The 70,686-nt window shown below is 34.0% G+C and overlaps 3 protein-coding genes across 3 annotated transcripts; 1 reads left to right on the plus strand and 2 right to left on the minus strand.

Annotated features, from left to right (window-relative positions):
- The first annotated feature begins 1,071 nt into the window (after positions 1-1,071).
- nonC (serine/threonine-protein kinase Smg1) lies at positions 1,072-46,182 on the plus strand. Its single transcript, XM_073978391.1, has 12 exons — positions 1,072-1,384; positions 1,446-1,878; positions 1,950-4,221; positions 9,868-11,715; positions 11,784-13,415; positions 41,985-42,292; positions 42,362-43,121; positions 43,287-43,796; positions 43,947-44,969; positions 45,035-45,383; positions 45,446-45,806; positions 45,871-46,182. Exons 1-11 carry the CDS (start codon positions 1,189-1,191, stop codon positions 45,652-45,654), a joined length of 9,540 nt encoding a protein of 3,179 aa, XP_073834492.1. The 5' UTR covers positions 1,072-1,188; the 3' UTR covers positions 45,655-45,806; positions 45,871-46,182.
- mAChR-C (muscarinic Acetylcholine Receptor, C-type) lies at positions 13,426-15,382 on the minus strand. The gene is made up of 3 exons (XM_073978393.1): positions 14,822-15,382; positions 14,134-14,437; positions 13,426-13,847 (listed from the first exon to the last, which is right to left on the minus strand). The coding sequence occupies exons 1-3, from the start codon at positions 15,238-15,240 to the stop codon at positions 13,446-13,448; spliced, it is 1,125 nt and encodes a 374-aa protein (XP_073834494.1). The 5' UTR covers positions 15,241-15,382; the 3' UTR covers positions 13,426-13,445.
- A 12,377-nt stretch (positions 46,183-58,559) lies between the features above and the next one.
- Positions 58,560-63,549, minus strand: egh (beta-1,4-mannosyltransferase egh). Its single transcript, XM_073978397.1, has 3 exons — positions 63,252-63,549; positions 60,761-61,740; positions 58,560-60,638 (listed from the first exon to the last, which is right to left on the minus strand). Exons 2-3 carry the CDS (start codon positions 61,559-61,561, stop codon positions 60,060-60,062), a joined length of 1,380 nt encoding a protein of 459 aa, XP_073834498.1. The 5' UTR covers positions 61,562-61,740; positions 63,252-63,549; the 3' UTR covers positions 58,560-60,059.
- Between the last annotated feature and the right edge of the window lie 7,137 nt (positions 63,550-70,686).

Raw genomic sequence — 70,686 nt, forward strand, 5'->3', positions numbered from 1 at the left:
GGTGGCTTCGATTAGCATCAACAATAAAAGAAAGAATATCACCATGATCGTCATATTCCCTGATAATACGTAATTCTGAAATAACAGATCAATAAAAAAATTTTAAAAATTCTGTTCAAAATACACATATTAAATGTTACAATTATACATCTTCTTTTTCACTCTATATTCGATCTTATTAAAAATACCCCTCCACATCATAAAAATTCTGAAAACAAACAACAATTCAACCAATTTGTCGAATATTACACCACGTTTACATTATAACTTGTCGGGTTATGTGAATATATATGTACGTGGATTTGACAATAAAAATCCACTGGAATAAATAAAAAAATAAAATAAATATAGTTATATGTAAACGTACATTTATAGTTTTAACTACGATTTTTAATTTTTAGTTTGAATTTTTCTACATGTAATTTGAAAAATAATCATTTTATATTCAATTGTGATTTAAATAATTTCATTAGAATTTTGAATTATGTTAATTTTGAATAAGCATTATGTCGTTTAAAGTGTGATTTTTTTTCATTGCATTTTGAAATGACCCGCATCTTCTTTAAAACTCCGTCATTCTACCGATATTCGTCGGTAAAATTTTTGTATCGATAAATTGAAATACAGAATAGCACTTTCGGTAATTCAACCGAAAATATTCGTTAATTATCAATATCGGTTCGGTAGAAAAAAAAAGTTACAGAATCCCACTACTGAGCAAAAATTTTATATATCAAAATTTATTATTATGATGTCTCAACCATAAAATAATTTTTTATTTTTTCATTTGTTAGTACTATACACAATAAATACGATATATAGCTAATTTTACGATAATTTTCCAAATAAAGTTGTAAAGTTCTATATTGTCGTATATTTTTGACGATTAAAACAATTTACAATAAATTGTTTTGAAAATTCATGTTCGATCAGCTGCGCTTATGCATCTACCTTTTTCATTGTGATATCTTTGAAATTCAAATTATCAGTACATCAACTGTTATCCACATTCCTTCTGCTTCTAACTTTCGTCGACACTTTGTTTTGATTCCTTTCCTAGTTTCTAAGTCTGGCAACACTCGCCTGAAAGAAGGAGGAAAAGAACAAAAAAGTGTTGAAAAAGTTTCATTTTATCATGATAGATTTAGCTTTATATATTTTAAAATCTATGTATGGCTATTAAGAACGATGGATACGGACATTGATGAAAGCTGTGCATCTCATCAATTGATTGATTCCGGCCATATGATGTCTGCTCACAGGAATCTTAATCTTCTTCAGCCATCAGATTCTGAACGGGACGACGCTTTGAATGGCCTTAGGAATTTTAATATTCATGATTCAGAGGATATGATCGACGAGACATGGGACATGGCTTCAGAAGGTTAGTATCACTTATATTGGTTTGTCTATAAGATAAACTATTGTACACGTGTCTTCTGTAGCGCAAAACCATTCTGTCGGAGCTAACAGTAACAGTTCAAGTCTTTATGAACACAGCAACAAGTTCAATAGGTACGGACAACAAATAGCTATGCTGTCGGAAGACTTGCGTATATCTAAAATATTGAGGCGACTAATGGCAGAAACAAATCGAAAAGCGGCTATTGATCTTTGCAATAAACTTGATGCGGCTGTTCGAAACGCTTCCAATGCTTCCTACATTTGTCGTTCGTTTGAAATTTTATTTGACAATATGATTACTGTTCTTCGAAAATGTCCAGCAGAATGTTTGGAGAATGCTAGCATCATTTTGGGTATTATGGGATACATAAATCGCTACGACTTCGTTGTATACAAAAACAATTTAACTAAAACCTACGCAAATAACAAATGCCTCCGGAGATATCTAATGACGGCTCTCAGAACAACTATTAGGTAAGGACACACAGGTAATGTTTTACTATAGAGGTTCGTTCATAAAAAGTGTTTGTTTTTAAAAATTTTAGCTGCGATGCTGTAAACTTGGATTTGAAACCCTACAGTGAAAGACTTCTAAGTCTTCTGAAAGAATATTTGGAAAATGCAGAAATTGGTGAAAACTTCATAGCAATTAGTGAAACCATAAGCGAACTCTCGAGACACTATAAACAATCGTTCATAAGACACTTTACAGACATTGTCGACATTATTATTGGATGGCACTTGGAAATTGAGCAAACCGCCTATTTAAAGAGGCATTGTGCGAAAGTTTTGCAGCAGTTGGCTGAGTATTTTTTAAGCGAAATGGATTTTACCTTTGGTTTATTGGGGCAATTTATAGAGGATATCGAAGCGTGTGGTGATGAAATACTTGCAGAAAACATTACAATGAAGTCTAAACAGCAGACAGAAGCACGAGTTGGTGCATTTATAGGAGCATTTACATCAATCATCAAGGCAATGGTGTCAAGAGGATTTGCTCTCAACAATTTCTCAACTTCAGCCAACTTGCTCCATGAAGCCAGGAACGTTGTAAACAAAGTGACAAAGCAGTGCTTTCAGGTTGTCGCTCTGATTAGCGAAGATACTATCATAAATCTGAATGAATTCTACTGCGTAATTTCTACGTATGATAAAAGTGTTGAGAACTTGTGCGATTTGGAAAGAGTTATTGAACTTCAACTGGCTCACCTTTCGGCTTTCAATGAGAATCAGGTGGCCAGTTTTTTATATATGGTACTAAATATTGTTCGCCAGTACCGAACCCAATTGCCTCTTAGTTTTGTTTCCCTGGTCATGAGTAAAGAAAATCGATGCCTACAGGATTTGAAACTAAATTGCAGTTTCAAGTCATACAAACTGCTGCTTAAGATATACCACGAAATTCTGAACATTAAAAATGTGCCCCTATTGCAAGAAGCTTATCGTCATATTTTAAAGGATGTCAACGAAGTTGTGGGATACTTAAAAGGCTACCGCAGCCCATCTAAGAGCCAATGTTTAAAATGTGAACTATTACTTAGTTTCTACCTAGCCGCACTGTCTGTCATGGCATGTCAGACATCTTCAATTATAGGAATGTACGCTCTGAATCCGTCTATTTTGGAACTGCTAATAAACAATTGCCAAGCAGCAAACGAAGCGTTGTGGACCAAGTATCCTGCATTACACCATGCACTGTTGTCAGTTATTGTCGAACATTCATCGAAAAACTATAATTTTCGGCAGTCATCACGCTTGCTAGTGCAACACCAAGACTCTCCCGCCTCAGAGAATTTCAATATTATATTAAAGTTCTTAGCCAGCATAATGCGTTGGTATACATCAAACGAACTTCTCAATTGGTTCGAACAACTTATGTTAGAATGTAAGGACAATTACGCCATCCTTGTGGAAAACAATGATTTCTTGGAAATGTGTGAAAACACGACATTGTTTGCCAAAAAGAAACCTAAATTGTGTTTACCGCATTTACGAACAATTGTAGAATATCCGAAAATGCCTGCATTTATTCTGTCGATTGTTGCAGAAGTCGTCTTCAGCCTAATGGAAGGCACTGACAAAGAGTTACTCGTGCCATGCTGTGAATTATTAGCTGTTCTACCTCTTGACATTTCACTTAGACCAAATCTCGGAGATAACGCTTCTTTGGTCAAACATAAGGATAGACTTAAGAAATTATTTCATTGGTATAAAGCGACTGGAGCGTACAGTGGCCTGCGAGCTAAATGTTTTAAAACTTTTATTGAATCCTTGGAACCCTCATCACTACATAACAGCAACAACACAGCTTTGTACCAACTATTTACTGAGAAAAGTTTTGTTTATTTGCAAAAGGAAAATGTATCCCAATATCTGGAACACGTACAGGAGAACATATATCTTCTAAATGCTCACTTGCAGTACGAGGCTGCCCGTTATTGTGTGCAACAGAAACTTCGAACAACTTTGGGAAAACCTCAGGAGACTTTTCTAGCAATAGAAGCCATTATTATGAAGTATGCTCGATTTTTGGCCGAAAAAGACAGTTTCCCTGATGATGCTAAATCTATTGAAAATGTTATGAAAATGCAAGAAAGTTGTCGCATGTTGTTGGGATTTTTGGAAAATCTAGAAAAGCATATTTACAATGCGGCAGAGGGCACGGCCTATGCAATGTTTCCTGCGGAGAAACCAGCTAAAACATTTTTTCGTGTCAACGCTTCAACATGCGCAGAGTGGTTTAAAAGAATACGAACAGCTGTGAATTTAATAGCCCTACACTCTATGGAATCTGAACTGGTTATAAGATATTCAGAGGTATGTTGTATGCATTAATTTTTAAAATCAAGTTTTCCATTAAAAAAAAATCCAAAAAATATTTTCGATGATTGCTGATACATAGATGAAGAAAAAGTGCTAATTAGTAGACATCGGATTTTAGCATGTTTTTTATTTCTTATCCGATTGGACTCAAATTTTGGATCTAGACGTTTTGAGGGTATTTTTTTCATTACGGACAATTTGATAATTCGGACACCGTCGAAACCTGTGGTGTACGGATTATCGAGATTATACTGTATATAGGGTAAGTGCACCTAATGTCGGCATGTACCAGTAGTCGGCACCTTTTGAATTTGAACTCAAATAACTAAAAATGAAAAAACAAACTAGGAAAATAATCCTTAAGATTCTTCAACAATATTGTCAGCTAACTTTATATAAAATTTCATTGAGCTAGGACCAATCATTATATCGAAATTTAAGTTTTTGTCAGTGAGGGTTTTTCACCACAACCGAAAGTGCATGTTTCTTAAGAAAAAAATTGTGGAGATGTTAAACTTATAAGCTCTGTAATTATTTTAAAATGAAGAAAATTTCCGCAACATTTTTGTTATATAGGTAGAGAACAGTTAAAAGAACACTTCAGAAAAAGAAATTTTTTAAAAATATTTATAATTGTGCAATTTTTTCTGATGCCGACTTTAGGGACAAAAAATAAAAAATTTGCCTGAAGTCGGCATGGGGTTATAAACATTGATTTTTATCGATTACTTTTAGCTAAAAATTATAAAAAATACTAAACAAATACTTTAAAGGCTAATTAATAGAAAAATAGTTTCAATTTGAAAGGAACTTTAGCGATTTTAAGCAATATTAGCCATGATTTGAAGTACGTACGTTGCGGGGTGCCGACAACTGGGTAATAGATGCCGACTACTGGTACGAACTAATTTATTTATACAATATGTTTATTTTTTGAAGTAAAATCAATAGAAACGTATGTCATAAACAAGAAATGTATAAATAACTAATGCTTAAGATATAGTTCTTTCAAATATTTAAGAAAAAATGTAAAGTATTCATTTTTTCTTTATTTAAATATAACATGCCGACTACTGGATCATATCATGCCGACTATTGGGGAATGGTGCCGACTACTGGTAAAAAAGCAGTATTCCACTAAAATTGCATTTTTTGCCTGCTGAACAGAAATAATCAAAAACATTTTTTATATAATCTAAAACTACACAAAATAACGAATCATAACAACTTAAATTTAATTTGATTGGATATTTAGGCTCGGAATGACATACGGCTGAAGATACGAGAATCCTTAAAGTGCCGACTACTGGTGCACTTACCCTATGGGAGCAATATCCAAATCTGAATCGATTCTTACCAAAATAAATAGGGATCGCCCTAGGGCCAATTTGTATGCCAATTGGTCAATAAATGTGACCTGTACTTTGTTTTCAAAAAGACATTGCGAATCTATGCAGATCATCAAAAGGAACTGTGGGTCTATTTCGTTTCCTTTTGCATGTTGCAAACTCATTCTCTAAGTCATAATACCCTTAGGGTATTAAAATATGGTTATCAGTGCAATCATGAATAAAAATTCCGTGCGGAATTTGTTCCCTTTCCCCAATTTCGCAATTTTTCATTTCCATATTTATGCCCAAAAAAGGAATATTTTCGTCGATTCGACTAAAATACACCATCATGAAGCGAATCTAGTTGTTTTCAAATTTTAACAAATATTGATTTAAAAGAATTTTACTTTTTAAAATTATTTTCCGTATGAAAAATTCAGAGGGAAATATTCATGACTATATACATATGTTTTTTATATGTTATATGTTTTTAGTAAAATAAGAAAGATTTTACGTAATATTCAATATTTTCGTAGTCTTAATTTCTAGCTCATTTGTTTTTCTGTCAGACAATTTTGGCCGAGCAGAAGCTTTCAACATATTTGGATAGGTTCATTTTGACATCTTTAGAAATCTTAACGATTTTGCTTCCGAAATTGTTCAGATGTGTCGGACATCCGACATTTGGTTTGCTGGGTAAACATATGTGAGTGTATTGGTATTTTTCGAAGTGCCACTTGCAAGCGTTAACGGGGGTTATAAAGGGTGTTTTTTAAGTCCGATAGAACTTGAAATTGTAAAAAATAACACAAAAAATTAAATTGTAATCAAAATTTTTTTTTATTCGAAAGATCAATACGTGACATTAACATTTGAAAATGATTTCGGGCATATGGGCACCGCGGCTGTTCTTGACGAAGTGCATTCTGGACGTCCAATTTTTGGCCACTTTTTCGAGCACTGCTGGCCGTATGTCACGAATAACACGAACAATGCTGACCTCCAAGGCATCAATTGTTGCTGGTTTATCAGCATAAACCAGTGACTTCACGTAGCCCCACAGGAAATAATCGAGAGGTGTCAAATCGCACGACCTTGGAGGCCAATTGACAGGTCCACTTCTCGAAATCAACTTATCGCCAAATTTTGATTTCAATAAGTCGATGGTTGCGTTCGCCGTATGGCACGTAGCGCCATCCTGTTGAAACCACATCTCCTCCGGATCAATGTCATCCATATTTTCAAACAAAAAATCATTGATCATGATGCGGTAACGATCTCCATAGACCGTAACACGAGCTCCGGCCTCATTTTTGAAGAAATAAGGTCCGATGATGCCACCAGCGTGAAAACCGCAACATACGGTGCATTTTTCTGGTTGTAATGGAGTCTGTAGGGTCTCTTGTGGATTGGTCTCACTCCATATGCGGCAATTTTGCTTATTAACAAACCCGTTAAGCCAAAAATGCGCCTCATCGCCATATGCCATACAAATGACAAAGTCGTCTATAAGTTGCGCGAATCGACGACTGATTTTCAAAATAAATTTGGATAATTTCGTAGCGTTGTTCAAGCGTGAGTCTGTTCATAATGATTTGTCAGAGTATACTGAAACAAATAAAAAAAAAGTTTCATCAAAATTTAATTTTTTGTGTTACTTTTTACAATTTAAAGTTCTATCTGGCTTAAAAAAACACCCTTTACATATTCACTGCCACGCCAACTTTAAAGTCAAGTACTTTGAGCTGTAGGTGTCAGTTCGGAAAAAATTCAAGTTTCACTATAATATGTCCCAATTTACATTAGGCGAGTTTACTTGCGGCAATTGTCAGTTTGATGGAGAGAGAGTTGAGGCATATGGTAACCCTTTGCCTCTCAACACCCTCTCTCACCAACAAACTGACAATTGCCGCAAGTAGAGTTGCGTCGTTCATGAACGAACCGGCTCAAAGGAACGATTCCGTGAAAAGAACGAACGGATCCGTATCCAGCCCATTCTTTTATATCGTTCATTAGATCCCCGATGGACGAGTCATTGCTGCTTACAAAATTAGCAGCATTGGTTTTGCAGTCAAACTCTAAACAAACGCTACGTTAGCGCAAACAGCGCAAATTTCCACACAAAACAAACAATGATTCAGAGAGCTACTCTCGCTCAGTAACTCAACTCGTTCAGTAGCACATCTCGGTCATATCTTTCTTTTGCATCATTCGTTCATCTGGTTCTTTCATGTCAAAACCACCACCACTACGTTCAGAACAAGAAATCACCCCCATTAGCACACAATGTGTCATCAACGTGAACGAACATTTTCAAAAGAACGATTCGGTGAAAAGAACGACAGAGTCATATGCAGCAGAGAACGAACGACTTCAAAAGAAAACAATAAAGTCAAATGTATTGTTGAACGAAAAAGAGCCAACGAACGAAGTAAACGACCCGGATCTTTTTGGTGAACGGAATGAAAAAGATCGATCCGCTCAATGAACGAGATTGCCCAACACTAGCCGCAAGTAAACTCGCCTAATGTAAATTGGGACTATGTATATACACAACTTCCATGTGTAATCATCGTTTAATGCATGGTTTACATTCGGCGTCGTTTCGTGATTTCGAAGGCGTTTCGTGATTTCGCGCGGAATCAAGCAAAATTTATCATGATTTCGCATACAAAAATGAAATCATCTCATTTCGCGATTTCAGCGAAATCAACATCGAAATCACAGTACCCATGTTTTTGTCTAAAATAGTACCAAAAGTTGCAACACTTTTCACGTAAAACAATAAACAAGGTAGATGGTCAATTGCTGCAACAAAAAATTTTATTATATAAATGTGTAAACAATGTGAAAAAAATATTAAGTTACTTTGTTACAATGATATGTTCCATTGTGTTACCGTACTTTTTTAACGGCAATGTTAAAAAAAAGAGCGAATTGTCAAAAATTGCTTTCCGATACAAATTTCTTAAAAAATACGGGAACGGAAAAATGACGGAAATTGCAAAAACTCCAGCAGAAATGTCAAAATCAACGTATCAGCTATCATATTCAGATGCCAATAAACATGCTGCTAGTTTCTACTATGCCAAATTTGTGTAGCAGAAAACAAGAGAAAAGGGTATTTGTTATTCAGCGCTATTTTCGTTTAAGGAGAAGTGCAAGTCTTGCTAGATTTCGGAGTACGGGAAAGCATTTGTAGCACTAAACGGGAAACTACGGCAAGTAGTAATATTTTGCACGTTCTGAACACAACCAAAATTTATTATGATGTCTCAACGATAAAATCATTTTTTATTTGTTTATTTGTTAGTATTATAACCATTTAATACGATATATAGATAATTTTACGATAATTTTCTAAATAAAGCAGTAAAGTTCTATATTGTCGTATTTTTTTGATGACTAATTCAATTTACAACATCTTGTTTTGAAAATTCATGTTCGATCAGCTGCGTAGATGCATATCTACCTTGATAATTGTAATATGTTTGAAATCAACAAAAAAATAAGTATAAACACCGGGGTGTATTTCAGGATTTCGTGAAATCCTGTGGTTTTTGGAGCGTAAGTGTAAACTTGGCATAAGTGTATCATAGACTAATGAAGGTGTAGACGAAGAATTGTTCTCAGCATGTTACTTAGTATGCTCTGTAATAGTTAGATGGCGTTAGTGGTAATTTTTTTTTAACATTGAGCTACTACACGACATATTTGAGTGAAAACCACAGCATATCGAGAGCATATTGAGTGGAAGGGCAACATCTATAAAAAATAAACACATTACAATTCTCTATCTATAGATTATTTTGTCTATGGGGCTACTACACGACATATTTGAGTGACAACTTCAGGATATCGAGAGCATATTGAATGGAAGGGCGCCATCTACAACAAACAAGCACACTACAACTTTCTCTGTCTATACGATTAATTAGTCTATGATTTATTTATTTTCAACATATTTTATATTTTCTTTAATTACATCCTGTTAATGAATTTTAATGAATTTTAAGACTATTAAATTTAATGTATTGTTAGTTTTAAGCTTTTGGAGTAGTGTATGTTTTGTAGCTTTTGGAACCGCTCTTGGCCCTATGGGCTAGGTTCCCATTTATGAAAATAAATTGAATTGAATTGAAATTATTTTATAAAATATACAAATTAAGGCGCCGGGTTACTAAGACCATCTGCGCATAATAAAATTCAATGTTCAATCCCTACATCTACAAAAACCCAAACATATTAAAATTTTAACTGTGATGTACACATTAAAAACACTTATCCAATCATTTATTTTTTATTGCAGAGTATTCTAGAGAACGATTCCATATTCACTAATCGGGGATATTTGGACCGCACGGTTACTATGATGGCATGGGCACTTTTTAACTGCAGAGAAACAGAAACTCTAAACGGATTGTTGCTATGGCTAAAGTCGAAACACTGCAAAGGGTTTGAATGGATTCAGTGCGTTGCTGATCACTCCTCAGGTCACCTGGAGAAAGCAGCTTCTGGATATTTGAGTTTTCTCAACGATAATACCACTACAATAGATACGTTCACCAAAGAATTCATCGAGAGGCAACTAACAGATTGTTTGTATAACACTGGAAAATGGACCGATATATTAAAGTCATCCAATGGTTTATCATACTCCCAAACACACTTACAGTACATGGATGCGATCTATGAAAATGCACTCAAACATGAAAATGCCACACAAGCCATATGGAGGATGACTGAGTGGGATGAAGATGTTAAAATTGTTGAACCACCAAATCAGATGAATAGTTTTTCTTGCTACGAAATTGTTAGTAAATTGCGTGATGCTTGCCTGACTAGATCATTTTGTGTTGGCGGTAGTAATATATCATGGTTTGAGCATTTTAGGGATTGTTTATATCAGGCGCTACATCACAATGTATCCAATAGTCACGAGCCGGGAACTAGCCTAAATCTGTTGAATGAAATATTACTCCTTAACCATGTCTCTAACAAAATGGAATTAAATGACAACATTGTATTCCACACCACTAACCCCACACCTATTCCAACTGAGCTAAAAAATAAAATTCTATGTTGGTCGCTTGTGGTTGACAAGCAAATGCTTAAACACAATCTACCACTTTTGCTCGGTGTGGTGCACAACTCAAGATTGGATACTAATTTGACGTACAGTCAGTCGTTGTTGGAACAATTTTTTCGGTTAAAAGGTATCGATAAGCCGCTTAAACAAATTGTACAAGATTTGAAAACAAATGATTTAATTTTGGATTTTACCGACTTGGATGTTGTAAGTGGCGTAGAGGAACTTATCAAAAACGTACACACTCAAAATAACTCAATAGCAGATTCATTGGAATTGGCCTCGGTTTGTTGTATTCAAATAATGGAAAAAAGTGGGTCGCCACCGTCCTACTTACCTAACACCATATCCAACATTTTGTTAACAATGTGTGATTGGATGGGTTCATATCGACTGCACAATCATAACATCGCTTACGGCAAACAATTTCAAAAGCTGCAGAATCTACTTCCGGATGTGGGGTTCTGCTCCAGCTCCGAAAAGAAATTACCAACGTCTGAATATGCCATCGGTAAACTTTTGAATGGGAGTATTTTATCTAAGGATAGCTGCGGCGAAGCTTGGTTCTCATTTGGCAATTGGTGTTATCGATGGGGAAAGAAATTAATGGAAACATCTGGGAGTGGTGATCACCAGGATCTAAACCGCAACCATGTGGCCATACAAAATATCCTTGGCGACAACATTGACAATGAAATTGTCAAGCAAATTGTCAACTTTTTGAATATGCACATCATCAATATTATGAACGACGATAATGTCGAGAATGAGGTATATGTAGATGGAGCTTATAATCCCACTGAAATTCTGGAGAGAGAATTAAAGATGTTGTGCAATATATCTACCGAACAATTGAATGCTATTATATCCCTATGGCGTCAGGAGCACAAAGGGGTGTATGGGTTTTATGAGGAAGCTACACGGGCTTATTTTAAATATTTGGCAATTCAAAGTGACGCTGTATCGCAAAAGAAAACCGCAATTAGTTCTGAGGTGGAAGACTGTACTTTTGTGACGACAACTTTACGACTGCTGCGTCTAATAGTAAAGCATGCTCAAGGCCTGCAGGTATTACGTCTGCTTAAAATACACTGTGATACATTTTTATAATTTACTATAATTTCTTTTAATTTTAGGATGTATTGGAAGAAGGTCTGCGGAATACGCCACTAAGACCTTGGAAAGTTATTGTCCCACAGTTATTTAGCAGACTAAACCACCATGAAAACTATGTTCGGCGTAGTGTATCCGATTTACTATGTCGTTTAGCCGTCAACCAGCCACAGCTAATTATATTTCCAGCGGTTGTAGGAGCCCAACAAGAACTTAAACACTGTGGTGAAAATACCATTGAGAATAATCAATTACAACTAAGCAATTGTTTTATGGTACTTCTGAATTCCCTTTCAAGTCAGTGTCCAGATATGGTGTTGCAGGTACAGATGCTCGTCAAGGAATTGAGACGCGTTACTCTGTTATGGGAAGAATATTGGATTCATAGTTTGGCCCAGCTGTATGCCGAATATTCTCAGTTGTACAATTCGCTAGACGCTGAATCCAAAAAAACGGCAAACCTGGAAGAGATGTTACCAAAATACGATATTTTTAGGCAGCACTTATTGTCAGACTTTAAGAAAATTGCTTCCGTGACGGAAAAGGATGCAGAAACGAATTACGAACGCAGTTTTAAGGAAAGATTCAAATCCCATATAGATACGGTACTTAAGGAATTGGAAACTCCCAAGGATCCCACGAAACCTTATGAGTATTGGCAACGAATAAAACAGTTGTATAACACATTCCAACAGAAACCGCTTAGAGGCAACTCCTCAACCATGAGGGTGTACGACGTAAGTCCCGTTTTGGCCAATATGCGAAACACAAGCATAGCGATGCCTGGTGTAGACACATATGAAAAATCCGCTGTCTACATCAAGTCCGTGGAGAGTACTGTTTTCGTACTTCCCACAAAAACGAAGCCAAAAAAATTGTCTTTTTGTGGAAGTAACGGTCATAATTATACATACTTATTTAAAGGTCAGGAGGACCTGCATTTGGATGAACGCATTATGCAATTTCTTTCAATCTCCAATTCCATGATGATTCGATCCAATTATTCAAAAACATCAAGTGACACCGATTGTTTCAGAGCCCACCATTATTCAGTAATACCGTTGGGCCCGCAATCGGGCCTTATTAGTTGGGTAGACAATTGTACGCCACTTTTCGCGATATACAAAAAATGGCAACAACGAGAAGCACTTTTAAAACAGCAGCAAAAAGAACGTCAATCTTTCAAATCCAATGAGACTGCAGTTCAAAGTCCCTGCCTTGGCACGACACGGCCTTCGGAATTATTTTACAACAAATTAACACCACTCTTGGCCGAACGAAATCTGAAAATTTCTGATTCACGGAAGCAATGGCCGATACATGTATTGAAACAAGTTTTACGCGAACTGAGCGCAGAAACACCAAATGATCTGTTGGCAAAGGAAATTTGGTGCTATTCCAGCAATGCAGTGGATTGGCGCAAATCGGTTCGTCGTTATACCACATCATTGGCTGTAATGTCTATTATTGGCTATGTGATAGGTCTCGGCGACCGGCATTTGGACAATATCCTAATAAAGCTTGACACGGGCGAAATTGTTCATATTGACTATAACGTTTGTTTCGAAAAAGGCAAAACGTTAAGAGTTCCCGAGAAAGTACCTTTTCGTTTGACACAAAATTTGAGAGCTGCACTCGGCTTGATAGGAACTGAGGTAAGCATTTTGTATTTTTATTATTACATTCTATATTGTAGCATTATCCGTGGACGAAGATGACACAGTATAAATTGTTTGTAGTTGAACATCATTGCACTGGTATTTCCCAAGAACTCCTTCGGGTGTAAACTCTCTCGTTACCATTGCTGCACTTGATATTGAAAACCGTGTGTCCTTATAGACATCGATTGATGGTTTCTTGTGGCAGTTCGGGGATTTACAATGCATCAGTTGTACAAAAGCTCTCCTAAAATTTGAATTTTTCCATGAATAAATAAGTGGATTTAGTGCAGAGTTCGTCATGGCTAATGAGAATGCTGATTTATATAGAAGAGGTGTTGTCTTGTAGATCTCAAAAATCTGGGCACAAGCAACGATGAAATACGGCAACCAGCATAACGAAAAGCAACCCATAATGAAAATTACCACCTGCAATAAAGGTTAGATTAGTTTATTTTCTGCTTAGTGGTAGTTTACACTATCTATCAATGACATTTGACATGAAATTTTCCATCGTTATAAAGTCGCTAATTTGTGCAATATTGGGGATTTTCCTTACGCCGTTTACTTTTTGTGCCAACACCAGCAAAAATGCAATGAAATTACGACTCCACATTGTATGTGTGGGTATATATGGAATGTTTGTATTTCGTGTCATATGACATTTATGGCTAGTGTAAACACCACTTTAATAAGCCTCGTAACGTGTACATACCTGTACGGATTTCCAATCGGGATGTAGCAAATTGGAGGATCGTTTGCGCCTGATATTCCGCATTTGATTAGCTTGTTTAGAGGCTTCTTTCATTATCCGCCAGTACATTAGCAGCATTAGTATCCATATAATTGTGAATGATGGCGTTATTATTCCAGCCATATACCAAGGTGGTAGAACTTCATCAAATTCACATTGGTATGCTGTATTCCAATTATTCCAAAACATGGGTATGGCTGCTACAGTTGCTCCAACGGACCAATTAAACGTTATAACAAACGCAGCTACTTTGCGCGTCATACATCTGTAAAGAAAGAAAAACAAATTGGTTTTGATTGGTTACTGAAAGCGGATAATTTGAAGGTTTACATTTTTAAAAACACATTTCAAAATTACTGTGCCTGTTTTCGATTTAAAGTGCAAACGCATTCATTGTCGCAATGATGTTTAAAAATTCGGTGTCCCAATGTTCCGTTTAATAAAAATGTAAATAAATTAATTCAACAGTTTTAAACTGTAAAAAATCGTCAGCCAATTGAGAACATGAGTATTTTCAATGATTCATGAGCATTTAAGATTGTCCCGATATAGGTATATACTAATAGCACAAATCGAAAATTTAAATACAAGAATCCCAATAAAATTATACATCGGGGATAACTTCGTATTTTTGCAAATAACTACTCACCTTCTATAATGCAGCGCATACACTATAGCAATATAACGATCGACCGATATTGTTATAAGTGTCAGTATCGATACGCAACAAGCGAATATAATAAGAAAAAATCGAGTCAGACACAAGCCATGTTTACTGCCGAGAGTTGTGGTCAAATAAAACGACAAGTGATACGGTAATGTTAGACCGACAATAAAATCCGAAACGGCAAGTGATAGTATAAATAAATTCGAGATCAAACTGCGTAAACGGCGACAAGTGCGCACAGCAATTATCGTAAAGGCATTGCCGCCAAGTATGACAACAAACAAAACACCATTTGTAAAAGCCCATAGGGCAGTACCCCAGCTCAATTCAAAAACATTACTACTAATTGTCGATTCTGCCGTTGGTGTTACTGTGCTATATGTACTGTTATAGTTATTCATTGCGTTTGATCTCTCTCTGACATCGTCACACGTCCATTTCCCTAACCGTTTATACAGTTCATGGGGTTTCTTCTTATCAAGAAATACATGTAAACATAGAACATTTTCGGTAAACCTTTAGCTATGAAATATCTCACACAACCATGGAACATCAATGATTTGGTATTACACATGTTATTGGTTTGTTGCCAGAGCATGACTGTATATCATAAATATTACTAACTATATTAAAGTGGGTTATAACGTGGTTATGGCTTCCCGCATGATATTTTATCAACTTCTGGAGACGATGACTGAGTGAAAGCAAGTGGAAGTTGTAGTCAGAGAGACAATAGTCGAAGGATATATTAAAATATTCCTTCCTTTTTGATACATACTTCTTTTAAAGCAAATAGATGGATCATCTGGCATTTCAGTATGCGATTAGCCTTTTTATGACGAATATAACATTACGAAAGTTCATTCGATAGCGTTATTGTGTACAGTTCCTATTTTAGTAATAATATTCAAATTGAAATTTTTTAGGAATTATTTTTCATATATTATCACCCACACTCATATTCTAACATATTATTAACATGCACTGATAGACGGAACAAAACAAGACTTCATTTCAGATAACTGACCAACTGTGCAGTAAAATTGATAACACCAATAAAAACAAATATTCATACGCATTTCAAATATCTATTTTGAGTGAATGAACATTGAAAGGGTAGTTTATACAGCTATATTGGGAATAATAGCACCAACGGTCATACGCTGAACATTATGCATACAAATAACTGATGTATTTAAACGCGTATGCACATGTGAGCGTTGCACTGTGATTATAATAATTTATTCAGCTCTATTCTGAACGCATGAGCGATGGGTTTTTTTCCTTCTCCCACATAAAAATAGAAACATAAAATTTTTCCATTTCCCATCTCCCCTCTCATTCTGACAGCCCTATTGTGAACATGGGAGCAATTTTCCATGGGATCAAATTTTCCAATTCCTACACTATTCCTATTCTGAACGTTGCGAAAAGCTTTTTCGCGATGGAGAGAAGATGGCACAAAATGTGTATTATTTTGTAAATTAAAAAAAAAAAAAAAAACTTTTTTTAGTTTAAAAACAAAAGTTTCAAGTAGCCTTTCATTTTTAATTAAATTTTTAGCTACCCCAAACGTTTTTGTAACAAATATCCTTCCTGCTTGAAATTATCCATTTAAAGGAATGGATTGGAACATTAGAATTGAACATAAATTTATTTATTTATTTTTTTTTTTTTCAATTTCAATTTTTCAGTTTATTGCGTATAATATACAATATTAATTACATTTAACATTTGGAAAACAAGAGTTTAGAAATATAAAAATATCTGTTCTACTACATTATTAATAATTTAGTAATAATATTTAAGTGATTTGATTATGGTGTTTTGGGAAAATGCAAATAAAAACCCAATGAATTTAATTTAGTTTGTGTCGGGGTTTTAAAAGTACGATGACATTAGGTCATTGATGTGGCGGTATTGTGATGTTTGACATCTTTCTTTAAAATTGCTTGTCAGGATATTTATCCGATCCTGTACCATGACAATCCCTGTTAATTAGTGTAATCTGTTTGTTGAATACAACCAAGGAGTTTTTTATGTGACATTTGGCTGAAGAAGACCATACTGGAACACAGTAAAACATTATGGGTTGGAAAATCGATTTGAATATGATCATTTTGTTCTGGAAACTGAGTGTATGGAATATGACATTTAAAGTTCAATCTTCTGTCAAGTAGAACTCCAAGATATTTAACATTTTCCTTCCATTCAATATTAAAGTTGTTGGAGAGAATAGGCCTATTCCTGGTGAAGTAGATGGCATCAGTTTTATCGTGATTTAAAAGTATTTTCCATTTAAGGAAATATGAATTTAGAACTGATAATGCTGTCTCCAATTTTTCAATAATGTTTATTGAATATGTATCAGCACAAAGAATAGCAGTATCATCAGCAAATATAGAGGTTGTGCAGCAACTAAATGTTGGAATATCAGAAGTAAAGATGTTGTATAATATTGGAGATAAACATGATCCTTGAGGGCATGCGGCGTTAATACTCATTTCATTTGATGAAGTTGATCCAATAAAAACTTTAAAGGATCTTTCTTTCAAAAAGCTTTGAATCATTTTGATGAGAGATAATGGAACTTTTAGTTTGCTCAATTTATAAATAAGGCCATCATGCCAAACGGAATCAAATGGAGCTTTAATATCCAACAGGACCATTCCGGTAGATTTTCCGGAATTAAAATTTTCCGTTACCATATTTTTAATTTTGTAAACTGGGTGTGCTGTATTATGTATTGTTGGGGAGGGAGAACATTATGTACTTCAATGAAATGCAATATTTTATCTTTAATGATTGTTTCCAAATTTTACTTAAGGATGATAACAAACTTATTGGCCTATAAGACGCTGGATGGTCAGGTGGTTTGTTAGGCTTTAGCAATGGTATGGTTTTGGAACATTTCCAAGCAAGAAGAAAGTATGAAAACTTGAGACATGAGTTTATAATGAATTTAAGGTATTGTTTCCCCTTTTTAGGTAAGTTTTTTAAACATTGATTGTTTATATTATCAATGCCAGGGGATTTTTTGGTTTTCAATTTTTTTAATATGACCTCCACTTGCATCAAATTCACAAGGAACTCATTTTCAATGCTGGTATTCTGTTAATTAATTTCAAAAATTTTTGAGTTGACGTCAGATATTGTTGCAGCGTCACTAAGGTTATTGGTCAGGTTATGGTTATAGAGAAAATGTTTTGCAATTATATCGCAATTGTCCTCTTGGGAGTAATAACAGCTGTTGTTATAGGACAACGTTGGAATATTTTTCTTTTTCATCCTTAACATTTTGGAGACTTTCCATAGGGGGTTTGAAGATGGATGTAATTCTGAAAGCATTTTATTCCAGGACTTGTTTCTAAAAGTTATTAATTCTTGATTTATTTTTTATTTAAACGGTTCATAGCAACTCACTCTATCGCCAATATCTCTGAATCTTTTAAAATTTCTTTTGTATACGTTTCTATGTTGAATTAAAACTTTAATAAAGTTTCGTATCATCTTATTGTGTATACTTTTTTCAAGTTTGGGTACACTGTAATCAATTGCAGTTTTTATGGTGTCCGTAAATGTTGCAATATTAGAGTCAATTTGATTTATATTTCCATATAAAACATAATCATCAGGAGTGGATAGATGCTCGTTTATGAAACGTTTACAACGAGACCAGTTTGCCTTATTATAGTCGAGGTATATATCGGACGTAGTTCTTATATTCAAATTAACTTCACACATGACTGGTAAGTGATCAGAACTTAGATCATTTATGGTCTTGATAGAAACCACATTTTGAGAGATGTTTGTAAGAAAGATATCCAAATTTGATGGGCGCCTTCTTGAATCAGCTGGTATGTATGAATTTTCTGGCGATAAGACTACCTGAAGGTTGTTGTGTTCAAGTTTGTCATATCGTCGGTGTCATGCTTAAGTGTTCCATAAGCCATTTGCCTGATTCGAGAAAAACTCAAGTTAATGTTTAAGGCCAAACTGGATAAAAATATCAGTAGTTTATTTTAGTCATATATCTGTGATAGTCTAGAAGTTATGGCAAATTTTTATAATTGCAAAAAGTTGCTGAATTGTTCCATGGAATCTTTTTTTCATGTTTTTGGCAGTTTGTGTCACATGGAACACGTTTTGTCACATTTCAAACAAAACACTTCTTATCAATCGTGTTCCACCTCCCTTATATGAGGTGCTACTGTGGAGTTTAAAAATCAGGACTTAAAATGAAACATTTATTTTTCTCATAAATACCATAAGGACCATTATTATAGGTTTCCTTAACATTTATTTAAAGGATTTCCTCCAGTTATCACTATTTTTTGTGGTAAAAATTTCGATCGGACAAAACGGATTGATATTTTGCATTTCTAAGGTAACATAAAACATTTAAACGCGATTTTCTTATAATACAATTTTTGTATTCGGTTAGCTTCCAGTCGAATGGACGTTTTTGCGTATATTTTTGTGGACTTACATCAAAATTTTGTCTTTAAACTAGGGATTTTTTGTTTAAACGATTGATAAATTTTCGTTTTCATATAAAAATACAATATTCAAAAATATTTGGATTTAGAAACTATTATTCTTCAGTTTTTAAACCAATTTCTTTAAAATAATTTGTTCCATACGCCACACTTTTCCGTAACATGAAAAAATGGGCAATTTTTTGTTCCAAACGCCATCATTTTTGGTGCGGAACAATTCGTTTTTGTCTCTTTTTGTTCCATACGCCAAACGACATGGATATGGAACTAAAAAGTTCAAAGTTGTTTTGTTCCATACGCCAGACTTTATGCATATGGAACAAAACGACAAGATTTTTTGGGTCACAAAGCGGATATGGAACATACTGGCATCAAGAAACGATTTCTTAACACAGCGTTAGAGCTTCCACCAGGAAAATTGCATGAGAGTATATTTTAAACCCAATTGGATCCATGTCCAAACATTTGGCAGTTGTAGCACTGGGTAATTTTTCCTTTGTTGGGTTTTTGGTATTCCCAATGGACTCTCAGTTTGTTTATGTCTGCATAATTTTGACGCAACTCTTTTAATGTGATGGATTTTCTTTCGAAATATATCACGTAAATTATATTTTCAAATGGGCGATCCTTAGATTTTCTAATCACCAACTGAACATCCAAGCACTTAAGTCCCATATCAATGAGATATTTTTTGACAATTTTAGGATCCATTTTATCCATTTGTAGTAAAATAGCTTTGTATGGCCTTTCTTGTTTAGGAAGATATGTGAAGAACTCCATGCTGAATTGCTCACTTAATGCATTGCACATCAATTCCATATCTTCTTTCTTTGTTAAGAACATTTTTAATCCTATGGATGTTTTTCTTACTGAGTAAGAAGAAATATTTAGGATTCTGCATGAAATATGCACTTGTTCCACTTTGCATTTTAATATGGTAATTGGTGGAATTTTATCTTTAATCGTTTTATCGATAACTGTATCATCATTTATGTTATCGTCATCATCAGGATCCACTATTTGGAGAGGGAGAAAATAATTTTGATCTCTCTGGGGAGAATCATTTTTTTAGGTTTTTAGTCATGTTGTAATGCCCTGACGAGGCAACAACTTCATCGTCGCACAGTCTCTTAATTTTTCTTGATTTTTGTATTTGCTTCTACTCTTCTCAATTGTAAGAAGAACAAGCAGGAATATCTGTAATTATTGTTTTTGTTTTGTTAATGGAGTTACTAAGAACAAAAAAACACGTCTGCACAATTCAATGTAAACTATACGACTGATTTTTTTTATTTTTTTTATTGTAACATTTTGTAAAGTAAGCCTTAAGGCCAATTAGTCGAAGATCACACTAGAACTAGAGTGGTTTCATTGAAACTTTTAGGTATTTATATATCGAGTTCCCCACTACAGCAACTTTAAGATATCACTCTACTGTGAAACTCGACCTAGGAACCTTTGTTTTCATGAACATGTTTCAATCAAACTCCCTAGTGTGACCTTCGACTTAGTTTTACAATATTCATAAGAAGAGTTCCTACTCCAAAATATAGTAATATAAATAGTGTATAAAAATTCATATCTAAATACAAGTTATTTATAAGCTAAATTCATAAAGCTAAAACTATAATTTAAAGTTATAAATATGTAATTAAAGTTATAAATAACGCAGAGCGAAGTAGAACGCGCTATAAAATCATTGAAAGACAGAAAGGCTACAGGACCGGACGAAATCCCATCAGAATTACTGAAACTTATTGATTGCAACAATATACACCTACTAGTCAACCTTTTTAACTACATATGTATACAACACTGGAAACTATCCAGAAGAATGGCTAAAATCAACCTTCATCGCAATACCCAAGAAAAATAATGCAAAGCAATGCAGTGACTTCAGACTCATTAGCTTAATGAGTCATGCCTTGAAGACATTTCTCATGATTATTCATAGTAGAATATACAAAATACAGTTGAACCTCGATTATCCGTGAATCGATTATCCGGGAACCTCCATTATCCGTAATAGAAAAGAAATGTTGGACTTTTTTCATTTCTTCTATTTTTCGTTATAAACTTCATTGCACGGGAGTAAAAACACACTTTCCAATTAATCTGATTAAGCAAACAAAAGGTAAACAAAGAAAACTGGAAATTCTTCCGTATTACACAATTTTTGTATTTATGGTATCACAAAAACCATGGGACAAAGTCAATTCAGATGAATCTGATGATGATTATGTTATATATCCTTCTAAAATTTGGTGGATTACAATAACAAATAACAAATAAAAATTGCAGATTTTCATATTATTGTACAATATTATGTCATTTTTACTTAAAAAAATATGTTTAAAAACTGCATAAGAGCATTGCCTCCATTATCCGGGAAAATCGATTATCCGTAATGCCTCCGGTCCCGACCATTACGGATAATCGAGGTCCGACTGTATATGAAGCACACATGGGAAATACCCAATTTCGGTTTAAAGAAGGAATGGGTACAAGAGAGGCATTATACCCCAGCGAAAAGTTTGCCTCCAAAGAGGCAGTTAAATGATATGTACAAGTGATTTGGAAGTGCATCAAATTATGCATTTTCACTCATGATTTTTACAAGGGAGTGACCCCGGAAAGAGGCACTCCATTGCACCGCATTTTAACTGACCCTTTGGCATTGCATTTTAACTGAACCTTTGGCACTGCATTTTAACTGACCCTTTGGCATTGCATTTTAACTGACCCTTTGGGATAGAATAGGAGGCAGTCCAGAGCACATGTTTTGATATTGTCTTAAATGGGTTTGATATTGTCTTCCCATAAGATTTCGACATGTACTCCACAGCACTCCATTGGGAAATTTTCTTCTCGTGAGTTACCGGAAAAATGTTAAATTAAATATTATTTAGTTTGTATTAACAAATGTTTAGAAATGTTAACACGAGTATCTTTTTGTAATATATTCCGCTGCCTGTAGAGATATATAAACTGATTTATGTACATGTAGGGATCTCTAACAACTGCTAATAAAATGTAGTGAACGGAGTGCCTTTTTCACGACTCCGTTTGCACTGCATCCGGATGCTGTTAAATTGTGGGGAATTGGAGTGCCTTTTTCACGACTCCGTTGAACTGCCTGCGGATGTTGTTAAAATGTGACAAATGTGATGTGATTCTTTGGATTGCATCCAAATGCGGTTAAAATGTGAGGAATGGAGTGCCTTTTCTACGACTCCGTTTGAACTGCATAAAAACATGCCGTGAAAGAACTAGTCTACATTGCACCACTTCCAATTTATTTTGCTGGGACTGCATCCAAATTATAACACAAAAATGTAGGGATGCCCAGAAAGATGTATTCATGTGTTTTATTGACTACGAAAAAGCATTCGATACCGTCAAACACGATAAATTAATGGAAATATTACATGATATAGGAATGCAAGACAATGAACTTATGTGCATAAAAAGTCTCTATTGGAATCAGTCGGCAAGAATTTAAGTACATAAGTGGAGAACCAACAAAAGAAATTTGTATCTCAAGGGGGGTTAGACAGGGCTGTCATCTATCTCCCTTACTATTTAATGTATATTCAGAGAAAATATTCCAAGAAACGCTAGAAGGAGAAAACGTCGGAATAAAAATTCATGGGAAAATAATTAATAACATAAGGTATGCGGACGATGCCACGTTACTGGCTGGAAGCATATCCGGTCTCCAGAAACTTGCACGTGTAAGTGAGAAATATGGCCTTAAAATAAACATGAAGAAGACGAAATATAGGGTCATAAGCAGAAAAAATCCCCATGCAGATGTGACCTTGAAACTACAAGGTACAGAAATAGAAAGAGTGCGATCTTTTAAATATCTAGGGATACTAATAAACGACCAATGGGATCCCTCGAAAGAGATTAAAAGTCGTCGCGAGACGCTTTTTGTAAATACAATAAACTTATGAAAAGCCATGACATAAACGTAACAACGAAAGTACGTTTTATAAAATGCTATGTTTGGTCGGTGCTGCTATATGGAACAGAAGTTTGGACGCTCAAATCCTCTGATGAAAGAAAATTGGAAGCCTTCGAAGTGTGGATTTACCGGCGAGTACTGAAAATACCATGGACTACGAAAATTTCTAATGACGAAGTACTAAGAAGGATGAATGTAAGCCGGCAGTTAATAACAACAATAAAAAGGCGCAAAATAGCATATCTTGGACACGTATTAAGGAACAACAAATACAACATTTTACAAGCAATTTTAAAAGGAAAAATTGATGGAAGGCGCGCTAGAGGAAGAAAAGAAACATCTTGGCTCAAAAACATCATGAACTGGATAGGTTATACCGACGAAACTGATCTGCTGAATGCTGCAAGGCACTGAGAGCTGACAACCACTATACAATAACATAAATATAATGCGATAAATATTAAAAACAAAATGAATTGTACGATCACTTATATCCGGATAACGGATGAGTAAATAAAGAAGAAGAATTGTGTTTTTATCATAACACATTAATACAACAGGATATGTGAGGTATTACTCATATGTTGATCTAATGTATAGAAGAAAGCCCTTTCGAAAAGTAGAAATATAGAAATTGGAAGAATAAACAAATGGGAAAAGAAATTTCGAAATTAGTTACACCAAATTATTATTGCATACTTTAGGGAGCTGAAATATTTTTTTATAATAAAAAATGCATATTTGCATTGAATAATATATAAATATAAAATATATAAAATAATAGGAACTTTTTAATTTTGTAAAGAAGTTTTATGTTCAGTCCTATTCTGAACGCATGGAAGTTGAGCATTTTTTTCCATTCCCACATTTTCGTATTCTGAATAAAATTTCGTGTGTTATCGAAAAAATAGTAAAATTAGTAGTTTTTTTGTAAAGAAAAAGAGTCATGGTTGATTCTATTCGGCCAACAGATTTAGGAGGATGCAGAAAATTTCTCATTTCGTTTAATTTTCTGGTCACTCTTATTGACCTGTTTATCGACACAGACTCAGCGGTTAAGAGAACTGATGAGGAAGTTTGGCTGCTTCCGAAACTATAGTCTTCTCTGCCTCCGCTCGTAGTAATCAATCAAGGGGGTAACTGTTAAACATTTTGTTTCTTCAAATATTGAAGCAACAAAATATGGACTTCAGCTGAAATAAATGCACAACATGGAAAATAAAATATTATTATTTTTTGTGATTCCTTACTGTAAGTAAAAGTTTAAAATGAATTAATTTCTATTCATTAAATGTTAAATCTACCGATATAGTTCAGGTTTTTAGCAAATATGGGTATAAATACGCTTTGTGATCACGCTACTCAAAAATCGTTAAAATTTTACATAAAGAAGGAAATTCGTATAGAAAAATTACAGAAAAGTTTGGAATTTTCAAAATAATGGTGGAGGATGCAGTTAAGTGGACTCCAAAAAACGAAAGTCGAAGTAGAAATCCAAATATTACACCTGTAATATTAAGACGAGTTATTCGATGAGTAAAAAATTTCCTTTTACAACATCTTTAGAAATAAAAAATGGCATAAATATTAATATTGACACGTCAACAATTCGAAAAATGCTCTTTGGTGACCACATTAGAGCTCACAGTCCCAGAAAAGTATAATTTTAATCGAAAAATAATGCCCTATCCAAGTAGTGGTGTAGGGTATAGAAATATGAAACAAATAATACAGATTGCTAGAAATCACATCGCTTGGACTAAGAAAAATTGCGTAACATTTATTGGTCCGATGAAACCAAAGTTACGTTTTTGTTCCGATAGAAGAGGTCATCATGTTAGAAGACCTAAAAATCAATAATATAACCCAAAATATACTTTGAAGGCGGATAAATATGGCAGAGGTAACATCAAAGTGTGCGGCTCATTTTCTTACTAAGATGTGAGGTCTCTATACCGTATTCAACGTAATATGAAATCATTAGATTACATTGACATTTTGAAAAGTATATAAAAGTATGCTGAAGAGGACATTCCTCTCAAATGAGTCTTCCAGCAGGATAATGAAGCAAAGCATACGACAACATGAAAAAAGGGGTTTCAGGACAATTAAGTTAAGTTGTTAGAATGGACCGCACAATCCCTTGATTAACGCAGCACAGCAAATAAAAACAAATCAAGTTCAAAAGAATTTTTGTCAATAATTATTAAAATATATTGGAAAATAACCATAATATATGCAATCTTTACAACTTTTATTAATTTTCGTAATATAACCTTCGGGTTTTTAATCAGATGACCATTGTGTTAGTCTCAACTATTACGACAACGATCACACAAACGTACATACATATATGGCAAATTATTCCATTTTCCGAAATGCCTTTTCTTGAATAGGATCATGACACAACTACCAAAGTAGTGGTATCGTATAGCGGGCCATACACTATAAAATTGGCTTGTCCATCCGATGAACGCTTGATAAGTGTGTAGCAAAGCATTCAATCAGCCTTCAATCTGCAACCTAAATCTTCAAATTTTGCTCTAAAAACGAATGAACTTGAATTTGACAATTTTGAAAATAAATCATATTCATCGGATTGATTGGGTTTCATTTTAAAAATCAAAACTATTTTGATTTTCCTCATAAAATACACACACACATTCTCATATTTTGAAAAATTTACACATACTAATACAAATATTGACATCACCCAGTTGTTCGGGTAACTAGGGAATAACTAGCAATTTTGCTAGCTACTGGTAAACACCCCTAGTTACCACCCAATCTACTCGCAATGCTATAGACTGGTGAATTTAACATGGCGATGTCATAGGAAGGGGTCTATTGTCCCCCCACTGCATTACCAGTAACCACCCAATTCGATAGTCGTGTGAGAGGCAATCGTCTCTTCATAGCATTACCAGTAACCAGTCAAATCGATAGTCTTGGGAAACCCAATTGTCCCTTCACTGCATTATCAGTAACCAGTCAATTCGGTACTCAGAAATGATAGCCAAAACTACTAGTAACTTGAAGTCATTTATTTTATTACATGGAGTGCAAATATTTTATAAAGGACAATATAATCTTGTATACATATTGATCTTGATCCTTGATACTGGAACTAGTGTATGACTACTTGATACAGCGACTTATGTTTATTTGGTCCTCGGAATGTTTTTCTCGGGGGTCCTTCAGATCATTCAAAAGTTCCTGGAATAAAATGTATAGAAGTTTAATGAAATGGCGCGATAATGAATTGTGTCAAGATATGTATCAATACTTACCACATATATATTATAAATATTCTTCTTAAATAATTCATCCTTTCTATGATTTAGCTCGTAACACGTTCTTTTTTGCATCTTAAAGTTTTTCACAATAATTTTCAATAATTTTCTTATTTTCTTATTTATGAATAAACAAAATGACAGAACATTTTTTTTTCTATTTTGTTAAAAAAAGAAATATTGTTGAAAAGAGATTACAAGAGAGAAACATTGTCGATTACACTATCCATCGGTAGTCTGTAAAATAGTCAATATATTACACGCCGCATTACCTGTAACTAGTGAATTGACATGATAGGCAGGGAAGACCATTTCCTGTGGCAAAAGCAGGCTATAGGCTATTTTGTGTGCCATTTTTGGGTGTAAAGTAACTAGGATCAATTAGTAACTAGTTACATGCCTATGTCAAAGTAGATAATTGCTATTTATTGAACAACTGGGCAAAATTTGTAGTAGTATGTGTAAATTTTTCAAAATATGTGTGAGAATGTGTGTGTGAATTTTATGGATTGAGGAAAATCAAAAAAGTTTTGATTTTCAAAATGAAACCCAGTCAATCCGATGAATATGGTTTATTTTAAAATTGTCAAAAAGCAATTCTGGAAAAAAGAACATTGCGTTTGTGAAGAAATAAAAAAATTAAGTTCATTATTTTTTAGAGGAAAAATTTAAGATTTCGATTGCAGATTGAAGGCTGATTGAATGCTTTGCTACACACTTATCAAGCACACACATACGTAAGGGGTTCATCGGCTTGGCAATCAAATTTGATAGTGTATGCCATGCTTTAGATTCAATGAAAAAACGAATTTTATTTTTTTTTGGAGATACGTCTTCGGAAATTTATGGTGACGATATGTGATAACACGCAAAAATATGTAATAATCGAGAAAAATATCCGAATTTATCTTTTTGATTTTTTTTAATATGCAAAATACTAGTTCTAGCGATCATTAGGAATATGTAAAACTAGCGATGTATTCGTTAAACCCCTAACTAAAATTATTCCGAATGGAAATCAACATACAATTTTTAAATTCGTTACAAACTTAAAAAAGTTCCTATTACTTTATGTTTGCCTAGTAATTAAAAAATGCTTACACCAGTTCGCAAATTTTAAAGAAAATGTGCTTATTAGTACAACACCACACAACGTTGGACTCCATTCAATAAAAAATCCATAAATCAATGCACGGTTGTTGAATTAGGTGAGTTGTGCTTTTGCTAATCTAATTCAAAAACCGTGAATTCAATGCAAATATGCATTTTGTATACTCTTCTTCTTTATTTGCCTATTCGTCATACGAATGTTGGCGACCATTACAATTGCAAAGAAACAATGGATTTTAAATAAAAAATTTCAAATAAATTCATAGATTTTTCACAATATCGGCAAATATGTCTCTGCTTCTGGCAGCACTAAGTAGGTGTCCCACGTCTCGTATTCCAGTCCATTCTTGAATATTCGCAATCCAACTCAATTCCTTTCGGCCTTTAGGAGTTTTTCCTTCTATTCTTAATTTTATGATATCCTGCAAGAGCTTGTATTTTGAATTCCTCATGATATGTCCTCTATGTCTCTCTATTTCGATTCATTTTTCGAAGCACTTCATTGTTTGAAACTAAGGCAGTCCTTGGTATTTTTTAAATTCGGCGGTAGATCCACATTTCGAAGGATTCTAATTTCTTCACGTCTAATGATTTTATTGTCCATGCCTCCATAGCGTATAGTATTACAAAACAAAATTACAGCCCCAAAAGTATGCTATAATGATTTGGTGTAACTAATTTTGAAATTTCTTTTCCAATTTTTTGATGTTCCCACGTCGTTAAGAGTATGGAAAGCGTGGGAATGGGAAATTTTGATCCCAACGGAATCAGTTCCCAATGTTCAGAATAGTTATGTTAGCGTTTTAACGAGTATATCGCTTGTTCTATTTATTCCTAATGATTAGACAGCGGAATTTTAGGCAACCCCTATTTGTGATCCGATTGATGTCAACTTTTGGATGATCGTATTTTGCATATTTATTAAAAAATCAAAAAGATACATTCTGATATTTTTCTCGATTATTACATATTTTTTATTCACATTTATTACATATTCACATTATATTGACACATCTTTTACGCCTAATCGGTATTAGGTAAAACAAAACATCATCACATCAAAACAAAAATCGTTAAAAATAAACGACCAATAAAAAGTAGTCGAAAGTCCGAAACCTCCTCCCAATATATCAAAATTCCTGCTAACCCCTTTACGCAATAACAAATTGTAATAAAGTCTGTACCATTTATTACTTTTCATAGAATGCATTTCCAAAGCCATCATCATATCTTAATCCCACATGCCAACAATGACTCTAAAACCAAGTTTTAGAATTCCAGCTCTGTTCCTACACCCTATTAGACCGACACCAAATTAAGACCGTACTTTTCATAAATTTATGGTACGTATTTCTTAAACCAACCCCATATACCAACGTTACACACCAGCTCTGTCCCTATACCCAATAACAACTTGAGTACCATTAGAGATTTTGTTCAGCGGTTTCGCCTGGGCGATGATATATGTATGTACATGTCACTCACCCACTTATCACTAAGCTCTTTTATTTATATAGATTTTCCAATATATTTTAATAATTAATGCCAAAAAATTCTTTTTAAATTGATTCGTTTTTATTTGCTGTGCTGTTAATAAAATCAAACATGACTCTTTTTCTCGTATGTCAATACAAAATATCGATTTGTAGTATCAAAAAATATGTGCTCTTTTTAACTCAAGAAATCCGTCCTCGGAATGATGAAATTGTTTCGTTCGATACTTTATGGATCTAAGACGCTAAAAATTACAACAATTGTCGTAGTATATCATTTTCCATCAAAATCTGAAGTACTAATACATATATTACAGTACATTTTCTATAAAGCAATATCCCCGCATACTTGTCATAAAAATATGAATTTTCTTAAAACTTTTTTTCAAACTCCCACACTGTTTGCTGGGGGAGATTTTTCCCAAATTCTCCCACTATTCAAGATAGAGAATGCATAAAATCCCAATTCGAACTTCATTCAGAATGAGGGGTGATGGGAAATGGGAAAAAATTACCAACTCCCATGCGTTCAGAATAGGGCTGATAATTTTATAATTCCTAACAAATTTAAAAAAAGTTCCTATAATTTTATACACAAAAATGTGTTTTCCCTAATAATTAAAAAAAGGCATACACCAGTTTACACATTTTGATGACTAGGAATAAATAGAACAAGCGATATACTCGATAAAACTGTAACATAAATTATTCCGATTGGACATCAACGTATAATTTTTAAATTCGTAACAAACATAAAAAAAGTTCCTATAATTTTATACACAAAAATCAACCTTATTACGGTTGGCGTTGTCGTATCCAAAATTGCAAACTGACGTGTCGTAACGTCTAATTGGTATTATGTATGTATTTGTACAAAAAAGCAAAAATTTAAATTTTTAAAAAAAATTTTTGTAACAAAAATTTATAAAATTATTAGTAGATCATTTTTAAACTATTAATTCAGAAGAACAACTAACCCTACAGTTTTTACAATAAAAATAAGTGTTCGGCGTAGACGTTTTTGTGGTCGATGGCGTAGTCGTTGTCGTAGAGATATTTTTTGGTACCACACGTAACATTTACGACAACGACAATTTTTTTCTCACACAAAATTAAAAAAATATATTTTTTAATTGTAAAACAATTCGTTTGAAATCATCTCTTGAACAAAAACTAAGAAATTTGCATTGCATGAATCGTTATATGAGGACTCTAGCAGATTTTCAATAGAAAGTTTGTCATCTTATAAAAACACGAAATGTATCTTATGCAAATGAATAAAAGTAGTAAAGTTTGTATTTATTTGTTACGCCATACGCAATATAATAATCCGTTCTGGGAATTACGAATGTATTTCTTTCGATATGTTAAGGATATAACATGCTATAAAAGTCAAAAATTGTCGTTGTATATCATTTTTCATCACATAGAAAATGTAACGACTACGCCTACGACGTCTACGTCACTTGAACGTCTACGACTACGCCAACCGTAATAAGGGTGAATGTTTTTTCACTAATATTAAAAAAAAAAAAAAAACAAAAACATACATCAGTTTCCACATTTTGAAGAGTATGTATTTGTTAGAATACTGAAATAATAAGACCTTACAATAAAGCTTTACGTTCACTCAATTCAGCATTACACACACATAATTCACCTAATTCAAAAACCGTGCGTGCATCTGGTATATTAAAGCAAAATTACAGCTCCCTAAGGGGCCAAATACATACAACAACCACATGAAAAATGTGTAAGTTTGTTCTTGAAGTTTTCATGTGGTTGTTGTAACGCTGCATTCAACAGATCGTATGAATAATTTTCTGAAATTAATTTCGAAATTCCTTCTCCCATTTTTTGATTCCCGCCAGGGTTTAAAAGCCAGCATCTAAAAATATTAGCATTAGCTGTACACTTCAACTGCTACACAATATTCACACACACGGCTTAATAAGCAACCGAACGCATATTTATTTTTGTACATTTTTGCTTATTTCGCTTTTTACGCCCCTAATCTTTTTTTCGTTAGGCATAATCGACAACCACGCTACATATTTAGCAGTCGGCTGGCCATTAGTCGCAGCGAATTAGCCTCAGAGGGTGTTTTTTGTGATTAGAGTTGCCAACGCAGTAATAAAAAATATGTCATTTAATGTCAAAATGCTCCCATCATATGGTAGAACCTAAAGAATACTAATTATTATTGTTTAAAAATAAAAAATATATTTTGAACGGCTTCACCAAAAATTCACATGTCATTTGAACGCAAAAGTGGAATTAATTATATCGTGATTTTTAATGCATTACACTGGTAACCCTGATTTAAAAAACAATTGTTTGCTGAAAACATGGCTAATGCTTGGTTTACATTTACGAAATCCACTCGATTTCAACTGTCAAATCCATAGGTTAAACGTCAAATGAAATCCAGATGAGATTTCATTTTACGTTTGAGCTATGGAATTCACAGTTGAAATGGAGTGGATTTCGTAAATGTAAACCAAGCATAAGCCGTTGAAAGTTTGTTGCTTATTCTCTTTCTGATATGCGTTGATTATGTGTGCTGCAAAATATGAGTATGCGTGTCCGATGCTTTTTTATTATAGTTTTTTTTTTTTTAAGAATATCAAATAGCATCAGCATCGCTAGCTATTTTTGTGAAATTTGTTGTTACATGTTGCCGTTGTTCATTGTTGCTAAACATATTTCGAAGAAATGTTAGCAGGCAAAGCTGCAAACATTCGGTGCTTTTGCTAATATGGCGTTAGCATTTTAAACCCTGATTCTCGCACTTCGCTGTTGGTATGCAGGGTAGAGGATAGTTAAGTGGTTTTGCCGTACACATTATTTTATGTTTTTTAATATATTATTTTATATTTTTAGAAGTATCGTCAACATTTGCTAGTTTTTTTTTATAAAGCATCCGATTAGACGATTTACTAAGACGATTCGAATTAAAATTCGTTCGAACTCCTTCTGTTGCTTTGAAAATATTTGATACAATTTTGTTTTAATCAAACAAAAAAAAATCCACAATAACAGGAATTTGGCAATAATTCGACCGAATTTGAATTCAAATCGCCTTAGTGAAATAGGGTTACACAATTTGTTTTCATCTAGATCTACCTCTTTACTTATACCATCGTTCTTTTTTGAGTTTATCGTTTTTGGAATCATTTGTCAAACCATATTAAATTATTTTCGTACTTTTTATCCAAATATATAAATCATCATTTTATCCAAATTAATTGATAGTTTGTTAATTTATCGTTATCGTATTAAGTGCAATGCAGAGTTATGATTTCACAAAATCTTTAAATGCAGTCCACACGGAATTATGCAAAATGCACTCCGTTCGATACATTTTAGAAGCACTCACTTAAAGATCCCTACAGGCACAAGCCAATTTGTTGATCCCTACAAAAGACGTCGCAGTCTTTTTTCCAAATATAAACAAGTGAGCAAAGGCTATAGTCGGGACGGGGCCGACCATGTGATACCCTACACCACTACCCCTGTGCATACGCTGTTCACTGGTAAGCATTTCTTTTAGGGAATATAATCCGACTACCACCAAACATAATATGCCTCTTTCTCTCTGGGACCTCCATAAACAACCAAAATTTCGTGACCATCCGATCAAAATTGCGACCTGTAGAGTGATTGCAAAAAATGGAAGAATTGGATGCATTACCAACTATTGTGGTATCTCCCTTGTTTGACCACCTTTGCCAACCCACTTTACACCAACGTACAGGTAATATTTTCTTCTTCCATTGACAGACTTTGCCGTTGAAATACCCCTACTAGAAACCGATGATTCACAAAGATTAAATCTTTGAATTTCTCTCCACATGAGTTTTTTCCCTTTTCGACCCCTAAATATTATCCGACTATCACCAAAATCAATAGGCTTCTTTCTCTGTGGGCCCTCATCAACCCTCAAAATTTCGTGACTATCCAATCAAAATTCCAACCTGTAGCGTGATTACAAAAAATGGAAAAATTGTATATATTACTGACTTTTGCGATATCTCGGTTGTTTGCCCACTTACACCAACATATTTTCCAACAATATAAAGGAGATATTTTCTACTTCCTTTGGCGCGCTTTCCTTTTGGAATACTGCTACCAAAAGCGGAGATATTCGCATAAGAATAAAGCGTTGACTTTTCTCCACAAAAGCTTTTTGTTTATTCCGACTCCTGAATATTGTCCGACCATCACCAAGCTTAATAGGCTTCTTCCTCTGTGGGACCCGCATCAACTCCCAAAAAATTCGTGACGATCCGATCAAAATGGCGACCTGTAGCGTGATTACAAAAAAATCGGAAAATGGGATGCATTACCGACTATTGCGATATCTCTGTTTTTTGACCACCTACGACAGCCAACTTTATTTACATCATTGTAAAGGTGATATTTTCTACTTTCCTTGCCTGGTTTTGCTTTTGATATACCTCTTAAAGAAACAGAGCTATTGACTTTGAAATAAAACGTTGACCTTTTCCCAAAAAAGTTTTTGCCCATTCCTAACCCCGAATCTTATCCGACCATCATCAAAATCAATAGGCTTCTTGCTCTGTGGGACCCCAATAACTCCAATCAAAATTGCGACCTGCAGCGCGTTTTCGTAAAAAAATGCAAAATGGGACGTATTACCGACTATTCCCAGCAAAATAAATTGGAAGTAGTGCAATGTGGACTAGTTATGTCACGGCATGTTTTGATGCAGTTCAAACGGAGTCGTGAAAAAGGCACTCCAGTCCTCACATTTTAACTGCATTTGGATGCAATCCAAAGAATCACATCCACTTGTCACATTTGAACAACATCCGGATGCAGTTCAGCGGAGTCGTGAAAAAGGCACTCCAATTCCTCACAATTTAACAGCATCCGGATGCAGTCCAAACGGAGTCGTGAAAAAGGCACTCCGTTCGCTACATATTATTAGCAGTTGTTAGAGATCCCTACATGTACATAAATCAGTTTGTACATCTCTACAGGCAGCGACATAAATTTTCTAATAAGAGATAAGCGTGTTAATATTTTCAATCATTTGTTAATACAAACTGAATAATATTTCATTTGTGAACATTTTTCCGGTAACTCAAGAGAAGAAAATTTCCGAATGGAGTGCTGTTGGAGTACATGTCGAAATCTTAACTGGTGATGGGAAGACAACCCATTTAGCAAATGAAACAAAAACTGTTCAGCTTGGAACAAATGGAGAGCGGAGGAAACACGCATGTTTGCGATTGAATTCAATGGAGAATTTTCATAATTTGTGTTAATGTAATAAAGTTCTTAATATTTTTGTTTTACACAAATAATGCATTTTATTTGTTCTGACATATTTTGTAATGGCTTGCACAATTTCCGCAGAATGCCTGTATCAAAACACGTGCTTTGGACTGCCTCCTATTCTACCCCAAAGGGTTAGTTAAAATGCAATGCCAAAGGGTCAGTTAAAATGCAGTGCCAGAGGGTCAGTTAAAATGCAGTGCCAAAGGGTCAGTTAAAATGCAGTGCAATGGAGTGCCTCTTTCCGTAGTCACGCTCTTGTAAAAATCATGAGTGAAAATGCATAATTTGATGCACTTCCAGATCACTTGTACATATCATTTAACTGCCTCTTTGGAGGCAAACATTTTGCTGGGTTGTTATATCTCTATTGTTTGACCACCTACGCCAACCTACTTTGCATAATTGTAAATATGCGATTTTCTACTTTCTTAGTCGGGTTTTGCTTTTAGAAGATCCCCAAAAAAGGTGTCCCAGCAAAATAAATTGAAAGTAGTGCAATGTGGACTAGTTATGTCACGGCATGTTTTGATGCAGTTCAAACGGAGTCGTGAAAAAGGCACTCCAGTCCTCACATTTTAACTGCATTTGGATGCAATCCAAAGAATCACATCCACTTGTCACATTTTAACAACATCCGGATGCAGTTCAGCGGAGTCGTGAAAAAGGCACTCCAATTCCTCACAATTTAACAGCATCCGGATGCAGTCCAAACGGAGTCGTGAAAAAGGCACTCCGTTCGCTACATATTATTAGCAGTTGTTAGAGATCCCTACATGTACATAAATCAATTTGTACATCTCTACAGGCAGCGACATAAATTTTCCAATAAGAGATAAGCGTGTTAATATTTTCGAACATTTGTTAATACAAACTGAATAATATTTCATTTGTGAACATTTTTCCGGTAACTCAAGAGAAGAAAATTTCCGAATGGAGTGCTGTTGGAGTACATGTCGAAATCTTAACTGGTGATGGGAAGACAACCCATTTAGCAAATGAAACAAAAACTGTTCAGCTTGGAACAAATGGAGAGCGGAGGAAACACGCATGTTTGCGATTGAATTCAATGGAGAATTTTCATAATTTGTGTTAATGTAATAAAGTTCTTAATATTTTTGTTTTACACAAATAATGCATTTTATTTGTTCTGACATATTTTGTAATGGCTTGCACAATTTCCGCAGAATGCCTGTATCAAAACACGTGCTTTGGACTGCCTCCAATTCTACCCCAAAGGGTTAGTTAAAATGCAATGCCAAAGGGTCAGTTAAAATGCAGTGCCAGAGGGTCAGTTAAAATGCAGTGCCAAAGGGTCAGTTAAAATGGAGTGCAATGGAGTGCCTCTTTCCGTAGTCACGCTGTTGTAAAAATCATGAGTGAAAATGCATAATTTGATGCACTTCCAGATCACTTGTACATATCATTTAACTGCCTCTTTGGAGGCAAACTTTTTGCTGGGGTGATATCCGTCATTATTATTTAAATCGCAAAAATGAAAAGTTGGGGTCTATTAGCGACTAATGCGATATCTTCGTTGTTTGACCACCTACGACAACCTTCGTTACATCGATGTAAAGGTGATATTTTCTACTTTCATCGCCAGGTTTTGCTTTTTGTATACCCTTACAGACTCTGAGATATTTGCTTTGGAATAAAATGTTGTCGTTTTCTCCTTAATATTATCCGACCATGACCAAAATCAATAGGCTTCTTCTCCTGTGAAACCCCCACTAACCCTTGAAATTTTGTGACGATCCAAACAAAATTGCGACCTGTAGCGTGATTTCCAAAAATGGGATGTATTACCGACTATTGCGATATCTCCGTTAGTAGGTCACCTACGCCGACCTAGTTTGCATCATTGTAAAGATGGGATATTCTACTTTCATAGTCAGGCTTTGCTGTTGGAAAGTCCCCAACCAAAGCTGTGATATTGGTCATTATAATTAAAATCGCAAAAATGAAAATTTTGGTTTTATTTGCTACTATTGTGATATCATCGTTGTTTGATCACCTACGAGAATCTACTTTACATCATTAGAAAGGTGATATTTTCTACTTTCATGGTATACCCCATATAGAAGCTGAGATATTAGCTTTGGAAAAAAACGTTGTCTTTTTATCCGCCTAAGTTTTTTGCCCTTTTCGACCCCTAAATATTATCCGACCATCATCAAAACCAATAGGCTTCTTCCTCTCAGGGACCCTCATCAACACCCAAAATTTGGCGACGATCCGATCAAAATTGCAACCCGTAGCGTGATTACAAGGTTTAGATGGACAGACTGACGGACGGACACACACAGCCAGATCGACTCAGCTTGTCGACACATTCATTTTGGTATATATAAGTATGGGTCTACGACCATTATTTCGATGCGTTACAAACTTTTTGGGCAAAACCAACTTATAATACCCTCCCCACATAGTGGTTTAGGGTATAAAAAGAGTGTCTAAAATTCTAAGAATTTGTTTAAAAAATAAAGAAATACAAACTAAAGTTGCGAATATTGCTGTAATTCAAGAGACGGAAATTAGTTTTAGAGTGGAGTTGGAGTAAATTTCAACATCTGAGTTGGAATGAGAAGACAATACCCAGCAAAAAATTTTGGAAGTTGTGCAATTGGAGTTATGATATCACAGAAAAAATCAGTTGGTTGATCCCTACACATTTCTTCAAAAGATAAACAAAAGTGTATACATTTCGAAGAATTTGTTATAAAATAAGGAAATAACAATTTAAGTTGCGAACATTTTTGCGGTAATTCACGAGACGGAAATTTTTAATGGAGTGGAGTTGGAGTCCATGTCGAAAGCTGAACTAGTGATGGGAAGGCAACATAAAAAATTTAGGATGATGAAAGAAAATCAGATTCGCTTGGATTAAATCGGGAACGGGAAGTAAGCTCAAATGTGATTGAATTCATTGAAACATTTTTTTTTTAATTTGTGTTTATATAATAAAGTTCTTTGCGTGCTTGTTTTACACAAATAACAAATGCATTTTATTTATTCTGTGATATTTCGCAATAGCTTGCATTTTTACTGCATCTTTAGATTGATTAAAAACACAATCCGAAGAGTGCCTTTAAGTTCAATCCAAACGACTATATCGAAAGCTGTGATTTGGATCGAAAACGGAGTGCATCCTAGCTGTGTGCTGTGGAAGCAAAATAGAGTGCATCCTAGCTGCGCGCTCTCTTGTAAAATTCATAGGAAAAGGTGTACTCCAACGACAAATGTACTGTACACTTGTAGTGATTCAACTGCATCCGCGGATGCAAACTTTTTGCTGGGTATGTAAAAAATCCACTTTGGATGATGAAGCAAAATCAATTGCGATGGCATAAAATGCAGAGCAGAGGAAGTAAACTCGGTCACGATTAAATTTAACGGAGAATTTGTATAATTTGTGTTTATGTAATAAAGTTCTTAATATTAGGTGTGTCTTTTTACGTGATAATTTGTAATAATTATTACGAAATGTTACTAATGCTTTCTTTTTACACAAAAGTTCAGTAAAAGAGAGCGAAGAGAGATATCAATTTTGACAGTTGTTTGCTGAGAAATTGCTAAAAGTTGCTGAAAGAATTTTTCCCAGCAACATTTAGCAAGTTCGATCAGCTGTTTTTTAATCGTCTGGTAATGGTCAGCTGCTCAATGTTCATTTTATTTTTGTGGAAAAATATTAAAAATATTGTGAGTCTGGTTTACTTATTGCTTATTTTATAAATATATTTATTATTTTTTATTTATTTTGCTTAAAATTGAAGAACTTTTTCATTGCTTTGGAGTTATTTGGCGCCAATGGTTTTGTTTTGGTTATCAATTGTTATCTTGCTAAAGTTTACTAAATGCTGTCTTTTTACTTTTTTTCTCTATTTTCGTATCAAAGAGCAAAATCTCTCTTACTCTCTGAAAAGAAGTTACTGAAGTTAGAAGACACAACTATTATTGTTTTAGACAAATAATAAATACATTTTATTTATTCTGGGATATTTTGCAATGGCTTGCATTTTTATAGCATATTTAGACATCATTTAAATGCAATCCAAAACACTGAATCAAATGCACAGGTTTGGATCAAAAATGGACTGCATCACAGCTTTGGAAGTAAAATGGAGTGCATCCTAGCTGCGCGCTCTCTTGTAAAATTCATAAGTGAATTCAAAGCCAGCAAAAAGTTTGCAACCTCGGATTCAGTTGAATCACTACAAGTGTACAGTACAAGTGCCTTTGGAGTACATCTTTTTCTATGAATTCACTTATGAATTTTACAAGGGAGCGCGCAGCTAGGATGCACTCCATTTTGCTTCCAAAGCACACAGCTAGGATGCAGTCCATTTTCGATCCAAATCACAGCTTTTGATGTAGTGTTCTTTCTCATGATGGAATCTCTCAAATAAAACACTTGCCGTTTAATTTTGCCACCATTTATAATTTAAATGCAAGCGTTTTATTTGGGAGATTCCATCATGAGAAAGAATATATTTATTGAGGCTAAGCGACAAGTTATTTCCTAGTTTTAAGTGCATTTCTAAATAAAACTTTGAAACTCAATTTTTTAAATTATATTTTATTTTTAACTTTTTAGTAAATACATTTTTTTTAACCACTGAGAACAAAATTATATTCAATTTAGGCCGAAAATTTAGATAAAAACTTTAAAATGCCTGAAATCGTGTAGTACCGATATATAAAGGCTATACCAAAACCTGGACTTATGTTCATAATTTTTGGTGGGGAAGTTTCTGTACCATTGTGGACTCCAAATGCCAAGTTACAGCCAATTCTGGCTAAAAATGAAGATAAAATCCTTAAAACACTTGAAATCGGGTGGTACCACTATATGGGGGCTATATCAAAACCTGGACCTATGTCAAAATTTTTTGGTGGAGAAGTTTCTGTACCATTGGGGACTCCAAATGCCAAGTTACAGCCAATTCGGCCTCAAAATGAAGATAAAGTCCTCATAATACTTGAAATCGGGTGGTACCGCTATAAGGGGGCTATACCAAAACCTGGACAATTTTTGGTGGGAAATGTCTGTATCATTGAAAATGCCAAATGACAGCTAATTCGGGCAAAAATGAAGATACAATCCTCAAAATACCTGAAATCGGGGGTACCGCTATAAGGGGGCTGTAGGAAAAATTGGGCCCGTATCCATGTATTGTAATCCAAATCTGAAAAGTGTGCAAAGTTTTAGTCTGATTAGTCAACTGCAACAGTGTCAAAATTGAGTTACCAGATTTGAACTAAACGGACCAAAGCAAGTTAAATAAAACACTGTAATTATCATATTATTCTAATTTTATTTTTTATAGTTTTATAGGAAAAGTTGAAGAAGAAATGTTTGAGTTCTTCGTAATTTTCGTCAAAGTTTCAGGCAATAATGAAGATATTCCGTTGCAACAAATTTTTGGCTTATAGTTTTCCTATTGGCGAATATTTTTAGAACATTGTATTAAATCACAAAGAATTCCAATTGTGGCATAACATTAAAATAATGTTATATTGAATATTACTACATTTGAAACGCATATAAACCGCGTAATAGTGAAAATAACATTATGCGCATCCGATTTTCCAACACAGCGAATCAATCCATCCCTTTTATTTGATGTGCAGTTTGTGAAATTCTATTTAGGGGCCACTATGTAGCATCTGTTGCATATTAGGGCGCAAAATACAGTAAAATGGTAATAATTTCCACGAAGTTCATTTACATTTTATGCGCATCCGATTTCGATGATAGCCTTCAAAAAATACACCATTTGATGTCGTTTCATTGCGATCCATCAAGATTTTAAGAAAAAATCAAATGTATCTCCGGATTCGCTATAGTTTTTAGATATCTGTTTTCGCACATTTTATTATAGAGCGATACGCCTATTTAATTGAGTAGAAATGACATATCCAAAACGCTTATAAATACGCGATATTTTCAACAACATTTATTGCAGATTTTCGAAATTTGAGACGCGCCGTGGTGTATTAGATTCAGAACGTAAAAAACTAAATTTACGCGGGTTTCCACGAAAATCGAATGACGTTTGTAAATTTTAATAAAAAACAGTTTTTTTAGAAAAATGTACGCACACAAATTTCGGGTTTGGGCGCAGATTACTGTAATCCTATGAAGGCTACACGCTCATGTTATACATTAAAAAATGCGAAATCGCGAGTACTACAATCGAACAATATGCTTTTAGATACACCACCATGTGGTAAGGGGTATAATGTCTTTGTGCATTAGTTTGTAACATGCAAAAGGAAACGAGATAGACCCATAGTTCCTTGTAGGGATATACATAGAATCACTTTCTGAGTCGATTTCATGTCAGATTTGGATATAGCCCCCATATATATCTTCGCCCGATTTAAGGCATTTGGTGCATTTGAAACACGATATAATGTCCGATTTCAATGAAATTTGGAATGTGCGACGGAATTTAGTCTAGAAGTAAGTGTGCCAAATTATATAGAAATCGGTTCAAATTTGGCTATTGCTCCTATATATATTCTCGGCCGATTTTAGGTATTTGATGCACGAAACGCGCTATATATGTCCGATTTCAATGAATTTTGTAATGTGCGACGGAATTTAGTCTAGAAATAAGTGTGTTAAATTATATAGAAATTGGTTCAGATTTGGATATAGCCCCCATATATATTTTCGCCCGAATTAAGGAATATATGTCCGATTTCAATTAAATTTGGAATGTGCGACCGTATTTAGTCTAGAAATAACTGTGGCAAATCATATCGAAATTGGTTCAGATTTGCATATAGCTCCCATATATATCTTCGACCGATATAGGTAATTGATGCACGAAACACGCTATATATGTCCAATTTTGATGAAATTTGAACTATGTGACGGAATTTGGTCTATACATAAATGTGAAAAATTATATCAAAATCAGTTCTGATTTGGATTTAGCTCCCATATATATTTCACATATTCACAGTGGTGTAGGGTATTATATAGTCGGCCCCGCCCGACTTTGATCCTTTCATTACTGGTTCAGTCTTCAAAATGTCAGCAGCCGTTTGAGGTAGATACAGTGGATATATTAAAAAATCATACACTAGAAACTTCAACTCTGAAGAGTATTCTTTAACTTCTCCTTTGAGCATTAAGCTCTACATTGTTTTGTAAAACCACTAATTGGAAATTAACATAAAAAACTCGTTTCCTTCAATGATTTTTTCCGATTTTTTTTTCATTCATACGATCACAGATTCCGCTTACATTGTTATTTTTAAAAATCCATCGGTGAATTGAGCTAAAACACTTCAGTTTACCTAAGTACGTTCAAAGTTGATGACCACATACCTCAGTTTCAACATAAGTTAATTTCCTACAAAAAGCTTGATATATATCATTAAAAAAAAAGTTAGACATAAATTGTATTTTTCCCAAAGTGTTTCAGATTTTTAATGGAATTATTAATCATTTTTATGCAGGGATCTTACCGAATGACTTGTTCACATGTTTTAAAAGTATTGCGCAAGGAGAGAGAAACGCTACTCACGTTGCTTGAAGCATTTGTATACGATCCACTGGTGGACTGGACTATAAGCGATGATGGAAGTACTACTCGTGCAACATCAGCCCATAATGCTGCTATAATGATTTCATCCTTAGCCTCAAGCAAAGAAACACATTTGAGTCCAAAAGATATGTTGGAAAGCAAGAAATATGATGTTGAATGGTCCCGACAATCGCTTATTGCAAAAATTGCCGAAGTAAAACCTGTGTGGTTAAAATATAGGTAAAACATAATTATATACACAAATAGCTTTTATTTTTAACGCACGCTTCATTTTCTTTTTTTATGTAGAAATAGTTTTGACGAACGGCTTCGGGATTTAGTAAATAATGTTCAACATTTGCTAGATATACGTGAAAGTATATCACAGTTGGAGCAAGAGCGGTCAAGTTATACGAAACAGCTCGCCATGATTCGAGAATTGGATGCTTTGGGATCTGCTCGTGGTAGTCATGCATTGAATACTGTTACCCAACGCTATAAGACGTACAAAAGAGATTTGAATGCATTTGAAAATATTAAGCAACTGATACAGCAAACAGTCAACGACCTTGAAGTGGTACAGACAACATACTTCCACATTTTGCTTGACCCAAATGAAGTCATGAAGTTAGATGTCAATCAACAGACAAATACTTCTCATTCCATAGATGAGTGTGATTTACTCAAAGATATTTTTCCGGAGTATAAAGCAAACAATTTGTATACAGCCTACAAATTTGCCAAGGAAGAGATGGAAAATTGTTTTCTACAAATACAACAGAACGCTGTCGAATGCAAAAACTTACTTCTCATTTACAGCAAAGTAAAGAGTTACTTCCCGCGTTCCAAAATACTGCAAAACCATTTGGTGAAATATAAGTGTGTATTTAGCCGTTTGATCAAATCAAATGTAGACTTCAGTACTGTGGATACTTCAACGTCAAGTGTTGGGGTATCCATTGCGGAACATTGTCAAAAATACTTTGATTCCTTGATAAAAATTTACATGGAGTTAAAGGCAAATTTGTCACATGCTCAATTTGAATTAGAACAGCGCCAAAAACAACAGGTAAAGTTTTAATTTAATATAGCATAATGAGAATTTTCGAACATTTCTATCCAAAGCGATGTGCAAAAAATCTACTATACACTGTCTACTATAACAATTGAGCCAGCTTTGGTCGCTTTAACTATTTAGAATTATAATAATATTGTTTTTTTATGGTTTATCTAGATTGTTGAGAGAGAAATTGTAACAGATTCTATAGTGGATTTTCTTAATTCGAATACGCATCACAACCGACAAGCGATTTTAAGATCTGCAGCTAGTCGCATACATTTGGCGCATAAGTCATTTGTAGTAGAGGAAATACCTTTTCGCCATGATGGAAGCAATTCCCAATTAAGTTGGCAAATCAACTTTTTGCAAATGTTGGATACATTTGTCACATCTCTTAACATAATGGATTCTGTAGATATACTGCAATTAATAATTCAATCGTTAATTGGATTGAATGACTTCCAAACAGCATTAATGAGAATATCTCAAAAATTACTCAGAATTTTTATTATGGAAAACAATAAAGACATAGAGGATATTGAAGCTTGTAATGAAATCAAAATAACAATTGATGAAGCTGACAGTAGTTTTGAAAATACAGTGTCGTCGTTACAGAAGCTGCAAGACCACCTTTATAATTTACAGGAAGTCAAATGTCATGATTCGATAGATCGCATTATGGTGGTAAGTAACATGGTAATTAATTCTGCTCAATCGATTTTTAAAAAGTATTGGTGATTTGAAATTGATTCTTAAAAATAAAATCAATAAAATAATCATTGGATTCAACATCCAGATTTTCGTAATGGATTTTTTTATTTTATTTTTGTTTAGACTTCTTGGAATATCAACATTATTGATTACATAAAGTCTTGTCGTGATGAAGTGATATTACAACTTATATCCCAAGCGAAGCTTTCTGCTTCCTCTCTGTTGAACAGTGACATGTACAACGTATTCGATTTGCGTTGCTTTGCAAATATTATCAACGACACTTTAGTAGGAATACAAAACAAGCTAATTGCCGAGCTAATACCATTTGTCGTAGATGTTGTACAATGTCGTATTTCCAACTTGGTACTTGAAGCTAACGACACCGTAACAGACAATCCCAACATTTGTATAGCGGACCAATTGTGTGGTAAACTCTACCTGGCTATTGAGCAGGAATATAGAATGCAGTATCACGAATGGACAGCTAGTAAACTCAATAGCCTTCTCGAGGAATATCGGTTAATAGTAACATTTTACTACTGGCTAAACGATGAACTTTTACCTCATGGACAAATAAAAAACAATCAAAATGATATTACATCCAAACAGGAGTTCTTGTCCAAAGTACACAATACGAGCCAAGTGTTGGTCGTGTGTAAATCAACAATGATGAAAATTAAATCGGAGCTCGATTTACACAGAAAGAATATAGATGATTTTCTAGCACTGCCGTCACAGGTCACAGGTGCTGTCCAGTTGCAACGTTTGCAACTGAAAGAAGCTGTCTCCACAACAAATAACAGGTACACATACTTTTTGAACCTGGCAACGAGATTGACGGAATACCTTGCCGTTTTGCTACAATTCGAAATATCAGGAGGAGATGGACCATTTGAAGCTCTGATAAAGCAATTTAGGGAGCAACAGGATAAATTGGAAGCGGGTGAGATTTGCATAACTCCGGTTGAAAGAAGTTTGGTCCAACTGTTAGATCCAGAAGGAAAAATCGATCAGTGTTGGATTGAAAATATTTCAGATTTGTTGGATGAAATGATATTTTCAGTTCAGAAAAAAATGAGTGACTTTGAAAAACAGGAAACCGCCGCAGCAAAAACGTTACAGGAATGTGGCCAACAGCTACAGGTTTGAATAATTTTCTTCTTAATTATTATTATTTTTTTTTTTTTAATAAAAACAAACGATTACAGATTCTCATTGATTCGTCGCTTCGTATGGATCTGCGTCAGCTGTTGAAAATTATAACAAAAACATTTAAAATGTCCCCAAAAATTGAGAGCGGTGAGATATGTCAGCATATTCGTGAGTTGCAACAGACAATAAAGGCAATTCAAAACATTGTAAATGCTCTTCAAATGCAACTTTTCCCCGGGGATTTTGAAACTCTGGTGCTGAAACAAATACGTGCCAAAGTTGACGAACTAAGTGGCATGATTCATAATAGTGACTCGCTCATGGAACGCATTACCCAAATGGATATGGGAGATGAACAATTTTTAAAACTAGAAAACTCAATTAGAAATGATAATTTAAAAGAATGTAAGGAAAAAAGAACTAGCTACTTCAACAAACAATTTATGCTGAACATTTTTTTCTTCCAGCTACGATTATTAATAGCCAAGTGGGAGAACAGAAAAGAAATGCGTATGCGGTTTCCGTTTGGAAACGCATACGCATGAAACTTGAAGGTCGAGATCCAGATCCAAACCGACGCAGTTCCGTTACCGAACAAGTCGACCATGTCATAACTGAAGCTACAAACGAGGATAACCTGGCCTCGCTGTATGAAGGATGGACACCTTGGGTGTAGTTATTCACAGCAACTGCTCCATAGCGAGGAGTTTGGCATAGGCTTTCGCAAAATCATATAAAATAGAATTAAATTCCAGTGAAGTAAAAGAACCACATAGATGTGAAACATCAGATAGAACCGGATATCGGTTCTGCAACAGCAGAGTAAAGGTACGACATCCACAATCCAATAACTGTTAATGATACAAGTTGCATTGACTGTTTACATTTCCAGATCGATCGTTCAGCTGTAGTTTTTCTTAGAATTTCATCCTCTGCTTTTGTTCATGGTATGGGTTCGGCATGAGGATATTGATCGGTCAAAGTAATATTGCTCAGTTACAGTTACCTATATGGTGTGGTTGGACAGTGAATAATGTCGCCTTTAAAATCGGACAAGAATATCACTCAAGACGAATAATAAATTATCTTCCTAATTTGATGAATACACATTTTTTTATTTTACATTCAGCTCAATTTTTATGTTTAGTAACATTTTCTGTATACGTTTATATCATTAATAAATAAAACAATAATAATATTGGTATTTTTATGTGTTACATACATACCTCATAATGCAATTACAAGGCCAACTGTAGTGGAATTCGATAACTCGAGTTCCCGCATAAATCGGTAAAATTATTTTTGGTCTGTTCCAGGACTGCAAGAATCTACTAATTTTTACTATTTTTTCCGATAACATAAAGGAAAAAATGCTATCGTAGTAAAAAAAAATAGTAGCTTCTTCTTCTGGAACAGAGCAAATGCTTATAATTTTAAATTTCGGTAACAACCAACCAATTTTTTGATAATGAAATTGGTTGTTGTTTTACTTTGTTTTTAATTTTTTTATTTGCATTGATTGGTTTTCTTAATCTTTTGCAAGATTTAAAAAAATCGATTTTGGTGTTTTTTTTTCTTTTCAATTATATAACTACCCAGCAAAATTTTATGGAAGTAGTTCTATGAAAAGCCATGATTTCACTGGATCTTTTGCATTGGTTCAAATGAAGTCGTGAAAGATCCGATCTTTTCATCAACATTTGAACCCTTTCAAAGGAGGTCGTGAAAGATCCGATCTTTGCATCAGCATTTGAACCCATGCAAAGGAAGTCGTGAAAGATCCGATCTTTTCATCAGCATTTGAACCCATTCCATCGATCCAATAGAGATGCATTTTTTGTTTTTATTTATACACATTTGTCTAAATATATAAGATTAATTATTTACAATAGGCTTGATGTTGTCGGAGACCCGAAATCACAACCAATGTTGTTAAAACTCTCGTCGTAATGATAATGTCATTGCAAAGGTTTGGTGAAAATGACATGCCAAAGCATTGGTGTAAACGACATGCTTTGGATCCAAAAATGAGTAGCATCTTTTGTGGTCCATATTTTGTGGCTCATGAATTTTAATTTATCGATGAAGTTGCTAAAAAGATGACATGCCAAATCTTCCACCCATGATTGAATCTTTGGCATCGAACATTTTGCTGGGTAGATGTCCGCGTTGCTGACCCGTTGTGTAGGTTCTCCTTTTAAACCTTAGTAATCTAAGTGGCAAGTGGGAAATCTTCAGATTTCAAATAGAAAGCCTAGAAGTTCTGCTTTATTGAGAAAATTATTTTAAACTTATTCACCCGTATTACGGTTGGCGTTGTCGTATACAAAATTGCAAACTGACATGTAACGTCTAATTGGTATTATATATGCATTTGTACAAAAAAGCAAAAATTTAAATTTTTAAAGATTTCTTTTGGTAACAAAAATCAATAGAATTATTAGTAGATCATTTTTAAACTATTAATTCAGAAGAACAAATAACCCTACAGTTTTTACAATCAAAATTGGTCTGTTCTTTTACTTTTGAAAATGGTAAAACTGGCAAAAGTAGCAAAAGTTGTAATCTACTTCCATATGATTTGTATGGTGTCTGAAGTTAAGGAACGCTTTTCGAGTAAAAAGTTGTAAAACTTGAAGATTCTTGCATGTAATGGAACAGAGCTAATAAGTGTTCGGCGTACGTAGACGTTTTTGTGGTCGATGGCGTAGTCGTTGTCGTAGAGATATTTTTTGGTACCACACGTAACATTTACGACAACGACAATATTTTTCTCATACAAAATTAAAAAAATATATTTTTTTAATTGTAAAACAATTCGTTTGAAATCATCTCTTGAACAAAAACTAAGAAATTTGCATTGCATGAATCGTTATATGAGGACTCTAGCAGATTTTCAATAGAAAGTTTGTCATCTGATAAAAACACGAAATGTATCTTATGCAAATGAATAAAAGTAGTAAAGTTTGTATTTATTTTTATTTTCCAATATGTTTTAATAATCATTGCCAAAAATCGTTTGAAATTTATTTGTTTCTATTTTTATATGCTGTCGTTTACAAAATTGGTCACGACTCTTTCCCCGTATTTCAACGCTATGAGTAATACCCATTTGTCGTAATACGCCATATGTAATACCAATTTGTCGTATCAAAAAAAAAAAAAAATAAATAAATAAATGTTATATTTAAAACGAGAAATCCGTTCTGGGAATTACGAATGTATTTCATTCGATTTTTAACAACAAATGTTTAACTGATTAAACCTTTTTGTGTTTTTCAATAATATTTCTTTGTCCATCTTGTAGTTCGTGTGTTTTTCTATTGGCACATTAATTATATGCAGCATTTGTAGCATGTGTCTGCGTCTACTATTGCTTTCTCGAGTTAGAACATCCACATCCCTGAAGTTTGAAGTATGCATAATGGCTTGTGCTTTGTTTTATGATCTCAATCCCGTCTTTAACTTATTTTTCGTGGTGCAAACATAAACAGCCCTATTCTGAACGCATGGGAGTTGGGAATTTTTTCCCATTCCCACATTTTCGTATTCTGAACAAAATTTTGTGGGAGTTTTTTTCCCATTTCCCATCTCCCCTCATTCTGAATGAAGTTCGAATTGGGAATTTGTTCCCATGGGAAAAAAGTATACATTCTCTATCTTGAATTGTGGGAGAATTTTGTGTCTTTTTGTGGGAAAAATCTCCCCAGCAAACAGTGTGGGAGTTTGAAAAAAAATTTCTAGAAATTTCATATTTTTATGAAATTTCATATTTTAAGACATCTACACGACAAAATTATTGCAAATATTTATAATCGCCATGTGCTTGCTTAATAAAAGCGTACAAAATGTACTGTAAAATATGTCATTAGTAGACTTCGGATTTTGCATATTCTTATATGATACAAAAACCTGCAAGAATCTAACTGTTTTACACCGATAAAAAAATTTTCCTTTATGTTATCGAACAAAACAAGAAAAAGTAATAAAAATTAGTAGATTTTTGCAGTTCTGGAACAGACCATATGTATTGAAATACGAGAAAAAGAGTCATGGTTGATTCTGTTAACGCAGCACAGCAAGTAAAAACAAATCAATTTCAAAAGAATTTTTGGCAATAATTATTAAAATATATTGGAAAATAACCTTAATATATACAATCTTTACAACTTTTATTCATTTTCGTAATATAACCTTCGGGTTTTTTAAATCAGACGACTAACGTTCTATTGAAAACGTGTTAGTCTCCTCAACGACACGACAACGATCACACAAACGTACATACATATATGCCAAATTATTGCAATGCTATTCCATTTTCCGAAATGCCTTTTCTTGAATAGGATCGTTGTTTTTGAACGTAGAAGCTTGAAATTTTTCAAGGGCACGTCTTTTAGTTTTAGATTCAATCAAAAACGTGTTTTATTTATTTATTTTTTTTTTTTGAGATACCTCTTCGGAAATTTATGGTGACTATATGTTAACACGCAAAAATATGTAATAATTGAGAAAAATGTCCGAATTTATCTTTTTGATTTTTTTTTAAATATGGAAAATACGAGTTCTAGTGATCATTAGGAATAAGTAAAACTAGCGATATACTCGTTAAATTTTTAAATTCGTTACAAACTTAAAAGTTCCGATTACTTTATACACAAAAATTATTTTTGCCTACTAATTAAAAAAATGCTTACACAAATTCGCATATTCTGAAGAAAATGTGCTTATTAGAACAACATCACACATCGCTGACTCCATTCACTTAAAAATCCATAAATCAATGCACGGTTGTTGAATTAAGTGAGTTGTGCTTTTGCTAATCTAATTCAAAAACCGCGAATTCAATGCAAATAGGCATTTTGTATTACAAAACAAAATTTACAGCTCCCAAAAGTATGCTATAATAATTTGGTGTAACTAATTTCGAAATTTCAGCTCCCATGGTTTGCTCTTCCCACGTCGTTTAGAATATGGAAAACGTGGGAATGGGAAATTTCGCTCCCATGGGAAACAGTTCCCATGGGAATGTTCAGAATAGGGCTGAAACTTTTTGGCATGGGTTTGTCGAGTCACCATTACATTTTATCGTATAGACGCCCTCAACGGGCGTTGTCGATTTTGTCCGAGTGAAGAATTTATTGTTTGTATTGTTGCTCTTTAGAGCCATATGATATTGTTCCTTGTCATAGAGATTTCTGAAAACCCTGGTACATATGTCAACCTTTTGAGTATATTTTGCTCATTGTGTTCTTTATTGTTGAGGCTTCGGAATCTTGTCTGTTGCATCAATTTATTTATTAACTCAAAGCAATGTTCACTATGTTTGAAAAAAAAACCGCACGCCCTTTATGCCTGCAGCAAATGTGTCCGAAATGTTCCCACGAATTCCGATGATGCCTTTAAAGCTGATATGCGAGTGTTTTCATTCGCTTGCAGTTGACATGAGAAAAGATCAAGCAGAAATTAAGGAATCTTTTGAAAATATTGTTTCTGAAATCCAAGTCCTTAAAGGTAGCTGATGTGCTTGGTGGATCGGTTGACACCAGAGTATACCTAAATGATAATATGTCGCCTCTAGCCAACAATATTCTTCAAATTTGTTTAAAGCTATAAAAGGAAAACTAATGGGCCGATTCCGTACAGCGAGGCGAGTCGTGTCGTGTTGCCAAATGCAATTTTTCGATTCCGTATGGCAATATCGCCTGACGTCGTCAAATTTTGTCGCCGAAATGTTCATTTTCCGGCGACAACAAATTAGCTGTCGCCGTACATTTTTACTAACGAATAAAAATAAAATAAAAAAAACTTGTTATCGACGATTATTTTCTATCGCTGTACGTAGTGCATTTTTTAAATTTTGTCACAGAGACGATAGACGACGCGACATGACTGGCCTCGCTGTACGGAATCGGCCCATAAATTCTGCGGTACAGTGTTATCAATCGTGAAGTTCTCAGGGTCAAACTCACCATGCCCCAATCAGGAATCAAAGGTTCTCAAGGAATGTGTCGATTTCTTTAAATCCAATCATCTTTCTATATAAATTGTTGTTTGTTTTCTTTCTCTCATTGATCTCAAACTCTTTTATAATATTGTTGAAATTGTAGTATTTTTTCAATTAAGTGTTTATACCACAATTAATGGATTATTTTATATTAAAAATGTCAAAGAATTTTTTTAATACGTTTTTTTTTCGGTTTCATCGGTTCCCCCCAATTATATGAATGTTGTCAGAATATAAATGACTTATAACAATAATCTTCGACCCATAGCGGATAGTCATATAAAATCTCTTACATCCTCTTTCTCAGAAAATTTTAATATTGGGTACATAAATGCGTAAAGCTTATGTCCCTCTAACTCGAATGTTAAATTAGAGGAGTTCAAAAATACCTTTGGTGACTCAGGCTTAGACGTTATATGCATATCTGAAACTTGGTTTAAACCTGAAATACTTTCTAGTTCTGTAAGTATTCCAGGTTTTAACTTGATAAGGAATGATCGTACTACCCATAGAGGTGGTGGTGTATGCTTATACATTTCAAAGAATCTACGATGCATAGTTGTATTCAGTAGTACACAATATGGCGTATGTGAGTCTTTATTTGTTGAGATTTTCGTAAAATTCTTCATTCGTCGTTGGTGTTATCTGCCTAGTGGGCCAACTGATGTTTTTGAAAGTTTACATGCTGATATTTTCGACAGGTTTTCTAATGTTATTGTTATGGTTTAGTCCCAATTAAATTCATTAAGCTTATTTTTCCTGCTATTTTGCCATTTCTTTTGAATTTATTAATACAGTTTTGACTGTTTCTAAGTTTCCAGAAGCTTGGAAGGGTAGTTCCAATACCTAAGGGTGGTCGAAATGTTATTGATAATTATAGACCCATTTCCATACTTCCTTCAATGCCGAAGATACGGGAGAATATTATGAAGGACCAAATTCTTGAGCATACCCAACGAAATTCATTTTTGAATTTACGTTTCGTAGAAATTGTAACACAACATCAGCTTTAATTGCAATAACTGACTCCATCAGGCAGCAGTTGGATAATCATGTCAGTTGTACCCTAGTTTCATTAGATGTCACTAAAGCTATTGATCGAATTAGTCATTCTTTGCTATTGAAGAAATTGCGTGACTTCTTTAAATTCTAGAAAATTGATTCGTACCTCCTTGAGGTACGGTAAACGGGTTGAGCTCTACAATTGGGAACGTGACAATTGGGAAAATGACTTCGGTTTTAGGACCAATTCTCTTTCTTTGCTACACAATGATTTGTCAGCTTTATATATTTGGGGATGATATTTTCCTATTGTTCAAGTCTTATGTTTCTGAGAATTCTATCAGTTCACACCTATCTAACACTGCGGACATATTGAAAAGGAATAACCTGGAAATAAGTGCTGCTAAGACAAAAGCTCTTTACTTTCGAGATTGTACAGCCTTAAAGCTTATAAACCAGAGAAAATAAGATCACATTTAGCTTTTTCCCTTATAATGTCCTTGGTGAATTATGGATTCGAGGTATTCTCTGGTACTTGGTCTTATAACTTGGACAGGATAGGAAATATTGTACGCAAAATAGTAAGATATGTATTCCAAATTAGCATACATAATCATGTTCGTGCGCTGGAGCTGACATCTGTATTTCTTGGTTGTACTTGTCGTGACTATATGTCTGTTCGATAACCCAAAAGTTTTTACGGAGCAAGTTGAGTTTAAGCATTAAGCTCGGATAAAAATATAATTTTTTTCTATATAGCCGGCCTTCGGCCGGGGATTTAACCCTTTCTTATATGGACAGGAGCCAATCTAGGGAACGGGAGCAACATTGTCTTTTAAATTACAATTTTTCTCTAAGTAGCCGACATTTAACAAGGGAATTTTCGGAACTTCGGAGGCCCATATGTCGGGAAGTATGGACTTCCGCAAAAAATGTTATATATATTTCTGATCAGGGTAACGAGACCTACATGTGGGAAAAAATTTGGTACCGATCCGAGCTTAATGCTTAAACTCATCTTAAGCCGTTTTTACAAATTTTTACAAACTTTTACAAAATGCTGTTCGATAACAAACTTGTTCAATAAAAGAGAAATGAGATGTAGTTGCAAGAACTTGCAAATATTTTTTACTTGCGAAGTTATCGAACAGGCCTTATATCAGTGATTGCCAAAAACACACATTTGCAGATTATAACTTGCGCTAGTGTGAGTGGAAACGTAAACAATGCGTTAACCGAAGGAATGTGTTTACAGTGTACGTGTGTCGTATGCCCGCGGGCATAGGAAAGTTGTTGTTGGTGGCCATCACTGCCTTATATGTATAAATCAACGTAAATCAACGTACTGTTCTTCATTTTTCTAAACTTAAAAAGTCACAACAGCCTGAAATATTAGTCAAGCAATTTACTTTTATTAATTCAACTCGATCATACAAATTGATATTCTGGTGAGATCCTCAATTAATGAACACTCCTTTTTATTTAGAGTATACAGAGTTTGGAACTATTTGCCTATTTCCCTGAGAATATTCTCTTATTTTACTTTTAGCACAACTTGCTATGTAGCACAACTTGCTATGGGATCCTTTCTTTGTTTTGCTTGCAACATTCATATGGCTAGGGGCCATTTTATTTCATTATTTCTTTTTTGATAGTTTTTTTTTTTTAACCTAGAAAAGAGTTACCATAGTTTTAGCTTTATTTTTGTTATCTCCAATACATGAATAACTGGCATAAAAGCTTTCTTTGTATTGAATAAATTAAAATAAATAAATATTAAATCTGTTCTTTTACTTTTTTAACGGTAAAAGTGGTAAAAGAGAAAACTGTCAAATTTGCTCTGTCATGAACCAGTTTTACCACGAAAGTAAAGGAACGGAAAAATTGGAGATCTGGCAACAATGTCAGCGTTCGCTTTTTTCTTTTGTCAGTTCTACACAGTGTTACCGAATTTGGCGATTTATCGTCATTTTGACGATTTTTGGCCCAAAATTGGAAATGACGATTTTATGCCCTGAAATAACGATTTTTCACGTTAGCCAAAACTGTATGAATAAAGCAGCAGAACTATATTTTATTAAATTCAAATTCATATTTAATGAATCTTTTTTTAACCGAAATTTAACGAAATAATTTATAGAAAACCATGTTGCAAGCTCGATTTTATGAGCTTTTTTAATGTTCTTAGCAATTAGTCAGATTGGCTATATTTAGGTACATATGTATGTATCTGGAATACAGGTAGTTTAAGCTTTTTTGCCTCACATTCGAATTATATCAGTTGAAATGTTTCGTTTAGGATTGTTAATAGATGAAAATTTTATATCTCGTTGCGAAAAATTTAGGAGTCCCGCTTTCTGCGCTCTTTAAGAGGTCAGTCATGACCGAAAGACATGGACGGTCACACAATCAGGCGATATTTGAGCAAGGCTGTCATTCAAAACTGCCTTGTTGCAAACTCGATAGCCATAGGGGAAACTCTCATCAGGTGCATGGTAGAATAAGAAAAGGTAGCAGCAATACACAGCTGACTGAACTGGGTTGTAACGTTAGTGTCAAATTTCATATGACATTTTATACGTTTATTTCTATTTCGATGTACATTATTTATTTATTTATTTATTGAGTCTAATGAACAACGTTCTTACAGACTATTAATATTACAAAATTATGATTATTAATTTACAATAATAAGATTAAATTAAATTATCTATCAAAAAATTTTTAAAATTCCTTTTTGATGTGTTAAATTCCATTAAATAGCTATTAGGTATAGAATTTAAATAATTTAATCCCCTAATTAAAGGACCATTAAGGGTATAATTTCTTTGATATATTTCAGTATAGAATAAATTCCTATGCCGAAGAGATATTCTACTAGGTATACAAAATGGGATTTTAGCCAAGAGTTGTGGACAATCAATATTTCCATTTATTAAATCAAATATAAACAACATTGAATTGATTTTGCGCCGCTTTTCAAGCGATAACATACCAAGATGAGCACAGCGAATGTCATAGGATGGTCGTGGATGCATAGCATTCAAATGAGGTAACGCAAACTTAATAAAACGCTTTTGTATTTTCTCAACTCTTGCTATTTGAATCTGTGTATTAGGGTGCCAAATCAATGAACCGTATTCAAGTTTTGACAGCACAAACGAGGAGTACAAAGTCTTTAGAGTATAAGGGTCAGAAAAATCTTTAGCATTGCGTTTAATAAAGGCAAGTGTCGAATAAACTCTTGGAATTAACTGATCCAAGTGAGGTTTAAAAGTAGACTTAGAATCAAAAAGAATACCCAAGTCCATAGCTTCATCCACCTTTTTTAGACTTGAATTTCCCAAAAAATATGAAATAGTAAACGGGTTTCGTGACCTTGTGTACGTTACATTGAAACATTTATTTAAGTTAACCTTTAAGCCATTTGAGAAACACCAATCGTTGAAACGATCAAGATCTAATTGCATAGCTGATACATTCGAAAAAGATCTTATTTTAGAATAAATTTTCAAATCGTCCGCATAGAGCAAAAATTCTGAATTTTTAAAAGAAACAAATATATCATTTATGTACAGAATAAACAATAAGGGGCCCAGAATACTGCCCTGTGGGACACCCGAAACCTGAAAATAAGGAAAAGATTCATACTTATCAATACGGACTATACATACTCTATTATAGAGGTATGATGAAAACCATTTATGAACAGAAGAATGTATACCCAGGGACAATAATTTTTCCAATAACAAGTTATGTGGAATTTTGTCAAATGCTTTTGAAAAATCTGTATATACTACATCAACTTGCAGACTCTCTTCCATTGCTGACAAACAATAGTCAGAGAAAACTGAAATATTTGATATTGTAGACTTATTTTTACGAAAGCAGTGTTGTTGAGGAATAATTAGTGACTTTGTGGAAAAATACAAAATGTCATAAATAGCATGTTCAAAGATTTTAGATATAGTAGTTAACTTGGAAATTGACCGATAGTTGGAAACATCATTGCGACTACCTGATTTATAAACAGGAGTTATGTACGACACTTTCCAACGATCAATAAAAACTCCTTCATTTAAAGATTTATTAAAAATGTGAAGAATTGGATCTATTAGTGACTGTAAGCAATTCTTTATTAAAAATGGACATAGGCCATCAGAATCAATCTTCATTGAATTTTTTACTTTATTTATAGCACTCCGAATATTATCGGCAGTCAAAGTTATTTGCCCTAAATTTAAGTTTGACGAAATATTATTAGTATGATGATCGCTTACACGTACATCGAAGTTTGAGCGAAAAAAGTCCGCAAAGAAATTTACAATTTCTTCAGCATTGTCAGAACTGTTACTATCATAGGTCATTGCAGAGGGAATATCAGTACAGCGTTTTTTAGCCTGCACGAAAGACCAAAAATTCTTTGGATTTGTATGAATATTAATATATTAGGGACATATATTTTTTGAGAAAAAAATATATCATTCGGAAAAAACCATTTCCCAGATAGACTTCTTCATATCAATGATATGTAACCTCCTCCAAGTTCGAACGATAAGCCGCGCAGTAAATCTCCGCTTGTAGAGGCGATACAACGTTTGTTAATATGTGAGGTATTTTGTTAAAATTTAAAAAAATAAAGCCCTAATAAACATGTGCTTCTTTGATTTCTACAACAAAACATTGATGTGGAACCATAAAAATTGAAAATGTAACGAATTTTCATTCATGTTTTCCAAAATATTCAACCAAATGTGAAAAATTTTTAGTTTTTTAAATTCCAATAATTTATAGACATTTCCTTGTTTTGTTTACAAATACAACTGGCAGTAACGTTACAAACAAAAACAAATTCCTTTGTAGTTGTTGTTCGAGTTGTATTTGTTGTAGTAATAACTTTACCTTGTATTTGTTCTACCATGCATAAGTCCGTGTTTAGACCACAGCCGACCAAGAAGAGGGCACACAAAATTCTCAATATTTGCAACTTTTGACAGTGTGTTAGTAAAGTTGTATGCACGCAGCTGCAAAACAAAAACAAATCAAAACATTTGTGTGCTCTTTCGTTGCGTTCGGGTCGTGTGTGTGTGAATTGCCGAAAAACTTTGTAACTTTAACAATATCAAAGCACGACATTGGTTTAGACACACGGGAAAGTAAATTCAGCTTTTAGGCAATAGGGGGTAGGAAAGAGTATTGAGGAGCTCTTTCCTCTCCGCTCTCTCCCAAAAACTCAATTTACTTTCCCGAGAAATTTGTGTGTCTAAACACAGACTAAGGTGAAAGCTTTTTTATGACTTTATTTAAACGCATTTTACATTTAACGTGTTTTATAAAACATGCGTCAAATAAATGACGTAAATTCCAAAAACACATGTTTTAAGTGTAAGTGTAAAATGCGTTTTAAGTGAGATAAAAGCTGTGTTCCAGAACTAAAAAGTTTTTACAATTTTTACGACTTTTACACATTTTACTCGAAAAAGCGTTCCCGTACACAAAAAAGTTGTAAAACGTTCACTTCTCTTTAAACAAAAATGGCGCTGAATGACGCTATCTTTAAAAACTTTTTACACGACAAATTTGGGCGAGTAAAAAAATAGTAACATGGTTGCCGGCGTCTGATTGGCTGATACGCCGACTTTGACATTTGTTCCAGTTTTTTTGACGTATTTTCCATTTTTCCGTTCCCGAACTATTTCAAAAAACTTGTTTGTGAGAACAAAAATTTTGCAGTTCTCTCTTTTACGAGTTTTACCATTAAAAAGTACGGGAACGAAGCTAAAGTTAGTTTTACTGCTGTGGGGTGTATATTTTATGTAGTCAGTCTCATTGTCATAACTATAAGCGAAAAATTCACATTAAGCGACAACCAAACCTAGTTTTGGACTATGTTGACGATTTTCCAAATTTTATTGACGATTTCCGATCAAAAACTGTCGGCAACGCTGGTTCTACAATTTTCTCCAAAGAAATTTGTCTGGTAGCCTGTGGTAGAAGAGAACGCAATTTTTGTTATCTCTCTCTCTTAAAAATTGCTACCAGTTTTACCACTTTTTGGGGTTAGGGAACGCTTTGCAGGTTAAGTATGTACGTTGCCGTACTCTCTTTTCCAATGTCAGCCCTTGTATAACTAAGGCGGCACACTACTGTACCACAAATATTCTTTCTTTTATGTTGGACATCGTTGATGTTAAGTTGATTTTATTAACATCCTTTATTTGCTAGCCCTTATTAGGTAAAAAATCGATTCATTAAACAAATTGTTGATTCGTACCAGTTCCACAAAAGGGTAGTAACTCAAAATTGTGAAATGTCGACTTTTTTTAAAAAGCGATACCACCCACCTTAAAAATCTCCATTATTTAGTCTACTTTTTTATGCAAATCTTCATGTCCTCAGAGTTACTGCTAAAGTATAAACAGTTTTTTGCCTCTACTGTAAAATATGTATAAAATTTTGAGTTATTACGATTTTGATGAACAGGTTTGATTGTTAGTTCAATGTTATGTCTTCTTATAATGCAATCATAATCGATCCATGGGTTTGTATGTATAACAAGATTAAAACAATATCCATTTTAGACGGTTTTATTATAAATGTTTATTTTTGGTATTGTTCTCGTTTTATGATGTTATTCCATAAAGCCATAAAATAATTTAGTTGTGAATTTAACAAGATATTATTCCATTTGTATACTCTAACTTATGGTTATTTTATTATTTCGTTTGTGTTGTTTTATTATTTTTGTCGTTTCTAAATAAGAAATTTCATTTAAAATACTGATTTTCTCTGTCGTAATATGTATGTATATATATTCAGTAACTTAAGTTAAATGATGAAGCAAACAGAGAGAATAATACAATCTACATACATACACTTTGGACTTAATAGTAGCAATTAATAATAAATATAATTGGTGTAACAATTTATACATCGGGAGTATATGTCCCATATAGAGATGCAGTAATAACGTCACGTATATATGTGTTCTACACACATGTTCGTTTGAAACTATGACAAATTTTCTTTAAAAATCATATTATTTTTTGCATCTTTTTTCTCTCCAATAAGAACAAGTAAATGCCAAATGTCAGTGTCTTTGACCCCATTTATTATTAATGAATTATAACAATGTTATATGTATGTTAATTAGAGAGTTGAGATTCTTGTTAGAGCATGGGACATCGTTTCAAGTGTAACAGCAAATAAAAAGTGCCGAGTGTCAAGAGTTGGTGCGTGATCATGCGACAATCTGTTAAAAGTTGTTTATTATCGTTTGTGGCATTTCTTTTTAATTTTATTTGGTATGTTTAGGGTTTTGTAAAATAGGTATGGAATAAGTACATATAAGAAGAAAACACAGTTTTCATAAAATATTCGCGAACTCGTGTTTTTGTATGGATCATTTAATAGTTAATGTACACAAATATTGTGCTTTATAAACATAACTACAGCAAATTATCTATACATACATATAAAAAATACATACCTTCAAATAATACTTTGGCATAAACAACACATGTATACGAAAGGACACATTGTGTTCTTTTGTATATCAAGGCAAATCTCCTGAATCAAGTACAACGACAGATCCAGGCTTTGTCCTATTCGCCACCTAATGTTCGATTTAAACGACACTGAGTTCTGTTCAAGATACACATTCTATAATGTACAAACGAGACAAGTATCGATAGGATGGAAACAGTAATAATCAATATACGATTCGACTTACAACTAGATACAATACAATAAAATTACAAGCTACAAAATATGGTTGTGATCCTTTTCGAAGGGAGGAGGTGAAAATTTGTGAGTGTTTGCATGTGCGTGAATAAATCTTTGATCAGTGGTTCCTCGAAAGTGTTTAGTGACACCGAAAGACAATCTTCCAAGTTATATCACTTTTAGTTGGTTATTTCTACGTGTGGAAACTAGTAGTGACTTGTGATATTAGAGGGTTGGGAGGAATGAGTTCCCCAATCATATGCAACATTAAGCCTTTCATTTGGGCCCTTATCACAAAAATATTTAGCTTTGAGTAAATAGGGTTTTCTTAATGCACCATTACCGCATTTCTAGACCACAACGGATTCTAATGCCCTCACATCTTTTTGTACAACGTAGAATTTATGTTTCTTGCCAACTAATCCCCAAATAACGGCTATGTTTTCGATGACCACGTTGACGGGTATGGTGCAAACGGCTCCCAAAACACATGCCAAAAATTTCACCAAACCAAATCGATACAGCGAGAAAGACTTGATAACACCAAAGACGTACATATAAATATTAACGGCCGCTATAAAAGCACACACAAAGTCGACAATGTTTGGACACGGAATTGGATACAATCCGGCAAATAAAATGTTCGATGTAGATAGCGGCATAGTCACCCAGGAGTAAACGCTTATTCCCAATAAGAGTTTATGCCGAATTGGAATCATCTTTGAATGTACCACTAGGAGAATGCCTTGGAGCCAACGTTTACGTTGTTGTAAGAAATCTAACAGAGTAAAAGGAGATTTTTCGTACATCTCCCCTTCGATGAAGTTGAACGTAAATCCTTGAGCAAATGCTCGCATTGCAAAGAAACAATCCTCAGCCACTGATCCATCGATGCCATTGTCAAAAGATACCTGTCTTTCGGCGCCCACCTGTAACAAATAAGAAAATTATAGCGAGTCAAAAACTATCTACCTTTTTTGCAATCAAAAAACGATTTTATTTTACAACTCGATAGATTTGCCAATTGGCCAAGAACATTATTTATACTTACTTGAGTAACCACATAACTTCCCTTCCAGCTGAATAGGGGTTTGTGGAATAGCTTGAATTGTAGTCGCAATTTACCCATATCATCGGACACTCGGAAACTATCGGCCAAGGTGGTAAGCCAGTTCACAACATTTTCGTTAGCGTAGGTTATAAGACCTTGCCCAAAGGGATGTTTTCCGTCGAGAACAAAATTTATAATGCCACGAACAGAATTCTCAGTTAGCAACGTTTCTTCATCCAAATGTACTATCCAGTCGTTATCATTTAAAACATTCACATTATCCTCCAAACAATATTGCAGTGCTCTCGATTTAAACAATGCCCCAGTTCGTGTTTTGTATTCCTTTGGAACAACGATTTCCCGGATACGTCTATGATGGGCCAAGTGAACAGCTTTGTCTGTCACAACTTCAATTAGAAAATTCTCCAGGCCTGTGTCCAAGCATGTATTCATATTCCTCAATACATTGCTCTTAACCAAATCTGGAAAATCGCCTCTTGTAACTACGCGAATGCATATGAAGGGTGCCAATAACGGACTACCCTTCAGCACAACTTTTTCGGGAAAAGCGTTGTAAAAGACTAATCCGCAAAAGTTGAATAATACCTGTGGCAGTGTGAGGAAAGTGAGAAAGCGAAGAAGGTAAAGCAGCACTGTGGCCAATTGGCCATATTCCACCCATGGATCTAGAACAGTAAATGAATTTTCGTCGATCTTTATGCCTCCGGAAAAAATTTCAAATCCAAATATTACTGCAATAAGCAACGAACAATGTAATAAATGTTTCGTACTCGAATTCATTATGGTGATACAAATGATCGGCTTCGGCCTCACTTAAAAATTGATTCAATTCGTTTCTTCGTTCTTTGTTTGTCTTTTCGCTATTTTCTCACTTTTCAAAAGTTCATAAATGAAGACGTTCGTTTTAGTGTTTCAAAAGTCGTATGGCACATTTAATCCATGGATACACCTCGTTTTGTCTAAAAATAGATTATTAGAGTTAACATTTAAATAATACCGAATCTATTCATTATTTTAATACTTTTTTTCTAGTTCAATTGTGAAATAAATGTACAAAATGTTTTTATTGATCTTTTTTCCGCATTATAAAAACATTGATGCGACGAGCTATGAACATCGTCTTTCACATCTAGTTTTAAGCAATTTCGTCAAAACAAAATTTTCATAGACTTATTTAGATATCGAAAGCGAATTGAATTAGATTTAAACATGTGATAAACATCCGTCACTTTGTTTAGCATTTTTAAAATGTTTTTAAGCTTGTCAGCATCACTAATGACATTTTCAAACTAATAACATGTTAACGAAACAAATTCGTATCCGTACTTTATAAAAAATTCGTCAGTATCTTAATGATGACTCAACCAAATATCGTATATGAAAAGAAAACTATATTCTGATTTATTTATAAAATTGGAGCTTCCGAGCATGACTACGTTCGCGAGAAATGCGGGTATAATAATCAGTAATGGCAACAAAAGAAAAGTACAAAGATAACGAAGGTTGGTTGGTGACTCTTGTGGAAGTTATCATATAAATTCTTATCTAAAAAGACCAAGGTATACATATGTCGTTATACAATTTGTCATTGAGTTAGGAACCCCAAATCTAGATTTTTTAATTTATAAAATCGGTTGGATTGATGTCGTACTTGGAATAAAACATTGGAAATGTTTCTACGTCTATATGATCGGTTTTAAGTAGTCTAATAGTTTGTTTGCATTCTAGTGGATTTCAAATTAAATATCCATTGCGTATAAGTCAAATAAAATCCTTTGGATTGGTTTTAGGATTTATTTCACATACAAGCAATATAGGTATTTGAAATCCACTGGAGTTCGTAAACGCAAACATACTATAATTAGCGTTATCATCATGGAAAGACTTCGGTAAATCCGATAAAGTTGCCAACTTGAAAGAGTTAAAACTATTTTTATGCCCTAATCCTAATACAAGAAAACTCTGATATAAAGAGGTATAAAATCTAATATATATGTATATATATATATATCTTTAAGGCATACGGCCAAGTAGCCGAGTGTTATTTTTAAAGTCCATGTTTTACATCCTCTCAAAACAATATTGATTTGATTGTCATGCATTTTTTCACTTGGTTTACATGTCTGTCCAATGTCTTCTGTACAGCAATTGAGATTTCATATGACTAATTACATTTATTAATATACTAAATACGTTTACAGGACGTTTATAGAAATTTAATACTTATTGAGGTCCCAAATTTTAACAACGTTTTCTTTCTCTTTGCACATCAAATTCCGCTAACGTGAGTGACTAAGAGGAAAGTGATTCCATCTAATATCAACAAAAATTTTCATTGTGACGTTATTCTATAAAACATAGTTTTGATATGCATTAAAAATATGAGATTTTGTGTTTTGCATATCAATCTACACAAAATTTTACTTCTTATTTACTCTATATTATTTTAATATATTCTGTAAACACTCACTTTATCACAATTTTTCCGCACACAAACACACATACAACACACACGTTAAGTGAATAATTATTAATGAATTGCACAGTTATTCGGTATCTGTAGCATTTTCCACACGCTCCGCTTATATTTTTATTGCAAACTTTATATGTTAATTATTTTCTGACTAAATCTTATATAAATTTGTTTAATATGTTTGTTTGTATATGTGCGGAGAAATTAGTAGGGCTTTTTAATAGATTTTTCAACCATTTCTATTAGGGATGGGTAAGTCGACTTTCGATTAATCGACTTTCGCAGCCAAAAGTCTAAAATCGTAGTCGACTTTTGTCTGGGGAGAAAATTGCATAATCGAATATTTCAGATCTGTAGTAGAGTTGTATAGTTCATGAACGAACTAGTTCAATTGAACGATTCATTGAAAAGAGCGTATGGACTAGATCAGTCGATATAGTTCATTATAGTTCAAAAGCTCACTGAACGCCGACCGAAAGATCCATGGAATTCACATATGAATAAAGTGACGCCGTCTTTTGTGCTGATTGATGCCTTCGTAATGTAATGAGTTTTGTTTATGTTTTTGGTCACTGTGAAGTGTCAAACCCCATTGAAATAAAACTAATTTCTACATAAAGAACATTTTTGACATAACATATCCCAATATATCGAATCCATTAACTATTCAATGTGCCTTGTTTTGGATAGAAAAAAGGAAAAAAATTAAAATAAATAAACATACATACAAAAAGCTTTCTTCGCAGTGAAAATTTCTACAAACAAGATTTTTTGCCAGCCACTTAAATTAAATTCTAATTACAATTTTTCCGAAGGACGTTTTTTTCTAAACCTAATGCAAGCTTAATCTTTCTTTATGAATGGAATAAAAATATCTAAATGTAATATTTTTGTAGTTTAATTATACTATTCTAATTTTTGCCCCTTTTTGGGTGTATGTATGTGTTTTCATCAAGCGAACCATTAAGAGCCCGTGAATGATTCTGATCCGATTGATAGAACCGGATAGTGAACTATGAACTAGATTGCTGAACTACTTCAGTTAAAAGGGCTGAGCTTTTGAACTAGATCTTTCAAATGAACTAGATTGTACAACTCTAATCAGTAGTGGGATTCTGTCATGGCGGAATAAGGTTTTCCATCGATAAAAATAATCGGGCCATTTATCACACCAAACGTCAACATTTGTTCACAAATTGGTGGATGGAGCCCTGGATCTCATTACCAATTGGGTGCAAGCATTGATAGTAAGGTGCAGAAAAGACCGCCGTACTCTTTCAAAGCAATTGGTTTTGATGACCTCATTCTAAGATCCAACAACAACACAGGACAGTAACATACGAAGTGCTTATATGAAGCGCACTTTATTTCTTTTTGATACAAGTTTCCATGTAGAATACTCAAAATTCAACCACAAAAATCTTGTCCGTTGCGACATAAATAACCCCTTCTTGGCTTTGTTTTGTCATCCTTCGTCGCTCTTTCTTCATAATTCCATCTGAAAAATAATCAATTATTATTGATTTTAAATATTTTATTAAGACAAATACATACCGCTAAAAACTTTTTGTTAAGATGAAATGTAGTTGAAACGTTAAAATTGAAAATCTAACGTTTTTTCTACAACACTTTTTAATTAAAAACCCACGACATTTTTCAAAACAATTGGCCTGTTCCCGTACTTTATAAAGTGGTAAAAGTCGTAAAACTTGTAAAAGTCGTAAACGATTTTCATATAAATTTTGTGTACGGGAACGCAAAATGTGTAAAAGTGGTAAAAATTGTAAAAACTTTTTAGTTCTGGAACAGAGCTAATATGAACCTTCAAAATGTGTTTATATTTTTTTTATATTTGTTTACATTTTTGCCAATATGGCTCTGACACTAGTATTACGTACAAAAACAAATTTCTACGTGGCTGTTGTATCGATTGTTGTACAACAACACTTGCTTTTACCTGTAATAATTGTACCATGAGTTTTGACTGTCAGTTTTGCTCAAATAATCGGTTGCTTGCCAGTGTGGCCGTTCATTTTTGTCAGTCATCAGCAACCACAAAATATTTTGTGGTTGCTGGACGGTTTGACATTTATCGATATTTCCGAAAAATCGACAGTCAAAACTGATCGTGTGTACCCCGCTTTACATTTACGAAATCCACTCGATTTCAACTGTCAAATCCATAGCTCAAACATCAAATGAAATCTCATTTGAAATCCATTGGATTTCATTTGACGTTTAACATATGGATTTTACAGTTGAAATCGAGTGGATTTCGTAAATGTAAATCAAGCATAAGTGTTTGAGTAATTCCCAGTATGGGTTTCGACATGGCCATAGTAGTACTTTGCATTTGTTATGCCTCGCCGATCTTATTCGCGATGCTTTCAATGGTTCTGATGTTGGTTTACTTGTTGGTCTTGATTTGTCCAAGGCCTTTGATTCCGTTGATCATGGCCTTCTGCTCCACAAGTTGAGGCATAAGTTTGGTTTTTCTCTTTCGGCCTGTAGGTTGATTTCTTCGTATCTAGTGGGAAGGTCCCAGTTTGTGGAGCATAGGGGTGTTCGGTCTGATGTTAGTGATGTTCGGTGTTTATAATGTTTACTGATGACATTGTGGATTCCATTTCGGGTTCTGGATGTAGTATTTTTATGTATGAGGATGACATCCATGTTTTCTTCAGGAGTGTAAATCTCTCGAATCTGGAGAATTTAGCAAACTCTGTGCTACAATCCCTTTCACTGTGGATCTCCTCTAATGGGTTGGCTATCAACTGGGATAAAACTGAAGCTGTTGTTTTTAATGCTTCTGTTAATTCGGTAGTTCCTAATATCTGTGTGAGTTCTTCTGTTGTTAATGTTGTTGGTGAAATTCGGTGCTTGGGTGTAATCATCGATTCCAAGCTTAGTTTTGTAACGCATATTGATGTTCTGTTGTCTCGTGTTCGCTTTCAGCTTAGGAGGCTTTATAGTCTCCAAGCATATTTAGACCTTAATGTTAGGTGGAAAGTTGCTATGTCGTTGTTGATGTCTCATGCAAACTACTGTTTGGCGGTTGTTTCTGGAGCTAATTCTTGTCAAATGCTGCGTGTTCGTAAAGACCTGCGTACATAAGCTGCCTCGCCTGATTACCTTGCTTGATTCTGATAAAAGAATAAAAAAGAAAAGGGCAACCCAGTTCGAAATTTGATCGGCCTCCTTTATTCTATTATTTTTATTATGTCAAAAATGAAGCAGGAAAGCAAGGCAACCAGGCAAAGAAGCTTATGTACGCAGGCCTTAAGATTGTTAATTCTATTGTGCGTTATGTCTTTGGTTTGCGGCTGGTGACCATAGCTCTGTTCCAGAACTAAAAAGTTTTTAAAATTTTTACTACTTTTACACATTTTGCGTTCCCGTACAGAAAATTTATATGAAAATCGTTTACGACTTTTACAACTTTTACGACTTTTACCACTTTATAAAGTACAGGAACAGGCCACATGTTTCGCAGTTTGTTGTTAAATTTCTGGGCTTGTCCTTTGACAAGTATGTTGAATATCGCCTTCTTTTATGCCACTATAGGATAATGAAGGACGTCAATTCTCCCTTCTTTAATAAGTTTGTGTTTAGTCGATACATCAGCAATCCTCAATTGTCATTTCCTATATTTTCGACGTGGATAGGAATGCATTCTTTTGTTGTTAGGGTTGCAAGATTTTGGAATCAGTTACCTCTTGACCTACGTAATTTTGCTTTCTCCACATTTGTTTTTAAGAGAAGGTGTTTTGAGCATCTCTCTAATACCCCGGTTACACTATTGAAGGTTAACCCACTGGGTTTAATAGATCCAGTGGGTTATTCTTTGCTGGTTACACTTATCTTTTCGAGGATATAAACTGTCAGCTGATGTCTGTTTACGTATACACACAAAATAACTAATAAAGTCGTGTTTTACACTTTTACAATTTCTCGTATGAGATATCGTCCCCTTTTTTCTCATATTGGTACATTTTACACACAGGGATACATTTTTGTATCATGGTATCGAGCGCACTTTTTGTTAAAAAAGTGTCTAATGTAAAAAAATAAATAATTTTATGATTTTCAAGTAACTTTAGATTTATTAACTCTATAAAATCTCATGCGACCAATCGTAAACGTGTAAAACACGACAAACTCTGTTGCAAAAACAGTTGCAACTTTTGGTACTTTTTGAGTAGAGTTGGATTTTTTTGCACAAATGCCGAATACAACACTGTATTTTTGGTGGATTTGTGCCGGATTTAAAATAAACCCAGTCGTAAGAGGATTTAATTTTTGTATGGCAAATCTGGTCAGATTTGACCAGATTAAGCAATAAATCCTCATAAAGTGGGTTAACCCGGCAAAAAACTGTAGTGTAACCGCACTATAATAGATTAATGTTTGTTTACTAGTCACTAGTTACAGGGTTTACATACAGTATGCAAAGTTCATATTCGTACACCCCTAAAAAATTAATAAAATCGTTATTAATTCCATGTTTTATGTGCAAATATGAAATAATTGATAGGAATTACAATAACGATGAAAGATTTAAGAATAACAAAACAAATTTTTAATTTATTTCTTCATTTAGGTGTAGATGGCGCCTATGTGGGCGGCAAAGTTCGTATTCGTACACCTATAAGCAGTTTTTAAGGATTTTCAAAGCGAAATACCGCAAATTTTTGTTCTTTTCTTCTTTTGGAATGCCTCTGCTATAGAAATATGTAAAAATAACGGTAATTTTATTAATATTTGAAATACTTAAGAAAAATGTGCTAGATATGATTAACTATTGCAATTTATTCCCAAATTTTGGACGAAAATAGCTAGTTGCGGTCCTTCTGTAACAATATTCGAGGTCTAATATGAAAATAAATTTGGTCGGCGTTTGGGAATGCAAAGGAACGTAATCCGGGCTTAGGTAAAGTAAACACATTTTTGGTATTTACTTGGTGAAAATCGCAAGTTTTGTTTTATATTTGACATTAAATGTATTGAAGTTTTAGAATACGGTTTCTAAAATCATTTTATGTCAAGACATTACGGCAATTACGAGGAATAATAAATTTTTCAGGAAGAACATTTCCCCAGAAATAATGAATTTCTTCAAAAGGTTACCCCAAATGATTTTCGAAACCGTATACTGAAACTTCAATACATTTTATGTCAAATATAAAACCAAACTTGCGATTTTTACCAAGCAAAATCCAAAAATGTGTTTTCTTTACCTAGGCCCGAATTACGTTTCTTCGCATTTCAAAACGCTGACAACATTTATTTCCATATTAGACCTCGAATATTGTTACAGAAGGACTACTATTAGCTATTTTCGTCAAAAATTCGGGAATACATTGCAATAGTTAATCATATCTAGCACATTTTTCTTAAGTATTTCAAATAATCGTCCGACTTTTTATACATACAAAATTTTTAATAAAATTACCGTTATTTTTACATATTTCTATACCAGAGCCATTCCAAAAGAAGAAAGGAACAAACATTTGCGGTATTTTGCTTTGAAAATCCTTAAAAACTCCAAATATATAGTGCTTATTGGTGTACGAATACGAACTTTGCCACCCACACAGGCGCCATCTATACCTAAATGACGGAATAAATTAAAAATTCGTTTTTTTATTCTTAAATCTTTCTTCGTTATGGTAATTCCTATCAATTATTTCATATTTGCACATAAAATATGGTATTAATAACGATTTTGTTCATTTTTTAGGGGTGTACGAATATGAACTTTGCATACTGTATATTGTTTGTTTTTTTTTTTTACTTTTTTTATGGGTTTGATTCCTGTAGACCTTCTATGTTCACTCTAGTGATTGAGTGAAACATAGCATTCCCTTGCTCATCTCCCCTCCACTTTTCTTAACAATTGTTTGCCCTGTTCCTTTACGTTCAAGAATCTTCAAGTTTTACAACTTTTTACTCGAAAAGCGTTCCTTTACTTCAGACACAATATAATTCATATGGGAGCAGTTTTCAACTTTTACTACTTTTGCCGGTTTTACCATTTTCAGAAGTAAAGGAACAGACCAGTTAAGTGAAGTGCAGTGGTTAGTGGCTATGATTAGGGAGTCTATTTATATTTGTATTTCCATGAATTCCTTTGATAGTCATTAATCATAGTATGCATAGTATTTATGTACATATATATTTCCATTTATGTATACATATATTTTTTTATTTTAATTCTTAACTTCTAAGGCTAGGTTTACATTTACGAAATCCACTCGATTTCAACTGTCAATTCCATTGCTCAAACGCCAAATGAAATCTCATCTGAAATCCATTGGATTTCATTTGACGTTTAACCAATGGAATTGACAGTTGAAATCGAGTGGATTTCGTAAATGTAAACCAAGCATAAGTTCTTGAATGTTTGGATATTGTAGTAAGACAATATAGCTCTGTTCCAGAACTAAAAATCTTTACAATTTTTACCACTTTTACACATTTTGCGTTCCCGTACACAAATTTTATATGAAAATCGTTTACGACTTTTACAACTTTTACCACTTTGTATAGTACGGGAACAGGCCATAAGTTATACTATGTTTACATTTACGAAATCCACTCGATTTCAACAGTCAATTCCATTGCTCAAACGTCAAATGAAATCCAATCGATTTCAGATGAGTTTTCATTTGACGTATACACAAAGGAATTGACAGATGAAATCGAGTGGATTTCGTAAATGTAAACATAGTATTATTGGCCATGTTGGCTTTTTTTACATTACAATTGTTGAATAAATGAAATGAAATAGTAGATATGGCGGCAATATCAAAAACAAAAATGGCTACTTAAAAATAAGAACAAAATAAATTTCACTGTTTTTAATTTTTAATTTCCCTGGTTGAAATTATTTCTTATTTATATTTATTTTTTTTATTTTGCTTTGACAGTGCGCGTATTTTTTCTTTTGCCTTAGTTGTCATAAAAATGTCATATCAGCAGTTTGACAGATTTTCCACTTTTTACACCACGAAATTTGTCGAGCAGAAAGTAGTAAAAGATAAAGCCATTTTGGCATGCTCTCTCTTAAATTTTGCTTCAAGTTTTGCTAGTTTTTGGGGTTAAGGAACGCTTTCTGAGTTAGTAATGGTAAAACTTTATGAAACGTTTACGTAAAGGAGCAAAGCTTATGTGTACAACAATCACAGGTAGCAAATTTGACATCTCATACTGCTCTCTACATCACTGCTGGCTGTCACTTGTTAATCATTCGGTATCTTAGCCCAATCCTAGCTGCGCGCTCTCTTGTAAAATTCATAAGTGAATTCATAGGAGAAGATGTACTCCAACGGCAAACGTACCGTACACTTGTAGTGATTCAACTGCATCCGCGGATGCAAACTTTTTGCTGGGTCGACACTCGCTTCCACCTCTGATTGTACGACGACAACTC

Source organism: Musca autumnalis, unplaced genomic scaffold (assembly GCF_047663935.1).
Source record: "Musca autumnalis isolate F117 unplaced genomic scaffold, ASM4766393v1 scaffold_3, whole genome shotgun sequence".
Lineage (NCBI taxonomy): Eukaryota > Metazoa > Arthropoda > Insecta > Diptera > Muscidae > Musca > Musca autumnalis.

What these genes read in the sequence shown, in the direction of transcription:
- nonC (XM_073978391.1), top strand. Translation starts at nt 1,189, where the DNA reads ATGGATACGGACATTGATGAAAGCTGTGCATCTCATCAATTGATTGAT. An exon ending in ATGGGACATGGCTTCAGAAG is followed by an intron (nt 1,385 to 1,445) that starts GTTAGTATCACT and finishes TGTCTTCTGTAG; the next exon opens with CGCAAAACCATTCTGTCGGA. An exon ending in CCTGTGTGGTTAAAATATAG is followed by an intron (nt 42,293 to 42,361) that starts GTAAAACATAAT and finishes TTTTTTATGTAG; the next exon opens with AAATAGTTTTGACGAACGGC.
- mAChR-C (XM_073978393.1), bottom strand. Translation starts at nt 15,240, where the DNA reads ATGAATAACTATAACAGTACATATAGCACAGTAACACCAACGGCAGAA. An exon ending in TATGCGCTGCATTATAGAAG is followed by an intron (nt 14,438 to 14,821) that starts GTGAGTAGTTAT and finishes CTTTCTTTACAG; the next exon opens with ATGTATGACGCGCAAAGTAG. An exon ending in CCGATTGGAAATCCGTACAG is followed by an intron (nt 13,848 to 14,133) that starts GTATGTACACGT and finishes CCTTTATTGCAG; the next exon opens with GTGGTAATTTTCATTATGGG.
- egh (XM_073978397.1), bottom strand. Translation starts at nt 61,561, where the DNA reads ATGAATTCGAGTACGAAACATTTATTACATTGTTCGTTGCTTATTGCA. An exon ending in GAAGTTATGTGGTTACTCAA is followed by an intron (nt 60,639 to 60,760) that starts GTAAGTATAAAT and finishes TATTTGTTACAG; the next exon opens with GTGGGCGCCGAAAGACAGGT.